The sequence below is a fragment of the Telopea speciosissima genome, chromosome 10 (genome assembly GCF_018873765.1).
Source record: "Telopea speciosissima isolate NSW1024214 ecotype Mountain lineage chromosome 10, Tspe_v1, whole genome shotgun sequence".
Lineage (NCBI taxonomy): Eukaryota > Viridiplantae > Streptophyta > Magnoliopsida > Proteales > Proteaceae > Telopea > Telopea speciosissima.
This window is the reverse complement of record NC_057925.1, coordinates 32179691-32251779: the sequence shown is the minus strand read 5'-3', so window position 1 is coordinate 32251779 and position 72089 is coordinate 32179691. Positions and strand designations below refer to the sequence as shown.

The 72089-nt window shown below is 41.3% G+C and overlaps 2 protein-coding genes across 2 annotated transcripts; both read right to left on the bottom strand.

Moving 5' to 3' along the window:
• Window positions 1-43920: 43920 nt before the first annotated feature.
• On the bottom strand, window positions 43921-45006 carry LOC122643479. The gene is made up of 2 exons (XM_043837098.1): window positions 44731-45006; window positions 43921-44640 (listed from the first exon to the last, which is right to left on the bottom strand). Exons 1-2 carry the CDS (start codon window positions 45004-45006, stop codon window positions 43921-43923), a joined length of 996 nt encoding a protein of 331 aa, XP_043693033.1.
• A 6151-nt stretch (window positions 45007-51157) lies between these two features.
• Window positions 51158-53108, bottom strand: LOC122644251. The gene is made up of 3 exons (XM_043837888.1): window positions 52717-53108; window positions 51994-52118; window positions 51158-51607 (listed from the first exon to the last, which is right to left on the bottom strand). The coding sequence occupies exons 1-3, from the start codon at window positions 53069-53071 to the stop codon at window positions 51401-51403; spliced, it is 687 nt and encodes a 228-aa protein (XP_043693823.1). The 5' UTR covers window positions 53072-53108; the 3' UTR covers window positions 51158-51400.
• Window positions 53109-72089: the final 18981 nt, after the last annotated feature.

The following is a 72089-nucleotide window of genomic DNA, read 5'->3' as shown; positions in this document are numbered from 1 at the left end:
GATGCTTCACTAACTGCTAGTACTCAGCTTCTGTTGTGGAATCGACTGTTGACTTCTGTTTGGCACTCCTCCGACTCACTACACCCCCACCAATCATAAAAATCATCCCAGAGTTTGAGGACACTTCTATCGTCCTTATCAGTTTGGAAATCCGAATTGGTATATCCAACTACTAACAACTGATCACAACCATACACAAGGAAGTAATCCTTGGTCCTCCTTAGATACTTGAGGATCCCCTTGACAGCTGTCCAATGTTCTTATCCCGGATTAGATTGATATCGGCTCATAATCCCTACAGCATGATAAATGTCATGTCTGGTACATAACATGGCATACATTAGACTTCCTACTACCGAAGCATAGGGAACTCTCTTCATAGCCTCACCATCCTCAGAAGTTTGAGGACATTGTGACTTGGAAAGACCGATTCCTTGTCTGCGAGGCACATTACCTCTCTTTGAATCTTGCATGTTGAACCTATTAAGCACTTTGTCAATGTAGGTGGATTGTGATAGCCCCAACATCCTATTCTTGCAATCTCTCATAAGCTTAATTCCTAGGATGTAACTGGCCTCTCCCAGATCTTTCATTGAGAATGACTTGAAAAAACTGATTCCATGTTTGAGAGGCACATTACCTCTCTTCGAATCTTACATGTTGAACCTGTTAAGCAATTTGCCAATGTAAGTGGATTGTGATAGCCCCAACATCCTATTCTTGTAATCTCTCACAAGTTTAATTCCTAGGATGTAACTAGTTTCTCCCAGATCTTTCATTGAGAATGTTTTGGATAACCACATCATTACAGATGAAAGTAGTTTCACATCATTCCCAATGAGTAGTATATCATCCACTTATAGGACAAGGAAACAAATTGCATCCCCACTGACTTTCTTATACATGCATGGTTCATCAATGTTTTGTTCAAATCCAAAGTCCTTGATAGTTTGATCAAAATGGATGTTCCAACTTTTGAAAGCCTGTTTTAGCCCATAAATGGACCGCAACAACCTACATACCTTATTTTCTTCCCCTAGGGAAGCATAACCCTCTGGTTGGTCCATGTATAGGACCCCATTAAGATATCCATTAAGAAAAGCGGTCTGTACATCCATCTACCAAATCTCATAATCATGGTATGCAGCAATCGATAATAGAATTTGAATGGATTTAATCATCGCTACCAATGAGAAGGTTTCATTATAGTTGATACCCAACAGAGGCCATCAATTCTCCCACCTTTTATTTGCTAATGATTGCCTTTTATTTGGTAAGGCTCATATCAAGGAAATTGCAACTTGGAAAGAGTGCCTTGATATTTACTACAAAGCATTGGGGCAAGAGGCCAATCTTAAAAAATCTTGTATTACCTTCAGTCCAAACCTCCATCATAAATTCAAAAGATGGTTTTCTAGAATCCTTCGAATTCCTTACGGAGATGGCCCTACCAAGTACTTGGGTCTCCCCATTGATTTTGGAATATCTAAGAAAATCTTAATTCAAAATATTAAGGACCATACGGTGGCTAAGTTGCAAGAGTGGAAAAAGTCTCTTTTATCTCCAGTAGGGAAAGAGGTCCTCCTCAAATCTTCGGCCTTCCCTATGACTAACTTTGCCAGATCCCATTTCAAAATTCCCAAGTCTATATCTGAAGATATTAGGAGAGCATCTTCAAACTTCTTTTGGGATGACTCCTCTGAGAATCATAAAATGCAGTGGGTTTCTTGGGAAAGAATGTGTAGATCCAAACAATCGGGTGGCTTGGGATTCAGGGATCCCCACCTTCATAATCAATCTCTCCTTGCCAAAAATGCATGGAAGGTCTGGTCTCCCCCAGATTCTATATGGGCGACTATGTTGAAGAACACTTATTTTCCCCATTCGGACTTCCTCAATGCTAAACTTGGCCACCAACCATCATGGGATGGCGCAGTCTGTTAGAAGGGCGTGATTGTCTCTTATCTGGTCTAGTTTGGCTCGTGGGTAAAGGAAATAAAATTTCCATTTGGAATGACAACTGGCTCCCCTCCTCTCCGAATTTCAGAATTCGATCTTTTAAGCCTGATAACTGTCCCTTGGAGAAGGTTGAGGATTTGATTGATCAGAATACCCGGTTATGGAAATGGGATCTTCTTGTGAAATATTTTCTTCCGGTTGATAGGGTGGATATTTCTAAAATCCACCTTAGCCTATATCCCCAAGAAGATAAATTGGTGTGGGGTGGATCTAAATCTGGTAAATTCTCAGTTATGGCCATGTATCACTTCCTTAATAATAGGAAATTGAGATTATCTCGGCAACAACCTTCCTCCTCAAATTGTGCCAAAGCTTATTATCTTATGAAAGAGATCTACTGGAAAAGAATATGGAATTCAAAAACCCTGCCAAAAATTAAAAGTTTTTTATGGAAATGCTGTGCAGATGGAATTGCATCCGGTGAAGGTCTTATTGCTAGAAATATTCCTATTGATCCTCTCTGCAATAGGTGTGGTTGTGTGGTGGAGACGGTGGGTCATATATTTTTCAGTTGCCCGTTCTCTAAAGCTGTCTGGTTCGGTTCTTCTATTGCTCATCTCTCTCCCCAGTTGGATGCTACGAATATGAGTGATTGGTTCAGCTGCTGGGATCGGCTTTTCTCTCCTAATAAGAAATTTTGCTCTAGATAGATTCTCCCTGGCTTCCTTCATTTTCTGGTATATCTAGAGAGCTCGTAATGATCTTATATTTAAGAAGATTCATTGGTTGCCTGAAGATGTCATTAGAGTTGCTGAATCTGCTTTCCAAGAATTTTCGAAGACTAGTAATACTCCCAGCATGAGTTCTCCTTCGTCTACTGGTATTACCCCTACTTCCCCTTTGGCTTCTTGGTCGGCCCCACCTGGCCGTTAAAATTAACTGTGATGCATCATGGAGGTCGGAGATAAAGAAGGGGGGTATCGGATCCATCATCCGTGATCACCGGGGTCTTCCTTTGGAAGCTTTTTCGGCGGGGATTTCTTGTGACTCTGCTGATTGGAGAGGATATTGCTATTCGTTCGGGTTTGCTTCAAGCTGTGAAAAGAGGTTTCCCTAAAATTATTGTTGAGTCGGACTGTGCTACTCTTATCCACCATATCAACTCGTCTAATCCGGATATTGAGATAGCTGCCATTGTTCATGATATTTTGCACCTTAGTGCTTCTTTTAGTTCTTGTTTTTTCTCCTTTGTTCCTAGGTCTGTTAACTTTGTAGTGGATTCCTTGGCCAGGAGGGCCCTTTCGGATAAGATACCGACTGATTGGCCTCTTTCCTCTCTGTGGCTTCTGCAGTTGTGTAATGCAAATGACCTTACTTGTAATGTCTCCTCTTCTCAATGATTTTCCTTTTCACCAAAAAAACAAAAAAAAAATGCTATCGATTCAATAAGCAACATCACATATGAAAAGCAGATCAAGCAATTACTACAGACTCTAGGAGCAAATGGCTAGTGCCTCCCTTATTTTACCACATTTTCTACTGCTTAAGACTACTTACAGTAGGAAAAAATGCATAAGAAATGCTCGACACCTGTCGAGTTCCAACAACAAAAAGGTCAAACAGAAGATTTACCAGAGTATTAAAAACAAGGGAAAAATAACTCTGCACTAAAAACAATTGCACCTTCTCATCCACAACCGTAATTAACAAATGGTGTCATCACAACCGACTCAAATGGAATTACACTCCTCTTTCACAAGCCATCTTTCTTCGCCGTTTTCTTTTTTTTTTTTTATCCAAAGCTTCCCCATCTTCCATAACCAGAACTTTCCCAAGTGAGCACTGAATCGTCTCATCTCTGTTGTCCCCTGTTGCTCGCCTTGGAAACAGATCCGGAACCTTGAACTGGGTATTCATTCTCTAACGACTTATCTCAAAACCAGCTAAGTTTAGAACAGACATCACGCCAGCAATAGTAATGGCTGCCTTGGCTGCAAAACTAAAAACAAGTTCCAACCTTGTTGGTGAGCTTCTCAGAGATTTATGAGTTTGATTTCCATCCACCTCACCCATACCCTTCCTGGCCTCAGGATCCGATGGTAGACTTGGATGGGGATGAAAAAGGGGATAATCATTCTGCTCAACTGGCTCACTAGCAAAGGCCTTGCCTTTGTATTCCTCCATCTTATTGAGTAAAACCTTACAACTGTTTTCAATCTCTACTACCAAAGGAGAGTTTCCCATACCAATTGTTATGGTTAGGGTTTAAGCACAAGATTGCTTAAAGCATTACACCCTGAGTATCTAGTTTGGAATACTCAAACTGCTGCCTCCAGCTAGTATATATAGGGAAACTAGGGTTTAGGTCAGATGGACTAATTACTAGATTGCCCCTCACAGCCTGGGCATTAACACAAGTATGATTATATTAGAACATATGAAGGGATATTACATAAATACCCTTACACCAATTGCATCTGCCGCTAGAAACTCTTTCGTAGAATCCTCCTGATCTTGTAATCCCAGATCTTGGCTGTGTTGGAGGTGTGGCCGGAATAGTTATCCGGGGTGCAGGGATTTTACCAGAAATTGGATCTTTTAATACCATATTCACAATTTTTGGCTTTAGTTTTCACCCACTTTGTACCAAAGTTATCAATTTCAGATAATTATAGAATTCATTCCTCTCAAGGTAACCCTTACAGTTCTGATCGGGATGCCTCCATACCTCTTCAAGGACGTACTTGGACAAATTTGAATGTTTAAAGAATTTAACGCATTCAGATCCACTAATCTGCTCGTCTTGATTCAAATTCGCTCTCGTAAAATATTCATGGAATCGATCTTCTTATGTGAGGTTTTGCTCCTCCATTCTCAACCACTACAGAGTGACTGAAAAATTCATCAAACTCTGATCAGAACATGAAAATAACCAACTCACAACACACAAATCAAAAAGGGAGAGAACTCCAAACCCTAAAGCCATGGTCTATGCCAATAATTATAAGAGGGTTTAGTAGACAATTTGGATCCTCTATTGCCGAGCTACCTGGCAGGACTGTGCTATCTAGACACGGTGAGGAATGCAATGACAGTCTTACCCCTGCCCAAGCGCCTTGCCCAAGTGGCGGTAAGGCGATCATTGCGCACCTCACCATGTCTGGGCAACATGGTCCTGCTGGGCAGCTCAATAGTAGAGGATCTGGATTTGTAGGAAATCTCAGAGTTTCTTTCTCCGTTTGTCGCTGATAATTTTCTCACGTGCGGATTGTGATTGGCCTTACGCTGGCGTAGGAGTGTAGGGGACCTACTTGACAGTGTACATATTGTTAAATACTGTATTGTGAATATGGTATTTGACTGACAAGTGGCATGCCAGGTAGAAACCCAATACCCCTTCCTGATTTGAATTCTTTAATTATGGTAACACATATTAGTTTATTCGTGTTCCTTGAGATGATATTCCTTGAATTGGAATATTTGATGTGATATCTTATCCCAAAAATATATTTTATGAGGATAATTTCTGGAAATTACAAAATAAGTATGATACAAATTTGTTTTACAACCACTACTTTCCATTTTAAAAAGATTTACTCAATTCTTAAAGTTGGTTAGTACTCATGTCATGCAAGAATAATATAAAGCAAATCCAAAATTATCCCTAAATCACAAGGGAAAATAAGAAGAAAAGGGGGCGCAACAACTTTCTCTCTCTGTTATTTTTTATTTTAATTGTTTCTTTCAGTTTTGTTTTTTGTTTTTTTGTTTTTTTTTTTATTATTATCACTTTTTCATTGAGTTTCCTGCCACCCACATTTCAACCGCAGGGTGCAAGAGGGCAGGAATAGATGTCCGGAGAATACTTTGTAACGTACTAAAACCCTAGGAGGGGTTTGTGAACCCTAGGATGGTGGGTGAACCATCCTCTTTGTTTTTTTGTTTTTTTTTTTGTGGCTTTGATTTCTTCTCTTATAATTAAGGTACACTTTCATAGGATTTCACAATTTTTAAAACAGTTAAATGAGGTCAGGGAAATTTTGAAAGTTTGTATTTATTTTATTCTTGCATGGCATGAGTACTAACCAACTTTGGGGATTAAATATATATTTTTAAAATAGAAAATAGTACATGTAAAATAAATTTGAAACCTACTTATCTTATAATTTTCGTTCTTATCTAATGGATCTAAGAATTTTTTCCTATTTTTTAATATGATGTATGATCTCATACCAAGCATAAAAGAGATAATTATTACTTTAGGAATTTAAATTCGTGTTTTTAAATTTTAAATTCAAAACACACCTAAAATCTTGCCATTATGGGATAAGATTCCATAAATGCTTTTAGGATATTGGTTGCTTTATGTTCCCTACAGCAAAGTAGTTGGATTTCGTCCTTAACTCATGTGGTGAGTTTCAACTCAAAAGCAGTACACCAGAGGTACAAAAGAGACTTAGGACTCTGAGAGACAACAAAACATGGCATCAAGCGCCTAGAAATCTGGATTGGCTCTGCTGCTCAACTTGTGCATTGGTTAAAGGAGAACTACAATACTTGGCCGTCCTAGAACTTTTTGAAGTTCTATGTGCTAAAAAGTAAGTAGAAACTAAGGTTGTCAAAATGGAACCGGAACCAAATATCGGAACAAAAACCGACTGTTGATGATTGAACCAAATTGTATTGTAGAAAAATGATCTGATTTTGATTTTATAGGTTCTCTTTTCGATTTTGTTTTGATTTATACCGCAAAATCACGGTTCTAAATCAAATATGAATTAAAAAAATCAAATAGAAACTAGTACCTCTTACTTGAATACTAGCCCATACATCAATTGGATTAGTTAATAACATAATAATTAATTTAATAAACCAAAATATTGCATTATACTAGAAACATAAAATAAGTTAAATGTTTTGGGTTAACTATATATTATATTTGTTCAAGATTTCAAGTACGAATTGAAAATAATTTTTTTTTCGGTAATAGAATTGAAAATAATGGGTGATATTAAAATAGATTAACAAAACTCTACTTGCTAATAGAAAAAATTGTTTGTTTATCATGTGAAAAGAAAAGAAAAAAAATGAAAAAACAAAGAATAGGAAAGGAAAATAACAAGTGAAGATGAGAAGTTTTTTTTTTAATCACATAGACATGGGAAATATGATAAGTGAGGAAAACCGAGAATGGAGAAGCACGGAAATATAAAAGCTTTGAAAATCGATGTAGTCTTCATTATTATTTCTCAAAATCGACACTACACAAACTGTATGTAAACTGGTTGTGAATCTGATAACAAAAACCTAATAGAATCTAGTAAAACCGGACCATATGCAAAAACGATTCTAATTTTAATTGAATCCTATCCGATTCAATTTTGAATTCACCTCATCAAAATATAAACCACATCACAACCAATTCGATTAACCAGAACCACACCGATTGACACCATTAGTACTAAAAACTGTGTATGTCATACTCAGGTATTAGTCAATAGGGCCAAAACTTCAAAATCTGTGGTAAAAACATTTAATAAACATCGACTTATGTACTTGTAGTTACTGTTTTTTAATTCATTTTTCTTTTCTTTCAAGTGTCAATCTTGATTAGGATTTGGAAATTAGGGTTCCAATTTATGGTGAGCTATGTGATCCTCTTGACTTTGAAACTTGGCATTTAATAATCCACATGGACCTCCACTATCAATTGGTAAGAATTAGTACATCAATCGATTTGTTCTCCATTTGATGATTTGAAAGAAAAAAATCAAGCATATAAAGGATTAAGATAACCTAACATCCGATATTTAGAAAACCATATTATTGAGAAAACCATGACATCTGACATGTTGATGTTGACCACTTGGAGTATTCTTTGTCTGCAATGGTTGATTACCAACCAATATTGTGGCCCCAAAATGGTAAAGGTTCTCTAAACGGGGTCAGGAGACATTTTCTCCAATAATTAATGTTGACTTTTCTTCCATTAGCTCTATCACAATTTTAACACAAACAATGAGAGACTTATATAATAAGAAAAGTTAAATGTATGGTTATTACTTTTTAGAACAGCCTGCCTTGATAAGCTGGTGTCCCAAATATTTGTCGTGTGTTAACTCCGATAAAGCTGATTTTTATGGACAAATATATCATAAGATTCCTAAGTAAAATTGCAGCCCAAATAAATTTTGCTAATAAGTAACAAATTTAAGGTTTGAAAATTTAAGACTGGAATAGTGCACAATAGTGATAGGGGTATTGGTGAAGTCTATGGACATACATGGGGATGCCCCCCCAATACATAGAAGGTATATGATTGAATTAGATTCTAAAATTTTACACATCGTTAATCGAGGCCATGTACTTCTGTCCAACAATTAAAATTGTCATATTATCGATTAATCTTTTGAGATTGGTGTGGTTTGTGTGATTACACTGTCATCAAAATTTTTTTTGTCATATTATCATTCTTCATGGTGCAAATGAAGATGAACCACGTTAGTAAGTTTACCAAATGTTTTCCTTAATTATAAATAGGGAGAAAAAATGCCACCTAGTCGCCCCTCTGTCCAAACACAGGGGCGCGGATAATAACCGCCACATCCCCTGGAAAAATGGAAATCACCAAGAATTTGATGATCATTTCGTGCACCCTTATGTTCGGACGCAAGGACGACATGCGTTGTGTGACCAAGGTGGCATATGTTCGGACGCAAGGACGACATGCGTTGCTGACCAGGGTGGCATTCTAAGACCCTTATAAATATCCAACTTTTTTAATAGACCATGAGAAACCTATTGCAATTATATTTTCATAATTTCCTCACGGTTAAGAGAGATTTCAACTTCGGAATACGGTTGAGTGACATTTCAACATCACAATGGTTGTAGAGAGAGAGAGAGAGAGAGAGAGATGCTTACTGTTACGGGTTAAGGATGATTTCAACTTCGGAATAAGTAGTGCATGACAGGATGATTGCTTGTTCGGTTTTGCATTTCTTGGAATTCGATCCGAATTCTTTCTTCAGCGATGCTGAAAAAAACAAGTTAGCCTGCAAAGGCAAAGCTGCTAAGATGTGACATCAATCTCAAATCTCAACTGCTGGGCCATCTGCACGGGTTCCACCGCGAGGCTGTGGTGAAGTGCCTCAGCTTTTGAAGGCACTTTCCCAATATAGAGGGCTCATGTGCCCTTGAAAAGTAAGCCACGCTCTTACTTGTAACCTTCCAACACCACACGTACAATAGAGTTCCATCATGTTGGGGAGGGGGGGTGGATGACAGAGGTGGATGATAGAGCTCCAGTATGGTGTTGGGGTGTGTTATACCCAGAATATAACCTTCCAATAGGATCGGGCCATGTCATCGAGGGATAATGACCCGAGATCCAATGAATCATACCCAAGATCCAGTTCCATAAATAGAAAACCAAGTATAGCTTCAAGAGCCACGCAATCATCCATCCCTATATAGAAACTACTAAAAAAGAAGTTAGAAGAAAGGAAAGAAAAGATCTCGCTCCTAAAGAAATCTCTCTCAGAAATATTCTCATAAAGAATGAAAACTACCATACTAGGACTCTTGCAAGAACCGCCTACTCCGTGGCTAAACACTATATATACTTGGGTATAATCCCTTACAAAGCATCTTCACTATTCTTAATTGTTGCTCAGAGAGATTTGACTTAGGCATCGGAGAGTCCCCTGTTGGTGAAAACTGGCTCTCTAGTATCCATCTTGTTCTCTTGTGCAGATCTGAGCTCAGGAGGATCCTTGGTGGAAATTTCTCGATGCAACAGTTTGGTGCCGTCTGTGAGAACGATTATCGGACATCTGACCCACTTGAAACTCTACCTTAACTATGGCAAGATCAACGTGTGCTACTCATAGCACAACGAGGAACTCGCCACCACCAGAAACCTCCCGTAGAGGAAAAAGAAGGGGACGGAGAGGGAAATCTCAACCCTCCCAAGAGAAAACGCCCGATACACACTCTCATCGTCACTTGGAAGATGCTCCACTACCAATAGCGCCGCTGGAAACAGTGCCTCTAGACCCACTGGCAAGGAAAGGCCACTCAAGGAATAGCTGTCGCCACTGCTGCCAACACCCCAGTTCCAAGAACCCAATGCACTGGCAACAAACGCCCAATTCAGAGACCTACAACATCAGATGTTAAAAACCAATGAACTAGTCAGGGGACTCATCCGGCAACAGGTAACAACAACGTTGCCCCCACCACTCGGGGCACAAGCCCTGCCGAAAAGACAAACCAAGATCGGTCGCAACGATCGACTGTGCCTGAAAGAGAAGAAAGTCATACGGGATCATCCCAGCCTCGTCAACACAAATCAATTGCCATTCCCGGAGCAAAGGCCAGACGCTCTCCCAAAAAGACCCAAGAAGAACCACACAGTCACAGCGAACCCATTCGGATCACTTACCGGAGGACCAGATCTTACTATAGTGAAAGGAGCACTAGCCGGTCCAGGACTAGTTACATCTGTTAGTTTGTATGGAGCGGGGCACAAGCAACAGAAAGGCATCCACAAATGATCAAGAGGAGGGCCGAAGCAAACCGAATCCACTGGACCGTCAGAGAATTCCATCCTAGGCCGGAAGGAGTTCAAAGGTGGGACTCGAGCAAATCCCCAAACACCCTAACCAGAGCCGGGGGACATGCCCAACCTGTCCCCACCCAGCGGTCCCCAGGGCAACAAGAAGCGAAACACGAAGTCACAACCAATTTTGAAAAGAAACTCAAGGAGATCGACGACAAGCTTAAGAACCTAGACCATGGGTCCGCTGCAAAGACGACGCTCATTCTAGGGGGCCATCCCTACTCGGCGGCAATCATGAACGCGGAGCTCCCCCTAGGCTTCAAACCTCCAAGCTTCAATAGATATGATGGCAAAATGGACCCACACGACCACATCAGTTACGTCAACACCATGATGACCATGCATGGAAGATTAGAGGCGATAATCTATCGTGCGTTCCCCAACTCCCTCAAGGGGCAGTGACAGCCTGGTTTTCCAGGCTCAAACTAGGATCGATAAATACTCTGGCCGAGTTGTACGACGCCTTCATCACCCAGTTTCAGAGTAGCATCAAGCAGAGGAAGACAACAACCAACTTGGTTGCGGTAATACAACGGAGCGATGAATCTATCCTAGAATACTTCACGAGATCCGTACAAGAGTCGCTCAACATCAAAGACCTGGACGAGGCCATGGCTTATAACGCCTTGTACGGAGGGGTCTTTGACCACAACCTGGTCGTTTCTATGGCCTTAGATCCCCCAACCAACATGGGAGAACTGATGGAGCGATGCAACTAGTTTTCCAACATGAAAGATATGTTGAAGGCCTGGAAGGCAGCTGAGCAAAAGGCCCTAGAACAGAAGAAAAGATCCTCCCATGACCGAGATGACCAGAGGGAAAAAGACAAAAAGCCCAAAGCAGAACGCATATGGACCAAGATCCCAGCCCAGAATACACTCCCCTGAACACCACCAGGACCAATATTCTCATGTAGATACATGACCAGGGACTCCTTCGACCCCCCAGGCCGATGATCTCTTGACATGAGGACCGAAACCAAAAGAAATATTACTGATATCATAGGGATACTGGACACGACACTACGAACTACCGCCAACTGAAGAGAAAAATCGAGGACCTGATAAAAATGGAGCGACTACGCCCGTTATGTGAAAGGCTAAGAAAGAGATAGAAGGAACAACGGAAGAGAAGGCCCAAGAGACTATGCCGATCGACAAGAGAGAAGATGACATAGGAACGAGCGACAAGAACGAACAGCGGAAGGCACCCAACCTGTTGGCCCAACCATTCTCAACAGCTTCGGGGGGCCAGGCCAAGAATCAGGAAGAAAAGCAAAAGCCCACGCCAGGTTCGTAGGAATAACGAAAGCTAGAAGAAAGAAGGGAAGAGCCACCCCCGCAATCTCCTTCGACAACAGCGACATGGAGGGAATCAGTTGGCCGCAGGAGGATGCGGTCGTGATTAAGGCCATTGTAGGAAACAAAGAGATGCATCAAATCCTCATCGACACAGGAGCATCCATGGATATGTTGTCGTATGATGCCTACAAACAACTGGGCCTCCCAAACAATAAACTCCAATACAAAGGAACCTCCCTGTATGGTTTCTTCAGAGCATCAGCACCTATAGAGGGGTCAGTCAGACTAGTCGTCACAATCAGGAAGAGCCCATGAACCACCACGATATTGGTCGATTTTATGGTAGTAAAGGTGGCATCCGCTTTCAACGCCATTCTAGGACGAATGAGCCTCAATGAAATGGGAGTCGTAGTATCAACGAAACATCTCAAAATGAAGTTCCCCATAGTAAAAGGAATTGGAGAATGCCGCATAGAACAAAAAAGATCTCGGGAATGCCACGTCACCTTCATTAAGCAAGCGAAGGGTAACTGTAGAGGACTAGCACTACCAGTAGAGATACACGACCATAGGGATGAAACGAAGGATAGCAAAGGAGAACCCATGGAAGATCTCATGAAAATATGCCTAGACGAGGTGAATCCCTCCCGCACGGTTAAGATAGGTACCTTACTAGAGAAAAATCAGAGAAAGAAGTTGATCGCCTTTTTAAGAAGGAAAGTTGATGTATTCGCCTGGTCAGCAGATGACATGCTAGGTATCCCCAGGCACGGAGCAAAGCACACACTGCCCGTTGATCCCAACTGCAAGCCCGTACAACAGAAGAGAAGAAACTTTACAACCGACCGACAAGCGGCCATAGGAGAAGAGGTAGACAAACTCAAGCAATCAGGCTTCATCAGGGAAGAACGATTCCCCACTTGGTTGGCGAATGTCGTAATGGTCTCCAAGTCAAATGGCTAAAGGAGGATGTGTGTCGACTACACCGACCTTAACAAAGCCTGCCCAAAGAATGAAAACCCCCTCCCCCGCATTGATCTTCTGATAGACGTAATCGCGGGTCACAAAATGCTAAGCTTTATTGATTCCTATTCAGGTTATAACCAGATCTTCATGAAAAAGGGGGATAAATCCTACACGGCATTCAGAACCGACAAGGAAAACTACTACTACTTGATGATGCCGTTCAGTTTGAAGAACACCGAAGACACTTATCAGAGAATGGTAAATAAGACGTTCAAACATCAAATCAGGAGAAATATGGAGGTCTATGTAGACGACATGCTAGTCAAAAGCCCCAAAATCGAACTTCATGTCACGGACCTTAATGAAGTCTTCCAAGTCATCCGAATAAACTAGGTGAAGCTTAATCCCGCCAAGTGTGCTTTTGGAGTCACGTTAGGGAAGTTCCTGGGATATATGTGATTTCGAAAAGAGGGATTGAGGCCAACCAAGCAAAAATACAAGCCTTAAGGAATATGGAAGCTCCTCGCACGATCAGGGAAGTGCAAAAGCTGAACGAACGAATAGCGGTCCTAACAAGATTCATGTCCCTTACGGGAGACAAGTGCCTACCATTTTTCAAGATACTCAAAAACCTGAGAAACCCTAAGGACTTCACCTAGACCGAAGAATGCCAACAAGATTTCAAGGAATTAAAGATATACCTGGAAAAACCACCCCTGCTGGTTAGACTAGAACCGAACGATGAACTACTATTATATATGGCGACATCAGTAGTAGCGATAAGTGCGGTACTGTTGAAGGAGCACGAGAAGCAACAACAACCCATCTACTATGTCAGCCATGTGCTATTAGAAGCGGATGCGAGATAGCAGGAGGTTGAGAAACTTACCCTGGCCCTGATCATAGCCACAAGGAAACTTATACCCTACTTCCAAGCACATAGTATCACGGTGTTAACAGACCAACCCTAAAGAAGATACTACACAAACTGGATACGTCCGGATGACTCGTAACATGGGTAGTGGAGCTTAGTGAATACAACATTGAGTTCAAGCATCATACAACAATCAAGAGATAGACACTCGTTGACTTCATCGTGGAGTGCACCCGCACTGTTAGTGAGCTAGAGGACAGCGCAAACCCTGGAGGGTATGACAAAACCCCATGAACTTTGTTTGTAGATGGGTCAAGCTGGTCAGCAGGAGGGGGAGCAGGGCTCATTTTGACAAGCCCCGAAGGATTCAAGATACAATACGCTCTGAGGTTCAACTTCCCAATGTTAAACAACGAAGCAGAATATGATTGGCCGAGATATGCGTAGCCCGTTCGGTACGAGTCGAGAAGATCATGGTTCGAGGAGACTCGCAGGTAGCAGTCAATCAATTAAATGGAGATTACGAAGCCAAGGACGAACTAAAGCGGCCTACCTGACAAAATCAAAAGAGCTAGTAAAGGGGTTTAGTAGTTTCAAGATGCAAAGAATACCCCGTGTGGAGAACACACTGCAGATGCACTCTCTAGGCTATCTACAGTAGAGCTCTCACAGCTAGACCAAGCTGTCTACGTGGAAACATTAAACGCGCCTACTTATAAGGAAGCAGTGATAGCCCACATAGAGAAAGAACCATGCTGGATAAATCCGATCAAGCAATACCTAGAGAATGGAAAACTCCCTGAAGACCGAACGGAGGCTCAAAAACTAAAAGCACGGGTGACAAAATACACCGTGGTTAATGGAGTACTATACAAAAGGTCAGTCTCTGCCCCGCTTCTCAAATGCCTAGGACCAAAAAAGGCATTGTATGCTCTAGCAGAGGTACACGAAGGGATCTGCGGCAGCCACATGGGCGGCAAGGCCCTTGCTTATAAAGTGCTCAGGCAAGGATTCTATTAGCCTCAGATGCAGGAAGAGGCAATCCAATATGTCAATAAATGCGAACAATGCCAACTATTTTCCCCACTGCATCACCAGCCAGCGATACCCCTCAAGTCTATACTCAGCCCCATACCCTTTGCAATGTGGGGTATGGATATTTTAGGGGACTTCGTACCAGCATCTGGAAATAGGAAATATGTAGTGGTTGCAATCAACTATTTCACCAAGTGGGTAGAAGCCGAACCCCTGACCACCATAACGGAAAAATAGATGGAAAAATTCTTTAGAGACAAAATCATCTACCGGTTCAAAGTACCCCGCATCTTAGTCACGGACAACAGAAAGCAGTTTGACAACCCAACCTTTGAATAATTCTGTAACAAATACCACATAAACCACCGTTCGGTAGCATTGGTATACCCTCAGGAAAATGAACAAATTGAAATCACCAACAAAGCCCTCCTTAACGGGATAAAGAAGAGGCATACGAAACCGAGGCCCTAGCACCCGTAGAGGTTCTAGTATTATCACACAGGGTACTCGCATTCAATGAAAGGACTTACGAAGATGGGCTTAGAGCAAATCTGGATTTCTTGGACGAGGTGCGTGAAGATGCCTTAATGAGGAACATAGCATACAAACAAAGAGCTAAGCAGCAATATAACAAGTGGGTCAAGAAAAGGACATTTAGGACGGGTGACTTAGTACTCAGGAAAGCCAGTGCATAACCAAAGAAACGGGGCAAGCTCGCCCCTAACTGAGAAGGGCCATACATAATCTCTGAGCAAATTCGTCTAGGAACTTACCGCTTGAAGACTCCGGGCAAAAGATACCACACCCATGGAATTCAGAAAATTTGAAAAAATTCTACCAGTAGGATTACTTGTTGGATGGCATCTAGGACCTTTATCAGATGTCTTTTCCATAGCCAAGCAGCATTTAGTAGCCCACCATATGATGTTCAAACTTTTTTTTGATTATATTTAGTCAGAAGTTCTCACAATTAGCTTGTTCATGCGTCATGACCTTTTTAGCATGCCATGAAAGCCCTCTTCCGAGAGGCATAAGAGGCAGAAAACCCTCTTCCAAGAGGCATAAAAGTCCTCTTCCGTGAGGCATATAAGCTCTCATCCGTGAGGCACTAGAGACCTCATCCGTGAGGCACAAAAAGCCCTCATCCATGAGGCACGAAAATCCCTCAACCATGAGGCATAAAAAGCCCTCAACCGTGAGGCACAAAAAGCCCTCATCCATGAGGCACGAAAAGCCCTCAACCGTGAGGCACGAAAATTCCTCATCAGTAAGGCACAAAAAGCCCTCGTCTGTGAGGCACGGAAAGCTCTCACCCTTGAGGCATGAAAAATCCTCACCCATGAGGCACGAAGGATCTCACTAAAGGATACTGAAGATCTCACCCACACGGAATGAAGAACAACCTTACCAAAGAACGTAAAACGACAACACAAGAAGAAAAGCAAGAGATTGTCATTTATTAAGCAACTTTACAACATAGAAATGGGATACAAGAAAATGGAGCCAAAGGTCACAGCATAATTTACAACATAGAAATGGGATGCTAGGATCCGCCTGATGAAGGCCCAAAAAAAGGAATAAACATGCTTGGCCTCCATGGAACACCTCCCCCATACTACACACAAGAGAGAAAAATGAAGACAGTGCGCCTAGACCACAAGAGCGCGCGCACAGGACCTTGACTAGATCCACCCGGACATCTGGTATGAAGACTCACGGAAACATGAACCCTGAAGTGTGAAAAGGAGTAGCCATAGTCGTAAATGCCAAATGAGCCGAACCAGAGAGTGTCCGGAGGGATCCCCTCCAAATAAAAGTAAGGGTGCTAGATCCCGAGAACACGCAAAGCCCCGACTCGACCAACCTAGACATGCGATGGAGGCTCACCAAATAGAAGCCAAAAGGGTCCACAACGAGAGTCCACAATGGAGATGACCGAACAGAACCAAGGCATGGGACATCTTGAGGAAGCCGCCTGCCAAATGGGAATCACCATACGAAGACCCAAAGCCCCTTTAAAGATGGGAAGGGTCCCAGTGATGAATTCCCAACCCCCTAAGAGAAGAGGATGTGGAAGCCTAGTGATGAATTCCCACACCCCTAAGAGAAGAGGCTGTGGAAGCTCACAAGGAGAGAACTGGGTTTGGGTTCTCTAGTGCACTGCTTGCACAAACTTCCCACCCCTCGAATCCTGAAGAGGTAAGGGGAGAAAAGAGAAAACCACCTCAAGATTCTCCACCTCTTTATGGTAATATGCAAACGCTAAGCATCGACACAAGCATACTGCACAAAGAGGCGGCCCCCATTCTAGGGACAACATGCAACACTGTGTGTCGTTTGAAGAACATGACTGTGGGAGCACTGTCGTTTAAAGATCAAGACTGAGGACAAAAAAGGGTATGTTCCTGTAACTCCTAATTGCAAGAACCGATATCCGCAATAATCATAGAAATAGCGACAGTGATAACGCCACAGCAGCAAAAGGATATTAAGAGAAGAGCAGGAGTAGAACCCATAAGAAAGACCCATAGCTTTGCAAAAAGAGTAAAATGCACTGGGAAGAAGAAGACGAAAACCCTATTTATACTGAAACCAAGGGCCCAAATCACATTATGATTCAACGGTCAGGATTAAAAAATTAGGGAGAACAAAAGCCGAGTACCATCTTGCAAACCCACATTAGCAAGACCACCTTGCTCTTACAGTTCCAAAGATCCCTATAAAAATCTCAAAAGACGCGATGAGTCAGTCCATACATCATCAACATAGGATATGAAAAGGTGAAGTTTGAACTTCACCATCAATGCTGCAAACGAGGCGTCGTCCAACAAAAAAGTTGACGTGATAAGAATAAACTCGAAACATAAAATGTTCCATTTAATAAATATCCCCTATACAAAGAAGGAAGTGATCAAACAAGAGGGATGGGGACGTTCACAAAATCAAATTCCAGACGGTTATGACGGATCAAGTTGTACAGATGCTTAATGCCCTTGAGGAATTACTGGTAGTCGCGATACCGTAGGTTCATAGAAATTTCGTATTCTACGATCGTATGCTCCACGACCGCCCTTTTCTCTTTCTTAACCCAATCCCGTACATTATCGTTGACCTCGAGAGACTGTTCTAACCATGCGGTAAGATCATCCAAGTCGGCACACGCCTCCAGGAAATCATTCCTCAACTGATCAATTCCCTCTTCCAAGGACTCCGTCGATTTGATTCCCATGCGGATCCTAGAATTAGCCAGCGCTAAATGAGCCCGCACGAGCTCCTGCTCCAACCCCTTAACCACCTTCTTGGTGCTCGAAAGCTCCTCCTTCAGCTTGTCAATATCCTCTTTCAAACTCACAGCATGTTGTACTTCTGCACGGATATTGGAGTCTTTCAAAAGCAACTGGGTATGCTAGAGATCTCGCTCCAACCTTCCAACCTGGTCCCTAAGAGAGGCATTAAGGTTGGCTAGAGGGTCATAACGTGTTTGGAGAGCTTCCAATTCAAATTCTAACTGCGCCATCTGCACAGTAGGATCTTTGGACACGATAAAAACGTATATTGACCGTGTGGACGCCCTCAGCAAAATTTGCAGCATCAAAACAAAAACTATTATAGGAGAATGGAGAGAAAAATCTAGAAAAAATAACTTCATTAAGTTAAAGCATCATTACAAGAGTTCAGGGCGCCTAAGAAAAAAAAACTAAAGATGAAGAGAAAAAGGGGGAAAGAAAGAAGAAAATACACAATTCTCAAGAAACAACTTGGTTCACCGTACGGCCTTGCTGACCCATTAAGCCTTCTGGTGCCACCTCAGAACCATCCGGTGCAACCTCTCGTGAATCATCCATCTCTCTATCCATGACTACGACATTGGGAGGAGCCTGATTAACATGCATAGCAGGATAACCAAAGTAAGGAAAATCCGGATATAATCCTAGGGCATACTCCCGTGATTCCACTCCGCCCTTGATGTACATCTCCACGGAAGCATCTGCACATATGTCCCCAAAAGCCTGGGAGTTCTTGAACTCCTCTACCGCCTGAGCAACAACATTAGATTTTGCCTCATCGGCAGCCTTTAACAGCTCCTCAAGGCACTTCGCATGCTCCTTCTCCAGCTTTGTCTTCATATCCTCGGCCTTTGATTGCTCCAATGCCAGATCAGACTCCAGGCCCTTAACACAAGATTCCAACCCTTCAGCATGAGACACCTTTGTTGCCAGCTGTCCAAAAACAACCCCAACCTGTGTCATCAATCTCTCCCTCTCGGTCTTAGAAGTGGCCAGCTCAAGCTAGACAGCGTTCCTCTTGCCTTCTAGTTTATTGAAGGATCCCTTTAGAACCTCCAACTCCTAGAGAAAATCAGAGTACTGGGCATCGAAATCATCAAGCACGTTACAAGCTTGAGCAAGAGTAGCTGTGAGCTGCAAACAAGAGACAAAGTATCAATAACAGAAATGGAAAGTTAGAAGACCCTGTCGGTCGGTCGAAAGGACGCAACCCTTAATCCACTTGATTGTTGTGTCAGCACCATGATAAAAAACACGGTCTTCTATAGTGAGTTCCCAATCAGAAATAGCAGGAGCTACCGCCTCGGTCACCTCGAGCGAATGGTCGTCGCCAAGAAGAGCATCGCCACCAGAGATTCCCTCATCATTAGGAACCACCAAGGAGTGGCCAACCCTCGGAGAAACACCACCGGACGAAAGACCTACAGAATTACCGCCCAAGGAAGCAACCCCGACCTCAACATCAACCTGATCCTCAACCAGGCTAACCGAGAACGTGCGAGAAGGAGAAGCTGACTAGTTAAGTAGGGAGCAAACATTCCGTGGGGGGCCATCTCATCCCCTTTCCTCTTCTTGGACCGACCGTCCTTAGGCGAGACTGGAGGTGGGTCCCGAATGGATCGATTAAGACCCTCTATAGGGAAGACCAACGACGTATGGCGAGCATGATATCTAGCCATGGCAGCATGGATCTCATCGCCTCTGAAATTCACTACAAAAGATAAATAACAGCCAGTCAACAAAAATGCAAAGACCGTTTGGAGAATCTACACACCAAACACTTACCAGGACTAAGATCAAGGTGAAGTAAAAGATCCTCGTTCAAATCCCTAACATCAAAGGGTTGGGCTGTCTTCATCAGGCGAAGGGTCTCGGGATCTTCCTCACTAAGAAAAACCCTCGTGCACCCACCTGACATTGGGCTGATGCCAAAGGTTCCCGACAGGAAGACCCTCTAAGCCAGAAGCAAAAAAGAAACGATTCTTCCATCCTTTAACTAAGGATTCCCACCCTTTTATGAAAGTGACATTGGTACACTGGGTGAGGCTACACCAACCTCTCGCTTGATTAAACAGAAGGTAATGGACATGATGGAAGACGACAATCGACAATGGATGATCAAGGTTTATAGAAAAAGCCATTAACCCCAGTATACTCTTCCGAGAATTGGGAACGAGTTGGGAAAGAGCTATTTGGAAGTGATCAAACAGCTCACCTATGAACCCCCGAAGGGTTTCGCACATGGGAAATCGAAAGCTGCAGGATAAGACGCCCGTCATAAGGAAAACTTTGCCCTTGGATGGAGTGTAGGAAAATTCCTCAGTTCCAGGAATCCTAAGGACAACCTCAGCAAGAACATGATACTTCTCTCGAAAATCCACCATAGCCCCTGCCTCGAGACGGCTAATATAATCTAGGGAAGCCCATCTAACAGAGAAGGCAGGGCCTATCCTCCTAGCAGCACCAGGCACTCCCAAACCCACCGCGCCTCACGCAGTAGCATTTCCCACGGGGGGGGGGGGGAAGATATCCCTAATATTAGGGATGGTGGCCTCAGGATTCCAGGGAGGAATCATACCCCTCCCCAGGGAACAACTCTCGGTTAGCAGAAGCCAATACAGTAGAAGAAGAAACGAGATTTACATTAAGAACTTAGCGAGAAGAAGAAGCAGAATGCGATGGAGAAGCCATTAACAGAAAAATCCATGAATTAAAAAGAAAAACGATTACTGATTGAAAGTTCACAAGAGAAGAGGAGCAGCACAAGAAGCCTAAACTCAGAGCTTGAAGGAACCTAAAAAATACCAAAAGCATAGACTTACAAAACAAATATGGAAAGGAGAAAGACAAGGAGAGTCAAGAAAACCTTATTTTGCGTAGAAAAAAAATGAACAAAGCAAAAGAAGTGAAGAAGCAAAGCACCACAGAAATCATCCAAGAAAGAAGAGAACACTGCAAAAACCAGAAAAGAAGAAGAGATAAAAAAGGGAAGGAAGTCAGAATAAAAAGAAACCAAGAAGGAATAAGCCTGGATCATTAAATGCGCCATGAAAGTCGCACCAGCGAAATGAACCAACACACACTTGAAATGACAAGATTTAAAATTTTGAAAAGGAAACCCTTCGTCCCCTCGTGTCGAGCAACACGCCCGATAACGTAGAACACACCGATAGGCCCAACCAAACCCTTCAATACCCCTTGCGATGGCTCCAGTGGCAACTGAAGCGACAGGCACCATAACTTCAGGACACCTGAGCTGACAAGTTGGAGTCTAGCCCAAGCCCTAGGCCAGGTAGTCTCGTCACAAGAAGAAGTCTGATAGACACCTTCTCACACAATTAAGGATACGCAAAGGGAAAACCGCTCGGACGAAGAAAAATTAGAAAAGAACATCCCGCCGCGCAGTCAAAGATGAAAAGAATACCCGGAGAAGACATCAAGCCATTTGGATAAGAACAAAAGCGCCAAGAACCGTACGGTACAACACTTCTTACCCCAACAAATCTGAATAGATCTTTTGGAGTGGGGGGCTTATGTTATACTCAAAATATAACCACCCAATAGGATTGTGCCACATCATTGGGGGATGACAACCCGAGATCTGATGAATCGTACCCAAGATCCAAATCCATAAATAGAAAACCAAGTACGGCTTCAGGAGCCACGCAATCATCCATCCCCATATGGAAACTACTAAAAAAGAAGTTGGAAGAAAGGAAAGAAAGGATCTCGCTCCTAAAGAAATCTCTCTTAGAAATATTCTCACAATGAATGGAAACTACCATACTAGGACTCTTGCAAGAACCGCCTACTCCCTGGCTAAGCACTATATATATATATACTCAGGTATGACCCCTTACAAAGCATCTTCACTATTCTTAATTGTTGCTCAGAGAGATCTGACTTAGGCATCGGAGTGCAGGAGAAAACCAGCTGTCTGGTGTCTATCCTGTTCTCTTCTGCAGGTCTGAGCTCAAGAGGATAATTGGTGGAGATTTCTCGATGCAACAGGGTGCGCTGGACATCTTTTGACACAAATCAAAGCTCGCAAGGTGGACAAGCTCCCATTTGGACAACATAGATTGAACTGGAAATCTGGATACCACATTCAGCTATCTTCATTGATCTGCACCGTCCAAATGAGAGCTTATCCATGTGGTGAGCTCTGGTGCCACGCCAAAAGATGTCTGTCGCACCTCTATGCTGTAGAGGAGCTTGATCCGTGGGTGGGGTGAGTCCCAATCCTAGTACATCCAGTGATGTTCTTGAAGTACAACCAGAGGTGACACTTCAAGACTTAAATACCATTCCTCCGTTGGCGTCTTTTTTGTGTGTTCGGCTTTTCTTTTTCTTTTTTATTTATTATCCCCCTACCATTGTTATTATTTTTTTGACAAAAGGTTTCATGTATGACCATGCAATATTTGGATTATCGTTGAACTAGGTTAAACTCCGTAATATATCAATGTGATGTGATTCGCAATATTTGGATTATTGAAGAACTAGGTTAAACTTGTTCTCGCATGAACTAATTTTTGAGGAGTGTGTTTGTGTGAATTTATTGGTAGATACAAGTTCTATATCACAGAATTTTTTTGGTGCCCTTTTTTCTGAACATAAATACTAGCATGGAGACAATCGTGGGTCGAAAATCGAAATGACCGAAACCCTCCCCCTATTTGAATGAAACATCATTCCACCTAGAAGAACACTCACCCTCAAGCCTTGTGGGCCCCAATGTCAAGTAGATTGACTAGAGAATTGACTGTTTCTAATCCTCAAGCATCTTCCCATTCTAAACTAAACTCTCCCACCATGAATTCCGGATAACCTTATACAAACAGAATGGAAGTTAAAAGGGGTCTATTTTTCCAAGTTGGATAAAAGGAATCAACTTGGAAAAGGAATTTTCACATGGCTTTCGGAGATGATTTGAATCTCTCGGGTAGAGCCTCGTCCTCAGAAGCTCCAGCTGTCTTCCAAGTGTTAAACACTTACTGCTCTCTCTCAGGACCGAGTATAAATGTGTCCAATACTAGAGCTTACTACAGCCCAAACGTTACTGCGGCCACAAAACGGGAAGTGTAGGAGAGATTCCACATTAACCCAACTTCTATAGCTGATATATACCAGCGTATCTCCCACATAGAGCGGGCAAACTTCAAAAGGTACACTTCTCTGAGTTGATTCAAAGGGTTAACAGAAGACACTTCAAACCGGGAAATAATCTAAATTCTTAACTTTTGCAAGTAAAGCTATTCTTTTCCAATCCACTCTATCAGCCATGCCTCTACATTTCATGTCATGCTTTCGGTTTCCTACGAGAGTCCTCCAAGAACTTGGTTCTATTAGCAGGAAGTATTTTTGGTCCAAAGAGGATGGATCCAACATTCTTACAGTTGGCTGGAGTATACTCTGTTAACCTAAGAGATGTGTTGGTCTCAACATTAAATTTTTTGACCCTATGAGTCAGGCATTGCTAGCCAAGAAAGTTTGGGAACTTTTGTACCTACCAATTCCCTATGGGGATGATTAATGAAACAAAAATATTTCCCTCGCTCAGATCTTCTTCATGCCTTCGTCCCTACAAACTCTTCTTGGGGATGGAAAACTATCATAGCTGCTCTTCCTCTGCTCAAAAGGGGTTTATTTTTCCAAGTTGGAGATGGTCGTTCTATCAATCCTTGGACAGATTTTTGGATTCCCAATGTTCTTCCTCCTACAACCCCATTCCCTCTCCCATTGCAGGGACCTCAAATTGTTGAACTTCTTATTGACTCTCTCTCCAAAACTTGGAATTCGAAGCTTGTTCACCACTGGTGACCACCAGATATTTCCCAATAGATCCTTTCAATTCCCATACCTTTATTTCCTCCGGTCGATACGTATATTTGACTTCATTCCTCATTTGGTCTTTTCTCAATGGCTTATCCTTCTAGGCTGGCCATTCAAGATAGATGCTCTTCACCTAATTCAATATGATTACGATTTTGGCATACCCCAAATGCTCCTAAGGTTCAAATGTTTGCGCAAAAACTTCAACATGGTCACCTCCCAACTACAGGCCCTCTATCGGGTTGAATTATTAATATTTCTCCTTATTGTTCTCACTGCACTGACAATGTTTTGGATAGGAATCACCTCTTCACTAGATGTCCTACGGCATAGGAAATATGAACAAACACTGGTTTCACTGATTTGGCTAATGTACAAGATATTTGAGAGGTCGTCCAATGCCTTATCTTGCGACTAAATTCTCAGAGATATAACGTCAAGAATGGAATGTTCTTCCTGCATCTACTTTGGGGTGTTTGGGTTGCCTACTTGAGCATGGTATTTCGACAAATTAAAACCTCTATTGCAAAATTAATTGGGAAAATTACATGATTAACTACTTTTGGGTTTTCATTTACAAAACTGTCTACCCTATCTTTGAGTTAACAAAAATAGACAAAAACAAATTTAGTTTTACAAAACTAGACAAAACAGTGACTCTCCTTTCTTCCTCGACAGTTCCCCTTTGAAAAAATCTCTTCTTTTTTTTTCCCTCTGTTACTTGGGATAGCACAGAATGGCAGTGGCTGAGACAAGGGTAGGGTTGCAAGGAACGGAGGATGCCTGGGCGAGAAGGCAATGACAGGGGTAAAAATGTCTAAAAAAATAAGTGTGAGAGGGAGAGATACTATTTTGTCCAGTTTTGTAAATCTTAACTTGTTTTTATCTATTTTTGTTAACTCAAACATAGGGTGGACAGTTTTGTAAATGAAAACCCAAAAGTAGCTAATTATGTAATTTTCCCAAATTAATTTCAAAAGCTATCGCTTTTACAAATGAATTTATGCAAAACCATCTTTGGGATAACAATCATAGACCACCTTTGCTTATTTCTTCGTGCCCTCCAGCTTAAAACTTGATTAAAATTATTGTTGATGAGACAAGTCAAGGAAATCCAAGTTTGGCAGGTATTGGAGGTGTTTGTCAAACCTATCAACACCATGTTCTCTTCTGCCTTTCTGAAGGAATTGATCACTTCACTCCTATGCTTATGTGGCAGAAGCTACCGCAATCAAAAACGCTCTTCGCATCGCTTTGGCTCGAAGGCTAGAGAGAGTTTGTATTGAAAGTTAAAATTTCATGATCATAAACATCCTAAATGACAATAATTCGTTTAATCCTTGGAGAATTACACATTTAATCTGGGATTGTAGGCAACTGGTTTTGGAATTTGCTGAAGTTAAATTCCAACACACTATGCGAGAAGGCAATTTTGTAGCCATTGCTTTAGCGGGCTTTGGGGCTTCTTCGTAATCATCCCTCTGTTGGGATGGCAGCTTTCCTTCTTTTCTCTCCTCGTGGTTGTTTTATAATTTTTGTAATATTTCCCTCATTAGTGGGTTTCATTAATAATGCTTATTACCAAAAAAAAAAAAAAAGAGCAAGTGGTTGCAGGCCTCGCTTTGATTGTACGCAATAAGGCTGATACAAGATTATTAGGGTAAAACCTTTGGCACCTCTGGGAGTGAATCATCAATCCGATACAAGATTAGGGTAAGCCTTTGACACCTATGGGAGTGCATCTACTGCAGAATCGTTATCGTCAATGGTTCCCCAGTGCCTCTCACAAGGGGGGGGGTGGGACCCACCCGGGGCACCTGATTGAACACTCTACCCAGGTGAGGTCCACACTCCTCTTGTGAGAGGCACTAGGGAACCGCACCGGTCAAGGAACTGCATACGATAAAAATTCTCCAGTGCATCAAAATCTGTTTTGAAGGAAGACACTGTGGTTTTTGACTCGACACTAGTTCCCAGCCTTCCCCAAAACCTCGGAACAAGGATACTTGGGGAAAATATGAATAAACTAGAACATGCCTTTAAAAACTTTAAAGGAGTAGAGGATCAAAAGAAGACTATGAAGGTATGTATTTTTTTTTTTCTCCTAGAGGCCCAATTGCCAAAAAAAATCAAATAGCAATCAGACAAGTCAATGGCACAAGCAAGCCGAGAGCAAGGATTTAAGTATCGGTATCGGGTATGGTATCGGAAAGGTAATTTTAATAAATGTACTGTATCATATCGAAGAGACATACAGATACAAAGGATGCATACGAAATACAATGTTAAAGCATAAAACATTATAAATAAACAATATGTAAAATTATTTACCAAAAAAAAAACAATATGTAAAATTTATCATGTATAAAAAGGAGAACAAAATATGCAAGCCAATTGAGTTCCGTTGATTACGTACAAATGAGAAGATATTTTACATGTATTAATAGTATAATACCATAGAGAATTGCTTATTGGTTCAACTTCTAAGTTGGAATTGTTTCCAGGTAAAGGTGTAACCAAGATGATGTTGTACATAGGCCGAACATATGCATATTACAAGAATTAAAAAATGAAGGAATGTATCCATAATGCGAGTATCAAGTGTATCGATTAGTATAGAACCATATCGACATGTATAAGGTCGTATCGATCGATTTTTTTAATTAATAAGTATCTATCAGATAAGAATAGTATTGATACCTTAAAGATGAAATACATATCGAAGGATACTTAAAACCTTGCTTGAGGTCGCATTTGATATATATTGGACAGATAAGAATCAGAAGTTTTAATGAACAGTAGATGAGGCATTTCATCAATTTACTCTCTGTGTCAGCTTTACGTCAGCCAATATCACTAGATTCCTCACAAACTTGTGTTGGGAGGACATGGTCAAAGCATTTAAAAATCAATATTCCTACAATACAGAGATGGAGTTAACTCGACGAGATCTAGAGATAACTTGTCAGGAGATTAAAGATAGGTGTACATTATTTTTACTTTGTTTCCAAAGGAAGGTCACACACATGTGGGACTACCCTTCCAAGCGAAAGCAGATTAGAATGTTCAAAAACCCACAGCCCTAGTATTTTCAATATGTTCTTGCTCACGCATTGACAACTTTTGAAGCAATTGTTGAAGCAGCCAGTAGATGCAATTCTTTCCAACCAACTACCCAAGTCAGATAAATCCCCAACTGTGGGAAGTTGGAGAACAATCCTGAATCATAATACAGAAGTCAATGCAGTAACTCCTCACCAGTAGACTTTGCCTCATCTTCATCATCTGCACCTCAGTTTACCATAAATGAAGCACCTTCTTCCCAAAGTCTTGCAATTAAGCTCCCTTCCGCCTTTGTACTTGACTTCAATTTTCATCCAGCCTGAGGAAACCTTTGCATGCCTCTGTTGCCTTTTGAGAGGCCTACACTCACATAGAAATTGTCTACCTGAGATCATCACTTGGCCCTTAGGTCTTGACACAATGTTAGACTTCTAGCTCTTGCGGAGAAGTTTTAGCCGTTTCTATTTTTAGAAATTCTTATTTTCCTTAATATATGCTTGTAACATGATAGAATGTTAGAATTGAATGGAATGAGAATATATTGGTGTTATGGGTTGGTTGTTGTGAGAGCTGATAGGTTTGTCGATTGCTGAATACTTATTACTCCATGATTTTAGTTCATTCTTCTAACCAGTTCCCCTCATATCTGATATCTTAATCCCTTAGTTGTTCTTGTTAACAAATCTCTATTCTCCTTTATTCTTTCTTATTCCCTGTTGTTCTTTCTTCGCTGGTGATCTCTATTTTTGGGTAACACTTGCAGCCCTACGTAGTTGAGTCCATCTTCTATGATCCTTCTTTTTTCTCTCTCTCCAATTCAGAGAGTCCCTCATATCTGATCTCTTAATCCCTTAGTTGTTCTTTCTTACTCCCTGTTGTTCTTTCTTTGCTTGCCTTAAAATCCACTATCCACTAGTTGTCTTGGAAGAAACTGTGTTAGTCCAAGGACACAGGAGGTCTTGGCTTTAGGGACCCAAAGTTGCATAATTGGGCTATGCTCGCCAAGGTGGCTTGGCGTATGTTTCGAGATCTTGAGATCAACATGGGCAATCTTTATGAAGAGATTTCTTGACAGCATCGTTGGGCCCTCAACCATCATGGGTGTGGCGTAGCATTTGAGAAGGAAGGTTCTTAAAGCTGGTTTATTATGGAAGGTGGGAAGAGGGAATCGCATCAACATCTGAGAGGATAATTGGATCCCATCCTTACCAGATTTTAGTATTCAGCTCTCTCATGGACCAGTGGACAGGGTTGTTCTAGTCTCGGATTTAATAGATGAGGATGAACGCCATTGGCATGAGGAATTAATTTGTAACTTAACTTATTTCATCCCATTGAATCAGAAGCCATTCTTAAGATCCCCCTAGCTCTATTCCCTCAGGAAGACTGCATGGTTTGGGGAGCTGCAAAAGAAGCATGTTTTTCGCTAAAGTCGGGCATACCATCTTCAATGCAATCAAATTCAAGTAAGGGAGGATGCTTTCCCTGACTCATCTCATATTAGTGCCTGGAGTAGTACGCCAACTATGGTATGGAAGAGGATTTGGAGGTGTCCAACCCTGCCCAAAATAAATAAATAAATTATGACAGGCTTGTCCAGATGGTTAGCCACGAGTGTGGGCCTGAGGCAACGACGAATGCCAGTGGATCCATTATGCCAATACTATGGGGAAGAAGATCAGACTTCGGGGCATGTCCTTCTTAATTGCCCCTTTGTAAAAGTTGTTTGGTTCGGAAACCCATTATATCATAGGGTGCACTCTTTTGGTATTGTTTCTATTCAATCCTGGATTCTAGGTTGGGAGTTTTTCAATCATATAGGGAAGAAGCAGAGTAGAGATTGCCTTGGCTTATGTGGCTATCTCGCTTGGTATCTCTAGAGGGCCAGAAATGATCTCCTTTTTTCTGACAAGGCTTGGACCCCTTTGGAAGTGATTACAGCTGCCCAAAACGCTCATGAAGGCAGCAGTAGGATAGTTCAGCCTAGTAATTTAGTAGATTGGACTGAGGTTAGTCGAATGTGGAATGCCCCACCGATCCTCTATTACAAATTAAACACAGACGCGGCTTGGAAGGAGGATCAACTTGGAGGGATTGATTTTATCATCAGAGATCATCAGGGGTCGTATTTGTATCATGATTTTGGAACCCTTACACCTTGCTTCTAGCCTACTAAGGGAATCTTTGGCGGTGCGTAGCGGGCTGCTAGAGGCAATCTCCGAGTCTTTTGAACGCATTATAGTGGATTCAGATTGTAAGGAACTATGCAACTACATTACCGAGCAGAGCAATTCCATTCCATTAAGTATTCAACCAATGATTGAGGACATTTGCCACATTTCTTCTTATTTTTTGGACTGTAGCTTTCATTTTATTCCTAGGGAGAGCAATTCTATAGTTGACTCCTTAGCCAGGAAGGCCCTGTCTCTTCTGAGCCAGACGGTTTGTCCTAATTCCACTCCGTGGTTGACAGAATCTTGTAAATCAGCAACTACAGACTTTGCTTGCTTTCATGAATAGATGATTATTTCCAAAAATAAATAAATTAATACAATGGAATGGTAGAATTGAATGGAATGAGAATATATTTGTGTTGTGTTGGTTGTTGTGAGAGCCAACAGTTTTGTCGTTGCAAAGAAGACTCGCAAAGAGCGAAATGAGACTCAGTTCTTCTTTCGCATTTACTCTCACCCACCCACTTAGATTCTGACGCCTCTGTTCACCTTCCCACTGTCCTCTTCCCTATTGGCCAACTCTCCTCTCGCCCCTCCTTCCTAGATTGGATTTAGCACCTTCAAGTTCCTGACAGTATAAATACGGCGGCACCATTCTGACTCAGCTATTTTGACGCCCTTCCACTTCCCACTCTCGCTGATGCTTCTTCTTCTATCTAGGGTTTCTCAGTTACTCCAATGCTCTTATTTTCTAATCTGGTGATCTCTCGGTGTTTCTCTACTCCTTGTTCTTTATTTTCTATCTTATGTTAGCGGTTACCTTTCATGGTGACGTTTGTGTGTTCTCTGCTTGTATATCGCAGACAATCTTTTATTCTTTGATCTTGGAACTTTGTCGTTCGCTCGCCGAGTTATTTTTGGCTTCTTGGAAGCGTATAGCGTCATCTAACCTGTTGTTCCTTATTTATAATCTTTTTTCCAAACCTGTGCACTGTTTTGTGACCTTCCAGATCCTCAGGACCTATGTCTTCTAGGGCCTCGGGTTCTTGACATGTATCTTACTATAGGAGACATTCTCGTCACAGCCCTCGATGGTTTGATTCTCGTCCTCCACATTATTCCCTCTGGAAATCAAGATCTATGGATGCTTTAGCCAAGAATCACTCTCGACACTACTTTATGGACAGATCCTTTCATGGTTACACGATTGGTTTTCCTAAACCCCCTAGAGACGCTCTCTGCAATTTTTTGGGTCAACTCTGGGAACCTCTTGGAAACATCTCAGTGACATGCTTTGACAAAGGGAGTTTTACGGTAGATTGTAGTTCCCCTACATAGAGGGATACCATTATGAATCACGCTCCGTGGTGGTTTGAGAAACATCTCCTGGATCTGGTCTTGCACTCTGTGGATGAGAGAGATTCAATCCCGTTTTGGATTCAGATTCATGGAATACCCTCTGTCTGCTATGATGCGGGCTCTATTTGACAATCTATCTCATATGTTGGCAGGGCATCGGAATTTCAACTCAATCTGGTAGAGCTTGGGTTACCTTTTGATTCGGTCAGGGTTAAAGTTTCTTTTAAGAAAAAGAGATCCATCTGTGTCTCCTCCAAAATCAGAGATGTGAGTGGGGTAAGTCACTATTTTGCTCTGGTATGAACTTCAGCTCCTGTGTTTCTGCTGTGGGCATATATTTCATGACATGTCTCACTGCCCGTTTCTGCTCAGCACCACTGATCCGATGCTTCCCCGGTGGGTTTCTACAATGATGCTCTTACCCCACCTTTGATGGTTAATTTCGTGCATGGTCTTCTTGGCACTCAGGCCCTGACAAATAATGTCCTCATCGGACATGGATATATCTGCTGCCCTTGTTGTACCCAGTTCGCTACCTTCTGAACAGGACAACCAAGGCTCTGAGAATACATCAGCAGGGTCTTTCCATACTCTTCCAATTGATATACCCCTGGAATTTGACAACTTTTTGCCAGACCTCGGAGGGAACTTTTCGCAACCACCACTGTCACTCTTCTCGTCATTTTTGGACCCTATTTCAGCTCCCCTCTCAACTATGCCGCAACCAACTGTTGCAAACCCAAGTCCTCTGATGACATCAAATCCAGACCAGCAACATATATTCGACTCAAGTGTCCATAGCTGTCTTTGTCGGCCTTAACTTCTCTGGTTCGAGAATCTCTAAGCAGGTCTTCGCTTCAAGCTCCATCAACTCCAATCTCTTTGTTCGGGAATCCGAGCGCTCTTCTTGTCTCAAAGAAAAGGAAATAATCCTTCCCTCTTGGCCCAATCCTGTTATGAATGAATTTGACAATATCTAGAAATTCATCTCCCAGTCTCTTTTATCTTCTGCTGATCCATATTCGTTGATCTCCCTTGTGAAGGAATGGTTGTCCGATCTTTCATCCTCTGTGTTAGAAGGTATGGCAATCAACAACTCTACCAGTGCCCCATTGAATGGCTATACTGGCAGTGAACTTGAAGTGCTGCTAAATCCAATCCAAGTAAAGTCCCCTTAACATCAATCTCGATTTTTACAATTTCTTCTTCTGTGTTTTTTGCAATTCTCCTAAGCATATCTCTTTCTTGGTTTATGCTGGAGCATAAAGCTATTCGGCGGTCCTTTGTTCCTAGAAGGTTACTCTCCATTATTTTTTTCTGCCTGTTTCTTTGGTTTTATTTTCTGTTTGGTGTATTTTGACTACCGTTTGTTCACCATCCCTTATATAGTTATGTTGTGGTGTTTTCTTTTAATGATTCTATTTTCCTGGAATGTCAGGGGTCTCAACATCCCCTTCACTAAACAATGTTTAACCCATCATGTGAAGAAGATTAAACTTGATCTCATATTTCTATCTGAAACCAAATGTAAAGACCACGAAAGCTTCAGATTTAAATTTTTAACCAATAACTTCAGATCCATCGCTTTCCGTAACAAAGAAGGGATTAGAGGATCATAGGTGGTCTATGGATCCTCACTGCACAGCATGTTAAGTCTTCTATCATGCACATACATCCTTCCTTTATTGCTATCAACGTTTGGACTGATGCTGGTATAAGCTGGTGTCTCATCTATTTGTATGCTCCTCCACATGCCTCTAACCGGATACCTGTTTGGAATGACCTCTCCTCCTTCCTCAAATCTCTTTCGTGCATGTTTCTTATTTTAGGGGATTTTAATCAGCTGATTGACCCCAATGAGAAATTAGGAGGAGCCCCGTTCTCTCACCACCCATCTTCGAAATCACTTCTCTCGCTAATTTCTGACCATTCCTTAGAAAACATAAAACCTACTGGCTCTAATTTCACCTGGTCAAACAAACAGAAACCCCCCAATCTCATCAAAGAATGTTTGGATCGAGCCTTAGTCTCCCTTCTTGGATCCAATATTTTCCTTGGGCTTCTCTCCATAAACTCCCATCTGTAGGATCAGACCATAACCCAATTTATTTATGCACCACCTCACAAAGGAAGGCTTTCAAAAAGCTCTTCCATTTTCAATCTGTTTGGACCCATCACCCTGATTTCCTCTCCTTTTGCTCCACCCAATGGAATAATTTGTATCCATATAATTTTCAATCTAAACTTTCCTCCCTTAGTAGGATTTGGTCCTTTGGAACAGAAATGTCTTTGGCCATGTGAACCTTCTAAGATCTAACTATTTTGATCATTTCGGCCATCTTGAAGATTCTGATATTAGGGGGTGTAACTTTGATGCTTTACATCTTATTGCATCTAAGATTTAATGGATTTCGGCTGCTGAAGAGGGCCTTTTGATTTAAAAAATATCCAGGCATACATTCATTGCTGATAGTGACAAGAATACCAGGTTCTACCACTCCATAACCAAGTCCAATATTAGGAAACGGAGTATTCCGTTTATTTTTTATGAGATAGGTAATAGGGTGGACGGCCTCAGGAGCATTGCGAGAGTTTTCTCCAATCATTTATCAAACATCTTCATCTCTCCTAACCCCCTGGATACTGGTTTTATTGATTGTCTTTTTAATTCAGGTAAATAGACAACCAGGTAACAGATTCCCTTACCACTGAACCTCTAATGGATGAAATTAAACATGAGGTTTTCTCTATTGGTGCGTTTAAGGCACCAGGACCTGACAATTTTCAAGCCTGTTTTTACCACCAATTTTGGGATTTCATTTGGAGGGACATTGAATCCTTGGTGCATAATTTCTTTAAAATTGGTTCTTTACCCCCTGGATGCAACCACACTCTTATCTGTATGATTCCCAAAAAAGAGAATGCCTCAAAAGCAACTGACTTTTGCCCTATAAGCTTTTGCAATGTGTCCTACAAAATTGTGCCAAAATTTTAGCCAATAGGCTTCGTCCATCTTCTACCAACATTCATTTCACCTTTTCAAGCAACTTTTATCCCCAGAAGACAAATCATAGACAACATTGCTGTGGCACAAGAGATTTTCACTTACTTGAATAAATCAAAAGGGAAAACAGGATATGTTGCCATTAAAATTGATATGGCGAAAGCCTATGATAGGGTTGAAAGGAGCCTCATTTGCAATCTGTTTCAATTTTTGGGGTTCAACAACAAATGGACTGCACTCATCTATTCTCTCATTTCTATACTTCATTCTCCTTTAAAATTGATGGAAGCCCTTTTGAGTTCTTCCAACCATCAAGAGTCCTTAGACAAGGTTGCCCTTTGAGCCCCTACCTCTTCTTGCTTGCAATGGAGGTTCTCTCAAGACTTTTGGCGGCTTATAGAGACATAGGATTGTTCAAGGGAACCAAGATTGCTAGACATGCCCCAAAAAAGTTTCATTTACTTTTTGCAGACGATACTTTTATTTTCTGTAGGGCTACTGATGAAGATTTCCTTACAATTAAGTCTATTCTGAACCTTTTCTCTGACCTAACTGGTCAGGAGGTGAATTACTCAAACAGTGAGATATTTTTTAGCAAAAATGTGAGTGGGGTACTAAAAAGGAATCTTTGCTCCCTCCTTCGAATGAAGGAAATGGCCCCTAACTCCTTATATCCAGGGGCTAAACTTTGTCATTCTCGTTCCAAATATAAGGACTTGACCATTATTGTGAACAAGGTAAGATCTAAACTCTATCTCTGGAAAGCTAATTCTTTATCATTTGTTGAAAGAAGAATTTTAATTCAATTAGTCTTAGCATCTACCCCCTCTTATCTAATGTCTTGTTTTTTATTTCCTTTAAAATGTGTAAATCTTTTTATTCCATTTATCTCAGTTTTTGAAACAATGAGTATGAAGGCAGGAAAAAATGTCACCTAATCGGCTAGAATAAAATATGCCAACCTACTCTTTCTAGTGATCTTGGGCTTAGGAAGTCTTCCATCCACAATGAGGCCCTTATTTTAAAACTCGGATGGAGAGTCCTCAATGAGGAATCATCCATTTGGGCAAGGGTTTTTAAAGCAAAATAGTTCCTATTGCAGCAAGATCTGATCCAAGCTCTCCTGTGGCCGAGCTAACCTGCACAGAAAAACAGAGCTAAGAAATGGAGGGCCGGCCTGAGCCAACGGAATCACTCTGATGCTTAAGTCAGACCTTTTGCAACAGATAAAACTCTAAGTAGAGAAAATGAGAAATGAATTGGCCCCCTTTTACCTGTGCGAAGCTTAGCTATTTATAGGATTAAAATCGTAGATCATCAGAGGCTTTTCATTGGTGATAGACCATTGTTCTGGTCTCCAATGTGTATAGGTGGAGCTCCTCTGGTGCGGACACCTATCCTAGAGAATCATGCGGAAGGCATGACCTTAAGTCATGCAAGATGCATGACATGGGTGAAGTGATTCCATCCTTAGCTTGTTGGCAAATCTGGAGACGTGATAAGATTGGCTCGGTTATGGCATGACCAATCCGATCATATATAGATGGGCCTTCGTAGATTCTTACTAATATTGTTCGATTCTGACTTGCACTTTGTTGTTTTTAGCTCTGCTTTAGATCGGCTCTAGTTCGGCTCTAGTTTAGCTCGGGTCAGCCTTACATCAGGTCGGCCTAAAGTTTGATAGTTGTAATGAGTTAGATAGATGATCTGAGGGTCGGCTCATGTCCAATCGGGTCGGCCCAACATCTGACAGGTATAAAGAGCTAGGTGGATGATCTGAGACAGTTCGGGTCGACTTCATCCCAGATGTTGCCACAGGTCATCATTTCACTGGTTGATAGTAATTTGGTTCATTAGAGGCCCCCCACTCATTCAGGGTAAGATTGCTCAGAGTGAGTAGTCACAAGTCCACGACTCGAGAAGGTTCGCCCTGAGTGAGTAGTCAATCATGAATGAGGTCTTCTTATGCCGATCCGGAGATCGGTTCTTCACACCTTATGGATGAGGTCTTCTTTGTCAACCCTGAGGTCAGTCCATCACACCTCACACCTCACAGATGAGGTCTACCATGCCGACCCGGAGGTCGGCCTCGTCTCTTACCAACCCGTAGGTCGGCTCGTCTCCTTATGGATGAGGACATTACCATCCCGGAGGTCAGCTCTGTCTGTTTCCAACCCGGAGGTCGACCCGTCTCCTTATGGATGAGGTCTTCATTGATTAATAGATGAGGACTTTACCAACCCAGAGGTCAGCTTTGTCTGTTTCCAACCCGGAGGTCGACTCGTCTCCTCACAAATGAAGTCTTCGTTGCCTCACAGATGAGGTCTTCATTGCTTCACGGACAAGGACTTTACCAACCCGGAGGTCGGCTCGTCTCTTCACGCATGAGGTTTTCGTTGCCTCACAGACGAGGATTTTACCAACCTGGAGGTCGACCTTGTCTGTTTCCAACCCAGAGGTCGACTCGTCTCCTCACAGATGAGGTCTTCGTTGCCTCACGGATGAGGACTTTACCAACCCGGAGGTTGGCCTTGTATGTTTCCAACCCGGAGGTCGGCCTTATCTCTTTCCAACCCAGAGGTCGGCTCGTCTCCTCATGGATGAGGTCTTCGTTGCCTCACGAATGAGGACTTTACCAACCCGGAGGTCGGCCCTGTTTGTTTCTGACCTAGAGGTCAGCTCGTCTCCTCACGGATGAGGTCTTCGTTGCCTCACGGATGAGGACTTTACCAACACGGAGGTCGGCCTTGTCTATTTCCAACCCGGAGGTCGGTCTTATCTCTTTCCAACCCGGAGGCCGGCTCATCTCCTCACGGATGAGGTCTTCTTAGCCAACCCAGAGGTCGTTTCTTCTTCTAAAAATTTCCGACTGTTGTGGCAAGATTTGATCCGAGCTGACCTGCATAAAAGAACAGAGCTAAGAAATGGAGGGTCGGCTTGAGCCGGTGGAATCACTTTGATGCTTAAGTCAAACCTCTTGCAAAAAATAAATCTACAAGTAGAGAAAATGAGAAATGAATTGGCCCCCTTTAACCTGTGCGATGCTTGGCTATTTATAGGATTAAGATCGTAGATCATCATAGGCTTTTCATCGATGATCGACCATCGTTCTGGTCTCCAATGTGCATAGGTGGAGCTCCTCTTGTGCAAACACCTGTCCCTGAGAGTTATGCGGAAGGCATGACCTTACATGCATAGGTGAAGTTATTCCATCCTTAGCTTGTTGGCTGAACTGGAGACGTGAAAAGATCAGTTCCGTTATGGCATGACCGATCCAATCATATATAGACGGGCCTTCATAGATTATTACTAATATTGTTCGATTTCGACTTGCACTTTGTCGTTTTTAGCTCGGGTCGGCCTAGAGTTTGTTTGTTGTAATGAGTTAGATGGATAATTTGAGGGTCGGCTCATGTCAAATCGGGTCGGCCCAACATCTGACAGGTATGAAGAGCTAGGTGGATGATCTGAGACAGTTCGGGTCGGCTTCATCCCAAATGTTGCCACAGGTCATCATCTCATTGGTCGATAGTAATTTGGTTCATCAGTTCCCTAAGACTTCAATTTTTTACCCCAAAACCATGTCTAAAAGGGGTCTTGGACTTGGAACAGTATAGTTGTTCTTCTAGATCTGAAGAAAATGGTGCATTGTAAGATTGGTAATGGGAACAACACCTTTTGTTAGTTTGACCAATGGATCCCTTCGGTCCCAGGTAGCTCAATACCACCAGACATTACCCACAACATGGCGTTTAATAAAGTTAAGGACTTCATAGTTAATGATGCTTGGAATCCTAATGCTCTTTCTTCTTACTTTCCTAATGCTTTTATTAATTATATTTTTAGAATCAATATTTCAGCTTCTGATGATCTTTGGAGATGTTCCCTTTCAAGTACTGGGTTGTTTTCCACTCAACTCGCGGCCAAGTTCATTTCTTCAACTATTCACCCTTGCCCCATGATTTCCAAATGGTGGCGATTTTATTGGAAAATTAACATTAATCCGAGATTTAAAATGTTCTTTTGGGATGTCTTACATGCAGGACTTCCTGTTAAAGCTTCTACATAGAAATGGATGCCCGTCGAGCCTACGTGTGTTGGTTCTAGTGATGAATCAATATGGCATCAATTCCTGTCATGTTATTGGACTAAGGGTATCTGGGCATCTGGCCCTCTTGGATTGAGAACTAAGCATCTATCTAGCCCTTCATTTGCACATATGTGTGCCTTTCTCCTTTATTCTATTGTCCTTGATAAACAATCTTCAATTTGGTTGTTTTTTTTCGGTTTTCATTATTATTTTGTTATTTCATTTGGAATGTAAGGAACAATGTTGTTAAGGGATTGGCCAAGAAGATCCTATACTGGTTTTAAGGGATGTTCCAAAGTGGCTTTCTGACTTATGCATTCATCCTCCATCCAAATCATCAATCACATATGCATCTCCATAATACACACACATCACAAATATAGTACCTCGGGTTTCTAACCTATGATTTGTAATTCCCTGGTTTAATTTGCGCAGGCATATATGACCCCGAACTTAGATTAACAAGTTGGGTTTTTTGCATTTTGCTAGCTGGCCAAGATGTTTTAACTACAGGTAGTCTCACAACAATAGACGAAAAAGAAGCAGAACTTCATGGACTTTTGCAGGGGTGGAAACATGTTGTGAAGGAAAAAATTAAACTCAAAGAAGTGTGGTGCTACAACAAAGACCTTTGCTACTTTCTTTATCCTACTGACTCAATGTGTCTCCCTTGGAACGGAAACTTTATTTCAATCTTGCTGATGAAACTGCTAACTTTACTAGTGTTAGTTTTAAATGGTGTAATAATGAACTTTTTTACAGCGAAATTACAAACATGGCACATAGGACTCTTGTCAACCGTAATGCCATGTCTTACCCTACGCTGTTTGTATAAAATACTTTTTAAGGAATAAATTTTTATTTTCATTAAAAAAAAAGTTTTGCCGTTGCTGAATATTTCTTCCTCCTTAGAGTTCATTCATCCAGCCAGTTTCCCCTCAAATTTGATCTCTTAATCCCTTAACTATTCTTCTTAAAAAATCTCTACTCTCCTTATTCCCAGTTGTTCTTTCCTTGCTGGTGGTCTCTATTTCTGGATAACACTTGCAGCCCTACATAGTTGAGTCCATCTTCAATTCTTCTTCTTTCTCTCTCCATTTCAGGGAGTTAGCTCCCTCCCCTAGGGTGTTTCAAACCCTAGGAGCAAGGTCCAAAAGTCCCTTCCCCATAAGCCCATAAGGATCCAAACTGGGATTTTGGAAACCTAGATTGCATCAGGCAGTCATGTAAATTTCATAATAGATAAGGAAACTTTTAAAGAGGTGAACAGGATTTGGGGATAGAAGAGTAATTAGATTAAATAACAAGTCTAAGCCCGAAGTTCAGTATGATTAGAGACAGAATAGAATAAACTCATAAAGTAAGAGCTGGAAAGTAATTACAAAATAATATCCTTACTTGCAAATAAGAAAAACCAGTATCCTTTTCTTCCTTCAATTAAATAGAACTTGAAATAGAAGGAACAACAGACTAGGGTTCGGTTAGGAAAAAAATCTATAGCTCTTAAACCAGAGCGTGGCTGAACCTGAAACTCCAGTCTACTGGGTTCCTAGTGGGTCCCAGCTATAGCTGAAATTTCACAGAGGAATATCCCATAGATGTTGTGCAAGAAGCCTGTAATAGGCTGTGGCCAGAAAAGAGCAGGGTGTTAAGTTGGGTATAAAACCAGAACTGTCGATAGAGTTTTACTGCTTGCAACCACTAGGGAATAGTATTCAGTGATAGCAGGTGAAGTTTGAAGAAACAGAGAAGGATTTATGAAGTTATGGAGAAAACTCGCACGCTGAAAACAAGACCCAAAACAGGGTATCCACATGTGATTATAACTAACCTCATAGATGGATTTTGGTTGGGAAATCTGGTCCTGTTGGCTGTAGTAGATCACAGCAAGATAATGTTCAGGAAGAGGATCTGATTCGACAGAGAATGAAGAAGAAGAAGAAGAAGGGCTTAGTCGACCAACAGTCGAGCCACAACAGAAAGTAGAAAATCAATTCCATTCATTCCAATCCAATTCTCCCATCGTAGTTTACATCTATATATATAAAAAAGTGAAAAAACTCCTACCATAAGATAGGGAAGAGTTCATCCTAGACTAAAACTCCTCAAAACAAAATTTAAAAAGGTGTGTAACTGTAACTAGAGTTTCCCACCTGTACAAGTAATCAATAAATCAAGAAGTAAAAAAACATAAATCTTAAAACTAAACCCCATGATGGACTAATAGTTGAACCGTTACTGGTCAAAATCAAATCAGAAAACTGGTTTAATCAAAAACCGTAGGCTAAGAATAAGCCTGTTTCTTCCACCAACATTGGTACTTGAGGGAGTACATTGGATCTGCATCAACTCTCCCACTCTGTTGAGTTAGGACGTGAATCCAAGATGCTCTTATAATGATCTCAAGGCTGTGGTGGCACGTATCTCAGAGAAAACGGTTGAACTGCTACTCCAAGAGTGGGAAGAATAGGCTGGCTCATGCTTGGAGAAGAGAATGTCTCCTTCAAGGCATATCCATCAATGCATGAGGCAACATCAGAAACATACACCCTGCTTGTTTTACCTTGGTGTTCCGTGCACTATCGTATAGAACATCAGCCTTACGTTACCATGGTCACCCTAAAATAACGTCACAATTCGCTAAGGGGCTGATTGACAAGGAACCTGCTAGGAAAGAGGCCTAAACCGTAGGTCAACAACTCATACGACTGCACTGGCCTCTTCTATAGCATTAGGCTGCTCAAAACTTCGCACATAAATTATTTTGAAAAACTAATTTTGTGGGAGGTTAAGTGCTTGAACTAAGTTTGCAGAGACGAGGCTGGCTTCCACTTTTGTATCGATAACTGTATGCACTATCGTGGAATCCTCGTCCTACAGTAGAGTACCCTTCTGTCAGAAGAGATGAGTTTTCTCTACTACCCATTGGAAAATGGAGTAAGACTGGTTGAGTTAGCTTAGATCTCGTCATCAAGACCATGAATGGTGTCATCATTTAGATTGAAGGGTACGGATAATAATCACAAACATCATTATTGCTACCCATCTCTACCAACTGTGCCTCAACTACATTCACAGGCTTCCGGGGACACCTCCTACCAAAGTGACCTTTCTCACCAAGTTTTCGACACAATGTTTTACAGCCACTTGTTACCTTTAGAGACATCTCGCTTCTTTTAAGCAACCTTACGAGGCTTTAATCTTCTTTCTTCAGTTTTAGATGGAGACTTGTAGGTTGAAGAAGTCTTGATCATTTCCTTCAGAAATCTATCCTTTTCTTCAACGGTCTTGGCATATGCAGCTGCTACTCGATTGATCTGAAGTCCCTGTTGGCAAACCAAGTCTCATTGTTCAACCCACTTATAAACCACAACACTCGATGTTGATCCATCTCGTGGACTCTACATCTAGAGGACAATTTGTGGAAGTCCATAGTGTAGGTATCCACATTTTTACTGCCTCGATGGAAATTGACCATTTTGTGGAACAGCATCTTCTGAAAATTAGGAGGAACAAATTTTTCGTTCAATGTCTACTTCATAGACATACAATTAGTGATGGGTCCAAGTAACCTGATGAGCCTTGACTATATCACATCATCTCATCATGAACATACATGCATACCCAACAAATTTGGGGAGGATAAGCTCACACTTGTCATCTGGAAAGGATTTGTAGGCAAAAAACCTCTCGACTTTAGTCAACAAATCAAAAAAAAATCATTAGGTCCCTTCTCACTGTCAAACTCTAGAACCTCGACCTTGATGCCATAATCCTTGTTTGTGAATTATCGTGTGACGTCCTGAGTGTTAGAATATCAGATTCTTACAACCAAATTAGAAGAAACAGAAAAAAGAAGAGAAACACACAAGCTCGAAGGTGGGAGAGAGCCTGCGGCTAGAACAGAATATGCTACCGCAGGTCTATCCCTCTCTATTAATAATAAATCCCAAAATAAAGCATTGGGCCATACTGCCCTTACAACTACTCGACTTTACATAAGCTTCAAGAACTAATAGAAAAGAGAATGTAAAGACTAAACTACCCCTAGATCCTAACGGTAAAACTTCAACACCCCCCCTCAAGCTAGAGCATATATATCACTCATGCTCATCTTGTTACAACAAGAATGGAAACTAGGAGCAACTAGTGACTTGGTAAAGACATCAGCTAGCTGATCAAACAAAGAAACAAACGGTGTCTCGACCAACTTCTTCAATACAGCACTGCAAACAAAGTGACAATCCTCTTCAATATGTTTGGTCCTCTCATGAAAGACCGGATTACTAGCAATGTAGATAGCTGCCTGATTGTCACAATATATTTTCATAGGAGTCGGTACCGGAAATCCCATCTCCAGGAGAAGCGACTGAATCCACATCAACTCAGCAGTAGTATGCGCCATAGTTCTAAACTCTGCTTTAGTACTACACCTAGCAACTGTGGACTGTTTCTTGCTCCGCCACGTGACCAGGTTCCCGCCAACAAAAGTACAATACCCTGTAGTAGACCGACGATCACTAGCCGAACCTACCCAATCTGCATCAAAGTACGCAACTAACTCCATATGTCAATTGGGACGATAAATAAGTCCCTTTCTAGGAGCACCCATCAAATATCTAAGAACCCGAACCGCTGCATCTCAATGAGACTTACAAGGCAACTGCATGAACTGACTGGGAACACCAACAGCAAATGATATGTCCGGCCTAGTGACAGTCAAGTATATTAGCTTTCCAATCAAGCTTCTTCAAGAATGTACCTCTTTAAGAGGTTCACCATCATCAATCCCAAATTTTTTATTTGGATCCATAGGGATATCCACAAGTTTTGCAGCAAGCATACCAATATCAGTTAAGAGATCTAAAACATACTTCCTTTGAGATAGGTTGATCCCCTTTTTGCATCTAACAACCTCAATCCCAAGAAAGTAATGAAGTTGACCCAAGTCTTTGATCTGAAAATGTTGCTATAAATAATCTTTTACCTCCTTAATGCCACCCTCATCATTCCCTGAGACAATGATGTCATCAATATAAACAACAAGGACAACCAATTTCTCTCCTTGGCGACGAACAAACCCTAAATGATCTAAAAAACACTGAGAAAAACCATGACCAATCACAACAGCACTAAAGGTTGCTCCATATAGGCCTCCTCAAGTAAGTCACCATAGAGGAAGGCATTCTTAATGTCAAGCTGAAACAAAGACCAAAAAAAAATTACAGCCATAGAATTAAGAAGGCAATCTGAATTCAACCGTGCCACAGGAGAGAAAGTCTCAAAGTAGTCCACACCATAAGTCTGGGTGTATCCTTTAGCTACCACGCGAGCTTTAAGCCGCTCAAAAGAATCATCATCAGAGTGATACTTGATAGTATAACACCCACCTACACTTTACCAGGTCTTTACCAGGAGTTCTGATTATGCCTTCGAATTTGTTCAAAATGAAATATCTTCTTTTTGTGCTGATAATGACATGATTCATCAAACCAGTTGTTCCTATACCCCTCAACAAAATGGGGTAGCGGAACGAAAAAATAGACATTTACTTGATGTCGCCCATGCTATGATGCTTCATATGCAAGTGCCTAAACATTGGTTCGGGTTCTTAGATATTTGAAGGAACGAAACACTTGAATAGGAGATTTAAATTGGGTCTTTATTTCATTACAAAAATTGCGAAATACACTTAAAAACTCGGAATGATCCTTTAAAAGATATAACCATGTAAGTCTGGAATGGTCATCCACAAATGTGACAAAATACCAAAAACCATATCTATTACTTGCACGACAAGGACCCCATACATCCGAATGCACCAAAGAAAATAAAGAACTACTATGGGGTGCAGTACGAGATGGATAAGAAGCACGATGATGTTTACCCAACTCGCAGCCCTCACACTCTAACCTATCTAAAAACTTAAATTGTGGAAACATAATTTTTAACCTAGACAAGGACAAATGTCCTAATCGACAATGCCATTGGAATGGCGACTCTCCACCTACAGTAGTTGCAGCAGCAAAAGCACATGGGGCAGCATCATAAAGATAATATAGGCCATCTTTCTCACGCCCTCCACCAATTGTCTTCCTCGTGTAAAGATCCTGAAAAAGACGGTGAGAAGGAAAAAATGTTACTGAGCAATTCAGATTTTTAGTGAGTTTGACTAATTGAAAGAAGGCTCAAGGGAAATTAAGGTTCATGTAATACGGAGGAAAGAGAAAGATTGGAGTTAAGGCAAACAATACCATGCCCAGTAACAGGTGTAGAAGATCCATTGGCAAGGATAACGGGTGGAGTATGAGAATTAGATGAAACGGAACTGAAAATAGATGACTTACCAGTCATGTGAGCGGAAGCCCAGGAATCAATAATCCAGGGTGTAGAAGTGGTGGAAAGAAAAGCAGGCCAGTGTGGCAGTGGAAGTGGATGCCCCAGTACTGGAAGTGGATGACTCTAGACTCTTTATGCGGCTCCAACTGATGAACCTCATCACAAAGAGTAGTGGAGGAATCTGCCATGACTGATGAACTTGATTTACTTTCACTGGATGAAACTATGTTTGTACCATCTTCAGGAGCTGCATGATTGGCCAAGTGTTGAGCCCACTCTATTTTCCCATGCTTGGACCAGCATGTCTCAATAGTGTGATTGAGTTTCCCACAATAAGAACACTGCCAGGCAGCTTTGGCAATATGCTGCCCACCTGAGCCACGACCACCAGCACCACGTCCTCCCCCTAAATTACGATCTCTGCCATGGCCTCCGCTAGTAGTGAATGCTGAGTTTTCCTTGGGAGGAGTATTGTCTGGTTTGGAACTAGGAGAGGCAATGCACTGCAACCTAGAGTAAGTATCATTTAGTGTGGAGACAGATTCACCAGCCAGTAGGTGACCCTTCATGGCCTTCAAACTTGGACTCAATCCAGCCAAAAACTTTGAGACAAAGAACTCATTCCATTGAGCCTTCAATTTTTCAATGTCAGTAGTAAGGGGCTGAAATACATTCAACTCTTCAACAATCCCCTTAAAAGCACTGTAGTACTCTTGAAGTGACTTGTCAGTCTATTGGAATTGGAACAGCTTCTCATAAAGATCATAAATCCGGGTCATACTCTTCTCTTGAGAATATGTTTCCTTCAAGTCATCCCACACTCCTTTCGCAGTCATGTGAAACATGACACTGGCAGCAATATCAGGTTCCATGTTGTTCCATAACCAAATCAGAATAATTGCATTCTCCTTCACCCAGGTACTGTAGTCCTTTGAGTCTAGAGCCGGAGGAGCAGAAGTAATATAGCTAAGTTTGTCCTTAGCCATAATGTAGACACAGACAGCTTGTGCCCAAAGAAGATAATTGGAATTCCCCTTGAGTTTAATGGATGTAATCTGCACATTAACATTATTTGTGGTTGTCTTTGTGTCAGCCATAATGAGTGAAAAAGCTCTTCAAAAAATAGTAAGGGCAGCAGCACTAATTCAGGAAATTCTTCAAACACTTGGTAGGCAGCAGCCAAGGGTCTTGAGGATGTGAAAGAGGAGCAGCAACACACACTAACTCCAGCAGCACTAACTCGGGAAATTCTTCAAATACTTGGTAGGCAGCAGCCAAGAGTCTTGAGGATGTAAAAGGGGAGCAGCAACACACACTGACTCCAGCAGTATTAGAGGATTCAATAAGTGTAGAAGATACAACCCAACAGCAGTCAGAACAAAAATCGAGAAGAATAGCTCAAGAGGAGATAGTGATCAGTTTTGGAGAGAATGTTACCCACTTCAATTATGCAGCATAGACAAGTAATTGGTGTGCAAACAACTGCAATTAATCAACAAGAATCACAGCACTACAGTCTTCAATCAGCATAGCTTCAACACAGCCACACAGAGGAGATCGATTTCTCCAGGGTTTTTGCCTAGGATCGATATCGCAGTCCTTGGCAATAGGCAGTACAATCTTCAACTTAGCAAGCATCAGCAGTATTGGTAGAGATAAAACACTCCATTAATAATGGAAGGAGTGATTTGAATTCATAGTAGAAGCAGCAATAGGTGGCTGCACACCACAGGGAAAAATCGAGAAAGGAAGATCAGCAGAAAAAATCGTGGAAGGGACGTAATCTAATTATAGAAGCTCTGATACCATGTTAGAATATCAGATTCTTACAACTTGATTAGAAGAAACAGAAAAAGAAGAAAAGACACGCACAAGCTCAAAGGTGGGAGAGAGAGAGCCTGTGACCACAAACACCCATTTACATCCCACTGGTTATTTCCCTAGAGGAAGATTTACAAGATCCTAAGTATTATTTTTTTTCAATGCTCACATTTCTTCCAACATTGTTGCCTTCCACTTTCCTTCTGTATAAGCTTCCTGCCAATTTTTAGGAATAGAAAGAGAAGAAAGAGAAGACACAAATGCACGAAAAGATGGAGAAAGAGAACTATAAGAAACAAAAAGAGAAATGGGATGCTAAGTGCAAGTCCTACTACCTTTGCGATGAGCAATAGATAGGTCGGAAGGAGAAATCTTACCAGGAGAAGTAGGGTCTGGATCCAGAGTCGGCAACTAGATGGGTACTAGAACTACGGTGGATTGAGGCTGCCCTTTTCTGGAACATCTTTTGTGATATGTTAAAATGTTGGAGTCGTCAATCCTCTTCTGAAATTTATCAATGGTTCTCTAAATTGGAATCAACTCTCCCTGAGTAGGGGCTTCACCATCACCATTTTCCATAGTCTCCCCCTGTATAGGATTATCTAAAGGTGTAGGGGAACCAGCCAAAGGAGATGGGGCAACAGCCAAAGGTGATGAGGCAGCAGCCAAAGGAGATGGGACAGCAGCCAAAGGTGATGGGGCAACAGCCAAAGGTGACGGAATTTCAAGAATAGTAGGCCCAAGGGAAGGAAACACGTCCACATCTTCACTATATCTCTCCCCCTAAAGAAGTGGTGAAGAATAATAAGAAAGGCCTTCATGAAAGGTAACATCCATACTGACTAGATTACGATGGAAAGGGGAATGATAACACTTATAACCCCTCTGGGTTGGAGAATAACCTAAAAAAATACACTGCAATCCATGGGGTTCAAGTTTGCCAAGGGACCTGGTATCCCTAGCATAACAAACACAGCCAAACACCTTGGGTGACCTTGGGTGAAACCACAAAGGAGGAATTCCCAAGTAAAACTTCAGCCGGACTATGGGAGTCAAGGACCCTAGTAGGCAATCGATTAATGAGATAGGCTGCAGTGAGAACAACATCTCCCCAATATTGGGAGGGAAGATGTGGAGCAAACATTAATGCTCTGGCCACCTCTAGTAAGTGACGGTTCTTCCTTTCAGCCACCCCATTTTGGGCTGGGGTATAAACACAACTAGTCTAGTGAAGAATTCCATGGTCAGCAAGATATTTTTGGAACTGACCCTCTTTATACTCTGTTCCATTGTCACTTCTCAAAATTTTGAGAGTGGCTAGGAATTGAGTTTGGATCATCTTATAGAAATGCTGAAAACAGGAAAAACCCTCACTTTTCATGTGCAAAAGGTATATCCATGTGTTTCTAGAGTGACAATCTATAAATGACACAACCCAACAATGTCCAGAAATTGAAGTCTTACGACTAGGGCCCAAACATCAGAACAAACCACATGGAAAAGAGAAGAACTTCTTTTATTAGAACTAGAATAAGTTGAATGTGTTTGTTTGGCCAGAACACAAGCCTCACAATAGAACTCATCTTTATTACATCCCACGACTAAGGCTGGAAACAAATGAGATAAAGTTCTTAATGGGGGATGACCTAATCTAGAGTGTAATTGGTAAAGTTCAGAAGAGACCAATAAATTTTGATGGAGTAGAGAAGGTAAGGTTGGTGGAGAAGGACGACCATCATCAAGCAGGTACAATCCACCTTGCACTTTACCACATCCAATCGTCTTCCCTGTCACCAGATCCTGAAAAACACAGTGAGAAGGAAAAAATGTTACTTTGCAATTAAGGTCACGAGTAAGGCTACTAATGGAAAGAAGATTAGTAGTAAAATTAGGAATGTGTAAACTGAAGACAAGGTAAGGGAAGAGGTGCAATTTATGAATCCTTTTCCAGAGATGGAGGAAAGGGAACCATCAACTAGGAGAATAACGATGAAAAAGACTAGAAGATCCAGTCATGTGGTCTGTAGCACTAGAATCTATGATCCAAGGATGGGATACTACAGAAGCACAGTGACCACCAAATGGGATACTTGACCACGCAAAATATGAACCTGAAGGAGCAGAGGAATTGGCAGGAGCTGATGTAGTAGAAGCAGCAGCAGTAGAAGTCTTTAGCATACGTAGGAATGCATGTTTATCTTCCTGGGATACACCAAGGTCAATAGCAGGGGTTGTAGTAATAGTCTCAGTATAATGAGCCTTGTTCTTTGATTTTTTTCTTGGCAGCCTGTTTTGCTTCAAAGTAAGCTGATTTCCCGTGAAGCTTCCAACATTTCTCTTTGGTGTGGTAGGGCTTGTGACATTGCTCAGAAGTAACAGTGCCTGTAGTAGAATCACCAAGAGAAAGGTTTCTAACAGGTGCAAGAGTAGTTGGGCAGTAGTCTGGAGGGCTGATCTGTCAGTGGTGGGAGGATGTAACATAGCAGCCCTACGGTTTTCTTCAGAGGAGACCAAGGCATAGGATTGCTCAAGTGTGGGAAACGGAGAATGGCCCAACACTTGAACACGAATCTGGTCATATTCTACATTCAATCCTACTAAGAAATCATAGACCCTGATCCTGTCCACATTCTTATAGGAAGCACTGTCAGCAGTTGTAGTAGGGTGGAAATCAGAAAAGTGGTCAAATTGTTGCCAGAGATTGCACAAAGTCGCATAATATTTAGAGACAGATAATTCCCCCTGAGTAGTGTGAAGGACCTTCTTCCTGAGTTCATAAACCTGGGCATCATTGCCAAGCTGCCAGTAAGTTTCTTTACAAGCAGACCAAATCTGAAAAGTTGTGTCAAAGAGAAGAAACCCATGTGCCAGGTCTGAAGTCATAGAACCAATCAGGTATGACATGAGAACTCCATTGTTGGCAAGCCACCTACTTTGAAGAGGACCTGGTGCAGTTGGCATAACACTGGCGCCATCAATATGGCCAGTAAGGCCACGGCTAGCAATGGCAAATGCTGCAGATGGAGACCATAGCAAGTAGTTGGATCCATCCAGTTTGATGGGATTAGGGGGGAAATTGTGGTATTCAGCTTTGCCTTGACCATCTTGATCAGAAGTAGCAGTGGAAGTAGTTGAGTCACCCATAATTGCATCAGAGAAACCCAAATCGCAGAGAGGGGCTGTTGTGAAGAGATACCCAACAAATACTCCAAGCCAAGATAAGGGCTAAAAATTGGAGGAGAGACTGCTGGAAATACAAGAATAGTTGTCTCCAAAAATCAACAATAGCAACCAGGGCAATCCCTTAGATCGACTTTTTCAGGGTTTTGGAAAAAACCCTAAATATGGTGAGATAGATGTAGGGGAGAATGCAAGCAAAAACACAGTGGAATGAGCTGAAACTTGGATCGAGTGGCCTCCTAGTAACTGTTGAATCACCCTTCCAAAAATCAGCATCAATAGAGAACAGTAACCCTAAGATTGATATTTGCAGGGTTTTAGAAAAAAAACCCAGATGAGAGCAAAATCGATAGGGAGAGAGTCTTCAGTATGGCTGGAGATAGAACCTTGTCCAATAAATCTGCTACAGTTCCTGAGCTTCAATAATGTGGAGAGATCCCTTCGGAGATAAAGTTGAATCAGTCCAAAAAATTTGAAGGCTTCAAATTTCGCAGGCAGAGTACAAGCTTCTATCGGAGCTGAAATTTTATAACATGGAATGAGGTGATGGAGGGCAGCAACTGGATCTGTAGATCACCCCATCAGTGCTGCCCTAATGGGAGAAGGATGGAAGAACTCGAGAATGAAAGAGAGAAAGAGATGAAATCGAGAATGGAAGAGAGGAGAATTGCCCTAATTCGAAACCTGCTCTGATACCATGTTAACAGGTCTGAATTAGGGAATAAGGCTTGGATGATCAAAGGCTGATCCCAAGCAACGTATTTATAATATTAGAAGACAACTACATGGACAGAATTGTCCCTCATATAACTGACTCAATACATAGCAAAATAAAAAAGGGAAAAAGACCAGAATACCCCCCCCCCCCGGTATTCTGTCACATACAACCAACAAGAATCCTTCTTTTGCTTCAAAGTATCAAAGCTCGAAGTGGGTGGTCCCTCCCATTCCTCCCCATAATCCTAATGGGAAGAAGGTCAACTTTATTTTCAGATGATTGCTGGTTGCTTGGGGCTGATTATGTCCTTTTGATCCTCTTTGGGTAGGCCTTCCTTCAGCCTGACTTGGCTGTAGGTTAGTCCGTTGTTTTGTTGTGGAGTTATTCTCCTTGTAATTTTATGTTCTTTCTCCTTTTTTTTTTTTTTGGGGAGAAAGATTCTTTTTGCTTCGTTGAATATAATCTTCATTTATCAAAAAAAAAAAAAACTAAATAAGGGTGTTGTGGTAATGATTATATTTTCTGATCAGAATATATTATAACAAAAATAATCTGATCACAGAAAATGCAATGAACTAGAAAGAACTTAATGGGTGATTTTGTATAATTCACAAACTACAACTCGGGAGGGGCTGAAAGCTGAAACAGGGGTCGAGTGTGCCTCAGGAAGATATACTCCACAGCTTGAGGGGTGCGGTCAGGGTTCATGGCGGTTTCGGCCTGAACAGAGGATGATCACTGTATGGGTAGGGAGGAAGGCCTGAAAGCAAGGTTTAATGATAGGCAACATAAGGAACCAGAAGGCGATAAAAAAACATATGGGATGAAACAGTAAAGGATTGGAACAGAGATGCAAAAATAGTGAAAAGAAAATAGATTTCAGAACAGAGTATCCAAGAGCAACTAAAAGGTGAAGTCGAACAGACCTTTATAGCAGAAATAGAGTGAAAATAAGAAGAATGAGATAACTCCAACAGCAAATGAGAGCACTAATCAACCAGGTTATGAACCAGGCATATTAACCACAAAAACTCAATCAAAATTCCATCAAGATTGCTGACCAGCAAATCCAAAATTTTCACATAATAGAACTGTTATGTAGAAAAAATGTTATGAAGCAAACATTAGCCAAGAGAAAACATGCTCACATAACAAACAACCGAGTCTTCAACTCTTCCTAATTGAAATCAATACAGCAATTACACATTTTTACACCATAAGGCCACTCTAATACTAGTGTATTACATTTCTGTGAGCTTATCCAATAGAAGTGAGAGGCTTTCAGAGTTATCCTGCTGTACCACACCCATCGCCATGAATTATGTCCTTTCAGAGTTATCCTGTTGTACCACACCCATCTCCATGAATTATGTCCTGGACTCTTAACTACGTACTAATTCCTACAGAAGTTGATCTCCTAGTTTTAGTTTAACCTATTAAATAGTAGCAATTTCTATCCAGAATTCACTGGCCCAAATATCATTCAAATAATCATAGTTCATAACTGCTCATTAAATAGAAGCTACATATAGAAATGTAATAAGAAGAACAAAGACACTCAAAACTACATGATCAAGAATTCCCTTCAACATCAAACTGTGTGATAGCAGCTGTTGCTTATTTACAACAATGCCTGAGTATCACGCATCCAATCAAACCCCAATCTTACAGTAAACAAAACCAAATAATATCAATCACATGCTGAACTAAAAGAAACTACTTGAATTGCACCTAATAAGGTGATGGGATGATCCTAGATGGAAAAGTAACATCTAAAGATCTTTCCAAACATTAAAATCAGTGTTTGAACTGTTATAGGTTACCACATTGTCTTGACAACCCAGGAAGAAAGTTGTTCTTGACAGATCCACATTGACAATAGCATGGGCAATGCCACTCGGACTAGCAGCTACTGCCACCTCTTCTGCTCCAATTGTAACTTCAGCAAAACCTTTCTCAACTATGTGATTGTTCTCCAACTGCAAATAACCAGGGAAATGGCAAAAAAGGACCAGAAAGTCAAATCTTTGATGGAATTTTATCACCTTATTCTCATTTGGTAGCCTATTAAACAATAGTAATAAGCCAAAATAGTACATTGTATCTCTTCTTCTCATTTGGTAGCCTATTATCACCTTATCCTCATACTATGAATAACACGTATGTGAATTCAGTCCAATTCAGGGGACAACATCCAGGAGATTAACATACATAGAATTACATATATTGGATGGCTGAACATCAAATAATAATTTAAAGATAATTTACTTTCAATGAACAAAGCAATTGACGAACCATTTAATAGGAAAGGCACATAAACATGATGATCTAAAATGTTGTGTCATTCTAATAAGATTACACATACCCTAAACTTCGTTTCAGCACCCCAAATGACAAGTGTCTCATTGCAAGTATAATGTCTGTGATTTCCCCTCATGCCACCAGGTCGGATTTCACCCACATGCACTGAAGCACAAGATATTGCTCCCTCTGCAGGACTCCAATAAAAATCAGGTTAATTTCATAGCTTTATACTAGAAAGTTGAATTAAGACAATATATAGATGACTGCAATTGATTTAGGATATAAAAATAACCATTTACTTAAAACCAACATATATATTAATATATAAAATGGGGATCTGGAAAATAGTGATTATCCCTTGAAACCTTTTCTCATTGCCAAGTCCATAAAATAAGCCATTAAGTATGAAGCCAAGCATATTTCTGAAGAAATTAATAAATAAATAGTGAAACCAACATTAAAGTAATAATAGAAATATCCAGAAGAAGAACAAGAAGGAAACAAAGAAAACCATATTCAAGATTGGTCACAGAGAGATATTTTAGGCATGATTTACATGACTCGACAATGAATGTTGATATTTCCGTACAGAAGCAATATGACCGAAGAAGCAAACAGAGTAGGAAAGTGAACTGAGAGAAAGAACTCTCCATCCAAAATTTCCCAAAAAAGAAATCAACAAAATAAATGAAGAAATCAATAAATATAAGAGGGAAACAACAAAAGAAAGCAATTTATCAAACGACTAATGGCGGAAGAACTGAAGAGAAGAGAAGCCAAGGACCTGAAATCCCAGCTTCAATGGCAGCAGTGACAGGGTTGAGCAACCATCCCCTCTTATCCTTAGAGATTTGTGAAGGGAAACCACTGCTAAAGCGGACTAGTTTAGCCTGTTCATCATCTTCTTTCCTCCCTTTCTGTTTCTCTCTAGACTGAGTTTGCTGAGGAGAGGGAAAATGGTGGAGGTGTTGCAGTCTGAGAAAGACCCAAGTGAGAAGAATAAAGATGGAGAGGAGAAAAGGGAAAGAAAGGGGCCTCTTCAAGAAGAAGATTAGCGAAGAGAGAGAGAGGGTTTGGGTGTGGTGTGGATTCTCAGAGGTTAGGTTGTTGGAGTAGGAGTTTCTCCTTGGATTTGCCATTAAAACAACATTCTATGCTCTCTGCTCTCTGCTCTCTGCTCTCTCTTTGTCCTGTTTATTTGTTGGATCGAGATTAAATCGTTCCCTTTCCCTCTCTGACTGTCTGACCGTTACATTTGCTGTGTTCTTTCCTTTTTTAGTAAAAAAATAAACATTTTGCCGTGTTCCGTAACGGCGTCTGGCCGTGTGAATCAATGGATTAAGGAATCGGAATTGAATCGAAAGAGTCGTTCAATTCGAATCGGAATCGGCTCACCCAATCCTGATTCCTAGCTATTTTTTCATAGATAATGAAACTATATATATTAAAGAAACGATAGAATATCTGAGAGAGTCCCAACAGTTGTACTTGCTTTGATAGCAAACTAGTTAAAAAGGAACCAAAATCCCACCATCCCCAATATTAAGAAGTTGTATGAGTAAAAGTTCTCAGCTGATCAAAAATGTTAAGAGAATTCCAAAAGTCATGAGTAGTCATAGGATCATTGATGATTTGTTGCAACTCGTTCGAAACATACCATATATGTACATTGTGTCATCCCTGTGAAATTGCATAGGTTAGTCCATTAAAAAGCCCTCTGGCTTCTGCTTCTATGATGCTAGTTGAGTTGAAGTTGTCTAATTCAACCAAAACAAAAAAAGAGTTTTTCACAACTCCAAAAGGCCATTCTATTTTGTTTAGATTCCTGTTTTAATGTCCGGCACAAATGAGAATTGGGTATGTCAGAGATGGTATCATAACATTGGGACAAGGAGCAAATACATTACCATTGTCGAGTTTGATTTGCTCTTTATCCATCTGTTGAGATTATCCATAATGGATTGCGGATTTGGGGAAGCTCCCAACAGTACCACTTGGTGTCTGTGCTTCCAAATGAAGTAAGCAAATATTGAAATGATCTCCGAGTGCAAATCTGTATGGGCTAATCCAATCCCGACTCTAGTGATTCAAATGATCTCCGAGTGGGGTGGGAATCTGATACGAGGCCACCCAAATCGGACTATTCAATTGATTCACATATAAAACCTTCAAACCATGATCACATCTTCTAGACCACCTCCCTCTAATGTCTTGTTCACCTTTGCCTCTACTTTCGCCGTTTTCTTCCTCCATTCCTTCGTATTCTCATCCTTGCCTCCGTCTAGATCTCTCCAAGACAAATCATATTGTTAGGGCCCGTGTGGCAATGATTCTATTTCAAAATAGTATTTTTTGAGGTTGGATTATTTTTTTGTGTTTAAGTTATTTTTAAATATTTTTTAGCCTTTAAATGTTGTACGGTCAAACATGAAAAAAGTACTTCTGCCCGGAAAAAAACGCAAAAAAACAACAGAAACAAGAATGGAATCCACCATAACACAAACATTTCTTGTGTTTATACTAAATTACATAAAATACCATCTTACTTGTATTTTCATTAGTTATATATTTGTCACACTATTTTTGCCGCGTAATCAATTTTGACAATGATTCAAATAGAGTCATCGTTATCCTCTTCTTCCTGGGAAGACTCAAATATGGCAAGGCATTTTGTTTCTAACGCCTCCATCCCTTGATGCATATATGTCCTCAAAAAACATTACTAGTTTTGGCCATTGTGGGAGACCATAGTTCTTGAACTTTAACCAATAAAGATTTGTCTGGCATAAATAAAAACTTAAAATAAATATCTGAGAGTATTTGCTATTCAACCTTTGACACCAAAAAATTAAAAAAAAAAACTCCAAAAAAAACAAATTACCTTTATTTGTCTTTCCCATATAGATTCATCAACAATATAAGTAAGAGTCACATTGTTCCAACCAAGCCAAGTTGTCCGCAACAACTTCTTAAAATTATTGTTGTCGTACTTCATCTTGTTCCTCAACTGCATTGGTTTATATGAAAATCCAATTTTTTCCCTAAACTCAGTCATAACGTTTCTCCATTCTTCCTTATTGAATGTTGTGGTAGTTCTGTTTATTAGGTAATCATAGGATCATCTCCATAGTTGCCCATGGGAAACCAAAACAAAAAAATATGGGTTTGGTATAAAAATGTATCAAACCCTACTCTTGTTGTATCCTATAAAAATTAGGGTAAAAAAACAAGAAAAGAAAGAACTTCTCTTTCCATCCCACGAAAAGAGGAAACCTTTGCATACCCGAATACGCAACAGAAAGAGATCGATTCAGGTGTTCTTTCGCATCCCATGAATATCAAATAAAATAAACTCAATGCATAATTAAAGATATTAAGATGTGCTTACCTGAAGAGACTCAAGTGTTGCTCCTCCTCCAGATGGTTCTTCTCCCAATGAGCAATTCAAGAAACCCCTTCTTGAACCTTTTGGATGCAGCCAAAGATTCCCAAGCCAAACAACCAGCTTCTCAAAAAAGCAGAAAGATCCAATCTTTCAAGAGCTAGGGTTTTCAATAACCCTAAAACAGCTCACCATTCAAAAGAGCAAAAGGGCAAGAGAGAAGAGAGAAAAATCGGGTAGGGGGGAGAGAGCAGGAGAATCAGCTAGGCATCCTTGGCTGACTCCTCTCTCCATTGTTTATATGGGTGGGGCTCTAAAGAGCCCCCTTAAATATTACTTGTGAGAGTATGACTCTCTCTGTTACACCTGCACCCCAAATATCCCCTCTACCCCGGGGCAGTTTAGACCTTTACCTAAGGGGCAATGCCATGGTGGCACTGGCTAACACCTGTGACCTAAGACTTAGAATATTAAAATAAGAACCTCCTCGAAGCCCTGGAAATGTGAGCCAAAGCCCCGCAACTTTCCTTGAAGTTTGGGCCATGACAGCAGCACCGGAGTCACGAATGAACTCACTCTTACTGAATCCGCTCGAGGATCCGCTCGTGCTGTCATCTGCCTATTTAGATTATTTTCCTGTGGGACCCACACCCCCGTGTCCCGGACACCCTAATTGAACCTTTGGACCATATGGACCCCTACCCTTACCGTTGGATGGTTAGTTGGACCATGAGAATGGGCCCATAAGGCTTAACTTGGGTGAATAATAGGTTTTATACACCCTAGCCTAAACCAAACAGACCCTAGTGGACAATTGAGTCCTATGGACTTTGGGGTGCTATGGACTTAGGGTGCACCCCAAACATGACCTAATGGACCTAATGGGTATGGCTAAGGCCAAATAAGCCCTAAGACCTAACTAAAACTCATTTAAGACCTAAGGGTCACTAAGTGATTGGGGGTACCTAAACCAAACACACCCTAAGGCCCATTTAACCGCTTAAAGGATACCTAAACCCCTCTCATGCACTTATCTCTCCCCCTCCCCCATAAACTGTGGAGGAGAAGAGACAAGAGAAAAGAGAAGGAGGAGGAGGAAGGAAGAAGAAGGAGAAATAGAAGAGGAATAAGAGGGGAAGGGAAGAAGATGGAAGCCATGCCAAGATGGTTGGCAGCTCCACACCTCCTCCCAAGCTGGCCGGATCCAAGGGAGAAGAGAAAGAGGAGGAGAAGAGATGGAGAGAGTGGCTGGAAGAAGAAAGCTCACCAAGGTAAGCTCCCCAAACCTAGCTCTCCCCCATTTCTCTTTGATTTTAATGGTTTCTTGAGCTAAAGCTAAACCTAGGTTCCATTTGGGACTCAAGGTGGAGCTCGGCCCTAGTTGAGAGCTCTAATGGATGCTGACCTAGGCCTCTAAGTACAATAATTGCAGCCATGGCTAATGAATCCATGGTTTAAACCTTAAAACCGAACCCTTGGACCAATATGAGACCCAACCCTTGTAGGATCTTGGAACCTTAAGGTGAGCCTAGGACCTAGTGACTCTAGAAAGGCTTAGACACCTCCCCCTTGTCCCTGAGGTGCTAAGGAGCTCCAAGCTTCAAACTGGAGCTGAAGCCCTCTGCAATCTCGGAAGAGACTGTCGACGAACGAACGATCGGATCCATCTATCGTGGTACCGCCCATCAGTCCGCCTAGTGTAAACCCTGTGTATTGGCTTGAGTCAACGAAGGCACGGATTCACTCTATTTGCCTCCGCCCGAAGCCTGTTGCTCTCGGGTCTGTCTCAAGAAATTGAACCAATGCAGGGGCGGACCCAAGAAGCACATCTGCCCGTGGATCCGCTCCCTTTTAGGATTGTCTCAGGTGTCAAACGAATGCACCATCAGACTCAAGTAAGAGGTTCCGCTAGTGGGTCCACTCGCTCTGGTTTTACCTTTCGGCCTAAACGAAGTCAGGGGAGGATTCACCTCTGCTGAGACCGCCCGTGAGTCCGCTCATGCTGTCTTGGTTAAAATCTGATTTTAACCCTAAGGGCCTAGCATGGGACCCTTCTATACATACTTTAATGATTGTTTTTGTATTCCTAGGGTACCCAACTCGATGGAGAGTGGGAAGCCCAGGTGAGATTCATGTCAACCACACGCGGCGGCGCCCATGTTAAGTGAGTGGGTTCTGGGTGACTTTGTTGGGTATATTTGTTAATAATAAGCATGCTATGATATATTTATAAGCATGGTGTGCATTGCATTTTATTCAAATGTGATTTGTTATGAATGTGATAGTATGCTCACCATTGTATCGGGCTACAGTGCCGGGTGTGCCAATATCGAAACCCCAATTTATTTAAATTATGAAAACTGTTATATGTCATCCTGATCTGTATGTGCCGTGCCGTGCTGGCACCCAGGTACTAGATGGAATGGAACGTTGATGCACCCGGAATATCTCTTGGGACGATAGGACCTGCATATAGTATACCTGTGGCTAGGATGCTTGTTTCCTTATGCTACGACCCTTGCCAACAGGGGTTTACGTGTTGGATAGTCTGAGGACCTGTGGTCTGTGGAGGTAGGAGAGGCTAAGACAGGGGTAGTGATGGCTATCGGGGTTTGTCACTGGGTGGTCATAATGGCTTCTGCCGACGCAGGTCCCTTCGTGATAATTGAGGTTTCACTGGGACGATAGGATAAGTGATCCTTAGTGGCTCCCGAGTTTTCACAGTAGTATATACTTGACCGATAGAATTGTGTGCTAGGTGGAGAATGAATCTAACATTAGCATGCATCATTCTAATTGATATTGATTGTATGGTGTATGTGTATTCCTCTTTGCTCCCTCACTTGCTAGTGTAGCTAACCCCGTTGCGCAACCCCTTTTTAGTTGATTATGCAAGAGGTACTACTTAGATGAGCATCGTTGGATGCGCATCAAATGGAGCCGGTGGCTGTGACTTGGATGTAAATGTACACCTAAGATTGGTGCCCTCGTGGCAATTATTTATTATTTAATTTTTCGTCTTCATTCCACAATCATGTATAAACTATATGTTTATTTATAGGGAGAGTAATGAATGGTTACTTGTGTTCGAATTGTAATATGTGTTATCATTAGAGAATCGATGCTCTATAATTTCATATGATTTAATTTAATTTTGCTTCCGTAAACTCTGTATCTGAACCCGTTTATTTTCTTTTATACGTTCCTTTCTGTTATCAAGATGTGATAACAGGGTGGACTGTGGCTCGGGACACTATATCTGCAATCCTGGTAGGTGTTGGGATGATTTGTGATTGTCCCAGTCATACCCCTATGTGGTAAAATATCTTACATCGGGATAGGGGCATGACACAGTGGTATCAGAGTGTTTAGTTAAAATAATTATACCGCAAGCGTATGGGTCAATCGTAGCTACGGGTCGAACACGAGGAGATATACGCCACTCTATTTAACTAACTTAAAAGTAATGCAAAGTGAACCAAATTAAAGTGTTAAATTAAACTAATGAAACTAATGAAAATTAATGCATCTTAACTCATAAGCATCTAACAAAATTAAGGGATTAAGTTGGTGTCCTAACACATGAGCATCTAACCTATCAAACTAAAGCGAATTGAAAGGAATAACAAAAATGCAGCCACACTTCATAATCACATAAAAATAAATAAGGAAAATAAAAGTGCATCCACATACCACAACCATATAAAAAAAATAAAAGAAATAGAGGGAGAAGAAGAAGAAGATAGAGAGAGATAGAGGAGAGGGAGAATGAGATTGAGAGTTTAGATAGTAAAACCTGGATGTGCTTGCATGAATGTAACTGAAAAGTTCATAAACTTACCTTGGCCTCCTCTTCTAAATCTTCAAGTCTTGTCATCAACTTAAGAACTTAGACTAGAAGGCTTAAAACCTAAACTAGAATTAAGAAATTACAACCCAATTGAAGACTTAAATTGAAATTAAAGCATAAACTAAACCTATTATAACCATTAACTAAAAATCATAAAAGCAAACTAGAACTTAGAAAAGCCAAAAATCACAAATTAGAAGGAGAAAAAGATAAGAAATTTCACTAAGTGAATGAACTAAAAATTACACTAAAAACTAAATTAAAATTGAACTAGAATTAACTAAAAACTGAACTAAAAAAAACTAACTTCTTACAACCCAAAGGGCAATGGGTATTTATAGGGGGAAGAGAAGAGAAGGGAGAAGAGGGAAGTATAGGAGAAATATTCCCTAAGAAAATAGAATATTCTCTTCTCCTTCCTCTTTTACAATGCCTTGAATCCTAAGAAAAAAGAAAAAAATAGAAAGAAAAAGAAGAGAAGATTGTTTACATAGACCTTCTATTTCTAGAAAAGTAAACTTCCAATTCTAACAAGTGCTTCCTTTTCTTTGTAGATATCTTCTCCAAGCAATAAAATCAAAGCATCTTTGATTTTTCAACTTTCCATACATGAGAGAATATCTTTCAAAATAAGTCTATCCCAAGTAGAATTCCAGAAGTGCCCTTGAGAAGTTGGAGGAGAGAGAGAGTAAGGGTGATGACTAGGATTCCTTCAAGAATAAATAAAATACCCATTCTATCCTTCAGGAAACGTGGAGCATGGGGTGCTTATATAGGCCTCACCATTGTGTTCCTTGCAAAAAATCACCCAAAATAGACCCAAATTTCGTCCAATTTGGAGTTCGGGAGCCCAAGATATCTCAAGTTGAAGTTGGACTGTCCAGAGCCCTCCAAATGGAATCTTTCGGGTACAAGAAATATAAATTCTAATAATTTGGTTAAGGCCCCTGTAATCTGAACTTTCGCTTCACTTTGTCCCCAGCCGACTGTCAATAATTACAAATAAACCCCTATAGACCATTTTCGTGCTTCGTTATGGAAACGATCGTAACTTCTTCGTTTCAACTCGGAATCATGTGCCGTTTAAACCATTGCGAAGCTGACTCGATGGGCTACGCATCCAAGCCATTAACACCTTTAAACAGCTTAAAAACATTTCCTTAGCATCATCTCCTCCATTTTCACAAGAATTCACCTAAAACCTAAAAAGCACAAGAAAGCACCGAGTAACTCTGTCCAATATAGTAAAATGTATGCTTTTTGCCCTAAGATTTCACATATAAATGTGCTCATCACAGAGCGATGATGCTCCGCATCGACCACAGTCCAGTGTAACCTCTTGATTTACTCTCCACAACTAGGTTCTGAATTAAAAATCTTAAGAACATAAATGATTTTGTGCAGACTTAGGAAGAAGACTGATTGGAGTGAAAACAAGAATCTAGATGATAATACGCAACATGAAACTTAGGATTTGAAACATTGGCTATTGAATAATAATTATGTGCTTTTTTGTTGAGTCCTAAGTAGATATTAGTTGGGTAATTATATGCTATAATTCACACACAGTATGTTCTGAATTCCTGTTTGCGCATGATTTTGCCCCTTCCCACCCAAAATCACAAGATTTCACCTGTGCCATTCCCAAACATCTGATTTGTTCCATCCATAATTAAGAGTACATTCATCCACCACAGTGAAAGTTCGCAAAAGTGTACCAAATCATCTAATCAGAAGAAGAAAAGAAAAGAAAGGAGAAAAGGGAAAACTAAAGGAAAGAGCAAAATAAAGAGTTCCACAAAGATCCATCAAGGACCGGATAAACAAGAGCTGAGTAAAATAACTGTAAAGAACTGCTAGAGGAGAATTGAGCTAGGCATGTGCACCACCTCTACCACAACGACCCAGGAAGGCATTAAGATCCTTCACCTCTCGCTCGATGCCCTCTAAGTGCTGAGCCTGATCGGAGAATTGCTTCTTGACATCGTCGAAGCCATCCGCCATCCTCAAGGTCATCCATTGAATGGCCATCATGATGTCACTACCTCCCCCAAGTGCACTCAAAGTACATGCTGCAGAAGGCCCTGAGCCCATAAACTCCAGATCATCACTGTCATCCTCATCCTCCTCCCTGGCCCTCCTGCCATCCTCGTACTGCACCTGCTCACTTGCACTGTCATAATCATAATATAAGTTCATTTTTTACAGTGCATTAAATCCAATGGGTCCCTCAGTGCATGTTCCCTTGGGTTCACGGTCAAGATCAACCCCAAGGAATAAGAAGATCCTAGTTAGCAGGCGACCATAGGGTAAGGTGTTGTTGCGAGCAAGATTCATCACCACACGGGCCATGTGTTGCATGACCACGTGGGGCAAACAAATGGGCCGGCCAGTATATAGAGAATGAGCCAGAACCGCAGACATCAGAGGAGATAATGTGCTAGAGCCTTGGAAGGAGCCAAATTGGTCTTGGCTATAAAGATTAGAACACGCTGTGAAGGAGGGAACTTGAAAAGATCTTCATTATCTTCGAACCTGTCATTGGAGAGGATCTTAAACAATTGCCGCCTCTCGTCCAGAGGGAGACACTTGTCCGGATGACTACCTGGAGGATAGTATACTTGCTCACCCTCTGAAGGAACACTAAGAAGAATCCCTAGCTCTGTTGCGATGAAACCAATGACCACTCCCTTTACGTAGGAGGTCAGTTTATACTCATCATCTTCCTCCTTGGTCAGGACCAAATTTGCATAGAACTCCCTGACCAACGTGGGATAGTAGAAGTCTGGCTGGATGAGCATGTTGGTCCACTGCAGCCTCTCAAACCTAGCCCCCACCTTTTAGGCTAGAAGCTCCTCTACGGTGACGTCCCTCTCTACAAGAATTTTCCTGTTGTAAAGATGCTCCCTATAAATCCCTTTGGTCTTTTCGGAGGTGAACCGATTCACGTTCTAAGCGATGGGAATATCTGGCACAATAGATAAGTCTCTCCTTCTCTTTGGGGCCATGATTTTATTTCCTACACACAAAGGGCACAAACCAAAGAAGGTCAACAAAGGTAAGCTCAATTGAAATGATGACATACAATTGGCACATAAATTATAGGAATGGAATGCTTAAATGATATGGAATGATTTGAAGAGAAGGTTACACATGATGAGAAAATCAAATATGCATATGTGAATGAAGATGATATAGAATTTGGATTATGAATACCATTTGAGGTCTGTGAGAAGAAAAGAAACAAGATCAATTCATACATGAAGTCTATATGAGATCCCTAGAGGTGAACAATGAGGCCAACATGAACAATGTATGTGCTTTTGACTATTTTATGTTTCAATCAATGCCAAACAAGTAAGTGATTGGAAGAAATACCCCAACAAGAGACAAGGATTTATTTATTTGAGGAAAAGGGGATAAATACCAAGAATTTTGCAAATAATCCCATAAATAAATAATGCATTGAGGTTGCACCATGTGAATGAATTATTTGGAAAATAAAGGATGGACTTCAAGGATTATGTCAACAATCTTATAAGCAAGAGAAGATGTTTAAGGATAAGACAATGGGATAGTTCCTATGAGGTTCTAGGGCATATAAGAATTTAGCATAAACTTGAAGTTTTCCCAAGCATTGAAGGATTGAAGTTTTACCCAACCTAAACCTAGAATTATCCAAGTAGATCCCACCACACTTGACAACCATAGCATACAATCTTCAAATGCTTGTAAAGACTTTAAAATGTATAAGGAGTACAATGCACAAACAAGGAATTCAATCATATAGTGCCATTGATCGATTAGGACTTGTTTTATACCCAAAACCCTAGCCTAAAATCGATTTTGGGCATGATCTTGGCATACATGGCCATGAGAGTGTAAACAAAATCAAATCCAGTCACAACCTAGGCTATGCATCTCTAATCCAAGAAGAAAAAGGAAGAGAAATATAAAGAGGCACAAGCCAAAAGTTCTACAATGGAAAAAAAGGAATATGTAGAGACAAGCAAATCTTACAATGGAAGAAAGAAGAGAATGGAAAAGAGATAAGAGAAGATGAATATTACCTTGAGAGTGAGAGAAGGAACTTTGAGGCTTGAGATCACAAGAAATCCACTCAAAGGAGTGCTATGAAGCCCAACCAAAAACCTTGTAGAGCCCTCTCCCCTTATGGTGGTGTTTCCCTTCTTTGGAGCCAAAAGTGAGTTTTAAAACTCGCGGCTCTATTTTGTTAAAATTCCGCGAACGGACGAACGAACGGAACCACTTATCGTGACTCCGCCCGTTGATCTGTCTCGCTTAAAACTTGAAAATTTTGGAGTATTAGCCTGAGCGGATCAATGAGCGGATCCACATTTATGAGTCCGCCATAGATCCTATCGATTCATTTCCTCTCGGCCTTTTGACCTTCTGAGAACGGACAAACGAACGGATTTGCGTTCCCCATCCGCCCATTAGTCCGCTCTCCTTATTTTTGTGAGGGGGCCACGAACGGACCTAGAGTACTGACACCGCTCGTGAGTCCTCTCGATTTCTTTTAGAATTTTGAGCCCAGATTTTGGAGACCTTTTATCCCACCCATGTATGATGAATTTATGCCTATACCCTAGACTCGACACCATATTGTGTGACCCAATTGTGGGAACCACCTAAGTCTAGTTAGGGCCCTAAAGTTTAAAGGGGTTAGGACTTATACCCGACTGGGCCGGCCATTATGAGATGGCGGGCATTAGTGTATGTTGTGACTCCCCTGCTATGCGAGAGGAAGAGAGTTGCCTTTGAGGATGCAAATCCTTAGAACCCGTTAGTGAGTGAACCTAAGCTTATGTGGTATAGATACCCTTATAGGGGTACATAGGATCCAACTCTTAACCGGGCCTGCAGGAAGGAAACACTAGCCTGGTTTGGATAGGTTTAGTTGAGCAAGCCATAAAGGCCACATGTACTTGGGAATCAGTCCTGACACCTTAAGCTAGTGATGACTCTATTTGTACTTTACTTGGTTCATCCAAACCTTGTACAGACTCATAGAGGTAGTTCTACACCGTGACTTAGTTTCAAAGGAACGGAGTATACCATACATAGAGATACCTTGTTCCTATGGATTGACTCAGGTTATAGATATGTCCACAGGAATGTGAATGTAATTATTAAACTTATACCTAAGATTGGTGTGAAAATAAATAAAATAATGTGTTTCTCTTACCCTTGTGTGTGTTAGATTAGTTCTCCTGAGCCACAAGTGTGACTTGGGATTGACCTTATCATAATAGCTAGTTGAGCCCGACCCTGGTCCACCCAACCTTAAGTTAATAAGGGATTAATTTAATAATGACCGGGTAGGTTAGTATTGGACCCTGTTTAAAAGGAGTTGACTCGGACTCAAACCGTGAGAGCATTGAGTGGTTCTCAAGAGAGGACTTGTGCAGACTTTTCCCCTGTGGGATAGCTATGCGATAGGGTTAAAGGTTGTAAAGGCTAAAACTGAATGATGTAACAAGACCTTTTCCAACAACAGCTATGAAGGGAGTAATGGGTTGCCAATGTGTTCCCTCCGTGTTGGGAGTGACACATATGACGGTCCCATCAATATTCCAAATCATCCTGAAGTTGGGTTAGGTAATGAGATGACCTAAAGTAAAAGCATTCAAAATGTAAACCCTGTACCGGGAACTAGGCAGGTTAAGCCTTACAACCCAATGGTAACCAGAGTAGTGGAGACCTGAGTGGTATCCCTTGTTCTAGAGGTTCTAGGGAACTTCCTATTTTTCATAACACAGTTTAGTGTAGAAGACAGTGTGGTTGCCTTTGGAATGTGGTAACTACCGAGTCTTAACCCAATGGAGCTTAGGGTTACTATGAACCACACCCTTGTGGTGATGAGACCCTAGAAAAGAAGAGAATTGAAGAACCTAACCTGCTGTGTCAAATAGGCACTGCCTTACCTTGACTTGACCTCTGACCTAATTCAAGTAGTGGGTATTTGGAGGTATTGTTGTTCAACAAGCCTTTGCCTTTGAGACCCGGGTTGCCTCAAATTTTGAGGACGAAATTTTTAATAAGGTTGGGGGGGATGTTATACCCGCACCCCAAATATCCCCTATACCCCGGGGCAGTTAGACCTTTACCTAAGGGGCAATGCCATGGTGGCACTGGCCAACACCTGTGACCTCAGACTTAGAATATTATAATAAGAACCCCCTCGAAGCCCTGGAAGTGTGGGCCAAAGCCCCATAATTTTCCTTGAAGTTTGGGCCATGACAGCAGTATCGGAATCATGAACGGACTCACTCTTACTGAATCCGCTTAAGGATCTACTCGTGCTATCATCTGCCTATTTGGATTATTTTCCTGTGGGACCCACACCCCCGTGTCCCGGACACCCTAATTGAACCTTTGGACCATATGGACCCCTACCCTTACCATTGGATGATTAGTTGGACCATGAGAATGGGCCCACAAGGCTTAACTTGGGTGAATAATAGGTTTTATACACCCTAGCCTAAACCAAATAGACCCTAGTGGACAATTGAGTCCTATGGACTTAGGGTGCACCCCAAACATGACCTAATGGACCTAATGGGTATGGCTAAGGCCAAACAAGCCCTAAGACCTAACTAAAACTCATTTAAGACCTAAGGGCCACTAAATCAAACACACCCTAAGGCCCATCTAACCCCTTAAAGGATATCTAAACTCCTCTCATTCACTTATCTCTCCCCCTCCCCCATAAACCATGGAGGAGAAGAGACAAGAGAAAAGAGAAGGAGGAGGAGAAAGGAAGAAGAAGGAGAAGTAGAAGAGGAATAGGAGGGGAAGGGAAGAAGATGGAAGCCATGCCAAGATGGTTGGCAGCTCCACATCTCCTCCCAAGCTGGCCGGATCCAAGGGAGAAGAGAAAGAGGAGGAGAAGAGATGGAGAGAGTGGCTGGAAGAAGAAAGCTCACCAAGGTAAGCTCCCCAAACCTAGCTCTCCCCCATTTCTCTTTGATTTTAATGGTTTCTTGAGCTAGGGCTAAACCTAGGTTCCATTTGGGACTCAAGGTGGAGCTCGGCCCTAGTTGGGAGCTCTAATGGATGCTGACCTAGGCCTCTAAGTGCTGCAATTGCAGTCATGACTAATGAATCCATGGTTTGAACCTTAAAACCCAACCCTTGGACCAATGTGAGACCCAATCCTTGGACCAATGTGAGACCCAACCCTTGTAGGAACTTGGATCCTTAAGGTAAGCCTAGGACCTAGTGACTCTAGGAAGGCTTAGACACTTCCCCCTTGTCTCTGAGGTGCTAAGGAGCTCCAAGCTTCAAGCTGGAGCTGAAGCCCTCTGCAATCTCGAAAGAGACTGCCAGTGGATGAACGACTGGATCCATCTATCATCGTATCGCCCATCAGTCTGTCCAGTGTAAACCCTGTGTGTTGGCCTGAATGGACGAAGGCACGGATTCACTCTATTTGCCTCTACCCTAAGCCTGTTGCTCTCGGGTCTGTCTCAGGAAATTGAACGGATGCAGGGGCAGACCTAAGAAGCACATCCGCCCATGGATCCACTCCCTTATAGGAGTATCTTAGGTGTCGAATGGATGCACCACCGGACTTAAGTAAGAGGTTCCGCTCATGGGTCCACTCGCTTTGGTTTTACCTTTTGGCCTGAATGGAGTCAGGGGTGGATTCACCTCTGCTGAGACCGCCCGTGAGTCCGCTCGTGTTGTCTTGGTTGAAATCTGGTTTTAACCCTAAGGGCCTAGCATGGGACCCTTCTATACATACTTTAATGATTGTTTTTGTATTCCTAGGCTGCCCAACTCAATGGAGAGCGGGAAGCCCAGGTGAGATTCATGTCAACCACATGTGGCGGCGCCTGTGTTAGGTGAGTGGGTTCTAGGTGACTTTGTTGGGTTTGATTATTATATACTTATTAATAATAAGCTTGCTATGATATATTTGTAAGCATGGTGTGCATTGCATTTTATTCAAATGTGATCTGTTATGAATGTGATAGTATGCTTACCATTGTATTGGGCTACAGTGTCGGGTGTGCCGGTACCGGCACCCCAATTTATTTAAATTATGCAAACTGTTGTATGTCATCCTGATCTGTATGTGCCATGCCATGCTGGTACCCGGGTACTAGATGCAATGGGACATTGATGCACCTGGAATACCTCTCGGGACGATAGGACCTGCATATAGTATATCTGTGGCTAGGATGCTTATTCTCTTATGCTATGACCCTTGCCAACAGGGGTTTACATGTTGGATAGTCTGAGCACCTGTGGTCTATGGAGGTGGGAGAGGCCAGGACAGGGGTAGTGATAGCTATCGGGGTTTGCCACTAGGTGGTCATGATGGCTTCTACCGGCGCAGGTCCCTTTGTGATAATTGAGGTTTCACTGGGACGATAGGATAAGTGACCCTTAGTGTCTCCCGAGTTATCACAGTAGCATATACTTGACCAATAGAATTGTGTGCTAGGTTGAAAATGAATCTAACATTAGCATGCATCATTCTGATTGATATTAATTGTATGGTGTATGTGCATTCCCCTTTGCTCCCTCACTAGCTAGTGTAGCTAATCCCATTGTGCATTCCCCTTTGCTCCCTTACAATAGCATATACTTGACCGATAGAATTGTGCATGAGGTACTACTTGGATGAGCACCGTTGGATGCACATCAAGTGGAGCCAGTGGCTGTGACTTGGATGTAGATATACACCCAAGATTGGTGCCCTCATGGCGATTACTTATTATTTAATTTTCTGTCTTCATTCCACAATCATGTATAATTAACTGTATATTTATTTATAGGAAGAGTAATAAATGGTTACTTATGTTAGAATTGTAATATGTGTTATCATTAGAGAACCAATGCTCTATAATTTCACATGATTTAATTTAATTTCGCTTCCATAAACTCTGTATCTGGAACGGTTTATTTCTTTTTGTACGTTCCTTTCTGTTATCAAGATGTGATGACAGGGTGGACTGTGGTTCGGGACACTGTATCTGCAATCCGAGTAGGTGTTAGGATGATGTGTGATTGTCCCAGTCATACCCCTATATGGCAAAATATCTTACATTGAGATAGGAGTGTGACACATACTCTCTCTCTCTCTCCTCACGTTTAACTTAAAATCCAATGGGGTTTCTTGATGGACTTCTAATTGGTGAAGAAGTAGAATCTAAAAAGGAATCTAAATAATTAATAAATTTAATCTTTAATGGATAATTAAATAATTGCATCACATCCATTTAAAATTAAATAAATTAATTATTAATTAGTAAATCCCATAAATACCCTCACATAATAACAACTTATTACGCTCCAACCCTCCACTAATCAACATCATCGTTATGAAATCTAGGGCATGTGTCTCAATACTGTCAAACCCCATTCCATAGTACATGTCCATATCAGAGTATTTGTGTATGTGATCGGAATCCGTAAAATGCGATTAAATACTTTAATCATAACCATATAATTTATCATTTTATGTGAAAATATGCTTTGCAAATCATTTCTAAAATGGTACAGGATCCTGATTCTCATCCGACCATCCACAGACAAGCTATCCTTGCTATTCCCTAATCGGGCAATGGCTACCATGTTAAGTGACTCTTTCACTCACAACATGTTTGTGCATTCCCAGAACACCGACTTCGGTTCTCTTGAACTTTAGTCATTGATGAACCAAAGCATGCGTTCACATTTTGCAATGACAAAGCCCTCCCAGGTACTGGGTCTCAATGACACTTTCTATCCCAAACCTACATCTTGCAGTAATACATGATGGAATCGACACAAGTAGATTCTTCATCAATACACACCAATATGTGTACTCACATTCATACCCTGACATCACCATGTCTAGGTATATCTAATTCGACGACCATATGATAAGGGTGTTTAGCCCAAACCCTAGTCGTGACTACCATTTTAAGTGTAAACTTACGGGCATACATTGCTCAAAAAGTTTATATCGCATGTGATAATATTAAATCAAAATGTATAAAATGTTCAATAAATAATAAATCGGACTAAACCGAAACAAATCAAGTTTGATGGACACAAGGTTTAAAGTAACGGTATTGAGTATCGTATCGTTCGAGCGATTTTAAGAGACATATCGTATCGTATTGTAGATACATATCGATCGGTGTAGAAACGCATAAAAATGATCAAAATATACATGAAAATACACTTTTGGACACAAAAAACAATATAAACAAGCAATAAATGTCATCATGCATATATACTAAGAATTGTGAATAATGTATAACCAGACAAGTGCGGCACTTTGAAATTGTTATAAAAGATGAGATTTCTTACATGTAGAAATAAAGAATGTTGGGGTGGATCAAACTCATGTTTGTAAGGGTCTTCAAGAATAGGAGCGACTAAGATGATATTGTGTACTGATCGAACATGAGTACAATACTGACCCCAGTCGAAATACTGATGGTAGTGTCTATCCCACTCATAGTAGAATCGTGTGTACTGCTTTGGAGTAGCTAATGTTGTTAAAGCACTAAGTTGTGGTTGTGCCTCTCCATATCCATAACTTCCATATCCTATAGAAGCCCAATGTCCATAGTCCAAAGAAGAACCTGATGCATGATGTCCATGGCCTGTGAAGCATCTGCTTGATCTAAACTAATGTTAAGTGACTCTATGTCACTCATAAGTACATCACTATCATGTGGATTGTGGGAATGCTTGCCCTTCCAACTATAAAGTCTGTTGGCAACCACCATGATCAGTATCTTGGGTGGCATGTCTGTATCCTCCCTCACATGTGTACTGCATCCCAACATAATATTGTGAAGCCCCACAACCACCACCACCACCACCACTACCACCAACACCACCACTACCACAAGCACCACTACTACCACCATGACCACCACCACCACCACCACCACCACCACCATTGCCATCACCAGCACCACCATTGCCACGATCCTCACTTAACTGATCCATCACCAATACCTTATCGGTGTCCTTTATCCATCCTCTAACTAGATCTTCTTCGTCAAGTAGGTGGTTGATGCCGATTGAGTTGACATCTACTTCATCCCCTTCTCTTTCCAACTCTAAATATTCTAGCTTCAACTTCATATTGTAATGGATATAAATTAACTTCTCCAACTTTGAATAATTGAGACAATTGTGGGGTTTGATGTGTATTGATCCAAATGTACTACAATTACATTCTCAGCCACTAGAGGATGCCATTAGGGATATCACCCGAATTGCAATTATTGTTAAGTGTGGAGCACTAGTACCCCCATAATGGAGCCACCAATCAACTGCATAATAATTAATGAAATATTAAAAAATAAAATTTTGAAACAAATTTTAAATAGCATAATAAATTATTAAACCTAATTTACCTATGCATTGTGTGTCCTTAGCATGGATAGTCATTCTATCAGCAAAACCACGAGTGATCTCCCGAAAATACTTTTCCTAGAGGGGTATTAAAATATTAGTAAACTATTGAAACTGTTCTATGATATATTCTTGGTCTTAATCTTTTTATACATTAATGCATTACTAACCTCTTCCATGGCAAGTGTGGCCTTGGCTATATCTGGCTCTAGTCTGTTGACAACTCTCTTTAGGGCTTCCAATAGATCCGGTCTACACCCAATATTATTGGTGTATTGAATATTCGAATTCAAATAATATGCTGCACATGATTTGTAATTGATGGTTAGAAACCTAGAATACTAATAAATAAATAGTAACTTATTAAGTGTTTAAAATGAAACCAAAGTCATCTACATAAGGATTAGTTTTAAGATTACCTGCTTGATGAACATCTTGAACCAGCATCTTTTCTCATCGTCCGTTTATAATTTTCAAATACTTCTTGTTTGATGTTAGATTATTATCATGTATCTTCTTCTTAACTAATTCAATGGCCTCTATCATCTTACCCATGGTTTCCTTCTTATCCCCATCAACCTCTAAAAGAAGACAAAAGAATGGCATCATAATATTAACAAGTTGGCGCATCATGTCCCAAAAATTGGAGGAGGTGACAATGTCTTGAACATATCTCCCAATTTTAGACCTTGCATAACTGCTAGTCAACCATTCAGAAGAGGTTAACATCTTAAGTAACCCATACTTTACGAAAATGAGGCTATCAATTGCAATATATTTTGTTGCAAATCTCGTGGTTGTAGGCCTCACTAAATCCCCTTTTGTGTGCCTCTTCATCAATGTCAAAACTCAACTATGATTATAAATAAAGTTGGTGATCTTCCTTGCATGAACAACCACCCAATGGACCTTTGGCAATTCTCCTATGTCCTGGAATATTCGATCTATACAATGAGTTGCACATGGTGTCCAAAATAGATGCTTCCTCTTCAACATTAGCAAATGACTGGCTATAGACACTGAAATTTCACCACTATCCTTGGCGATAATGACAACAGGACACGGATGGAAGATATCGCACCCATAGCCCTTAAAAAAGCCTAAAGAAGCCTTAAAAGGCTCAAAAGAACCCAAAAAAGCCTTAGTGATGTCACATCCAAAGCGTGGCACCATATAGGATTACCACGACACCGTGGAAAGGGATCCACGACACCACAAAAAAGGACAAACTTCATTTTTATGACATCATCCACAGCACCATGGAGTTCTTCTCCATGGCACCGCATTTTGTGGGGTACCCCTATAAATAAGAGGGCCCCCTCTCCCATTTTGAGAAAGAAAGAGGAGAATGGAGGAGAGGGTCCCAGCCCATTTTTTGGCCTTTCTTTGCCTCTCTATTCAAAATATTTGAGTGATTTTGAGTCCTCCTCGGAGTTATGGGTAGATCCTTCGATTACCCTACTTGAAGATTGAGTGCTCGTGTTCCCATGTGAGCTGTTACTCTGTCTACATATAGGTAACAGAAACTTCC

Bases quoted from the DNA above. Each gene is read 5' to 3' on its own strand.
- LOC122643479 (XM_043837098.1), bottom strand. From the start codon at position 45,006: ATGGCTGACACAAAGACAACCACAAATAATGTTAATGTGCAGATTACA. The intron at 44,641-44,730 runs GTGTGGGATGAC...CAATTCCAATAG, and splicing joins TTCACATGACTGCGAAAGGA to ACTGACAAGTCACTTCAAGA.
- LOC122644251 (XM_043837888.1), bottom strand. From the start codon at position 53,071: ATGGCAAATCCAAGGAGAAACTCCTACTCCAACAACCTAACCTCTGAG. The intron at 52,119-52,716 runs GTCCTTGGCTTC...GGAGTCCTGCAG, and splicing joins CATTGAAGCTGGGATTTCAG to AGGGAGCAATATCTTGTGCT. The intron at 51,608-51,993 runs GTATGTGTAATC...GGTTATTTGCAG, and splicing joins GTGCTGAAACGAAGTTTAGG to TTGGAGAACAATCACATAGT.